The 72089-nt window shown below is 28.1% G+C and overlaps 4 protein-coding genes across 7 annotated transcripts in view; 3 read left to right on the top strand and 1 right to left on the bottom strand.

The window, feature by feature from the left end:
* Positions 1–2768, top strand: part of LOC100209908 (importin-7) — a 72460-nt gene extending 69692 nt beyond the window's left edge. Inside the window, exons 26-28 of the mRNA XM_065790316.1 lie at positions 371–506; positions 712–828; positions 1845–2768. Of these exons, the coding sequence (XP_065646388.1) occupies positions 371–506; positions 712–828; positions 1845–1933 (342 nt within the window). The 3' untranslated portion in view covers positions 1934–2768. The remainder of the gene's footprint in view (positions 1–370; positions 507–711; positions 829–1844) is intronic.
* A 15990-nt stretch (positions 2769–18758) lies between these two features.
* Positions 18759–33297, top strand: LOC100211099 (cysteine and glycine-rich protein 2). The gene is made up of 5 exons (XM_065790315.1): positions 18759–18896; positions 20648–20832; positions 29651–29877; positions 30349–30448; positions 33054–33297. Exons 2-5 carry the CDS (start codon positions 20664–20666, stop codon positions 33152–33154), a joined length of 597 nt encoding a protein of 198 aa, XP_065646387.1. The 5' UTR covers positions 18759–18896; positions 20648–20663; the 3' UTR covers positions 33155–33297.
* Positions 33298–39488: 6191 nt separating this feature from the next.
* On the bottom strand, positions 39489–40214 carry LOC136075931 (uncharacterized). The gene has a single exon (XM_065789380.1). The coding sequence runs from the start codon at positions 40212–40214 to the stop codon at positions 39489–39491; it is 726 nt and encodes a 241-aa protein (XP_065645452.1).
* Positions 40215–43940: 3726 nt separating this feature from the next.
* Positions 43941–69285, top strand: LOC101240377 (uncharacterized). Of its 4 annotated transcripts, none has more exons than XM_065790310.1 (4): positions 43984–44089; positions 44666–45334; positions 53086–53280; positions 66144–69285. In XM_065790310.1, the coding sequence occupies exons 2-4, from the start codon at positions 45301–45303 to the stop codon at positions 68870–68872; spliced, it is 2958 nt and encodes a 985-aa protein (XP_065646382.1). In that variant the 5' UTR covers positions 43984–44089; positions 44666–45300; the 3' UTR covers positions 68873–69285. The 4 variants fall into 4 exon arrangements, with proteins under 4 accessions (XP_065646381.1, XP_065646382.1, XP_065646383.1 ...); XM_065790311.1 differs by having other exon boundaries at positions 65773–69285; XM_065790309.1 differs by lacking the exon at positions 44666–45334 and having other exon boundaries at positions 43941–44089.
* Positions 69286–72089: the final 2804 nt, after the last annotated feature.

Below are 72089 nucleotides of genomic sequence, written 5' to 3'. Positions count from 1 at the left end.
TAAACATTGTTTTTCTCTTCTCCATTAGTAATGCTTTCTCCTCTAACCCAATCATTAATGTTTTCTCTTCTAGATTGATCTTTAATGTTTTCTGCCGCAAATTTAAAAGCTTAAGTCTTAACATAAAATTAAAGCTAATTAAATTTAAATCCTAATAAATGTTTCAAATGAAACTTTTATTCGCCAATCCTGGTATATGTTTACTTTGGTTTGTCAATCCTACTGAATATTAAAGTTTATTCACCAATCACGGTTAATGTTTAAAAAGATTTTTAATTTTTGTCTTTTACTTTTATTTTAAAAGTTGTTTTTTATATTTATTAGTAATTAATTTTATTTTTTAATTCTATTATTAAATATTATTTTATAGGAAGGACAAAAGGTTTTTGATTTTGATGATGACGATGATGATGACGTTTGGGCAAACGAATTAGATATGTTTACAACACCTATTGACGACACACCTTATGTAGATGAATATATTACTTTTAAAAGTACATTTGAAGGTAATAATACAAATAATAAAGTAGGGTTATTTACTGTTTGATGCTACGCAGTAACATTTTGTTGAAAACTGCTATAGCTATAAGGACTTAAGTTATGTATTAAGCTCATTTAGAATTGAATTACATGAGCAGTACATATATTTTAATATATGTTAATATATGTTAAGACATCTATCAATAGTATTACTTGATGCTTTATATTTAGCCTTACAAAGTAACGATCCTCGAATGTTCACTTTACTTACACAGTCATTGACTGATGAGCAGAAAGTTAATGTTCAAGGTATTATCAACGAAGGCATCAAAAACGCTCATAAGCTCGGTGAGATTTTTTTTTTACTTTTATTTGATATTTTTTATTTATTCTTTGATGAGATATAACGTATTCAGCATAGTTAAGGTGCTTTTAAAAAAATTGTCGTCAGTTTGTTAATTGTTTAAACAATCAAGATATTTCTTTAAAGTATCTGGTCTGCAAGACAAACGATTAGGTTGTTTAAAGGTAAAACACCAAAGATCTTACTGTGGATTACAAGCAATTTTTTAAAGTTTATTTAAAATATAAAATGCCTGTCCTGATTATGTTATATAATATAATTGCGGTATATTTTGTAATCTTAACTTTAGCTTTTTTTTCCTGAATTTGTGATGAACTTTTTAAGGAAATTTATAATATTTAAACACTTTGTAAAAGTTCTAGCTCCTTTAAGCTATAATTACGTCCACATTTTTTTAAATTTATTTTTAAGATTTGGAAGCAAATCGACTGAGCAAAACCAAAAAGAATTTCAAAAACTTTATTAATGTCTTAAATTCTGTTTTTTTTTTAACACAAGTAGAAGTAGTTGTATTAAACAAAAATAAATTTCATTTTGCAACTAAGTTATAAATTGTTAAAGATGAACTTTTGTTAAAATTTTTGATTTAAGCGAATGCAATTTTTGATTTAAGTGTTACTAATTCCCCTTAACTACGCTGAATAAACGACAATTTGTATAATTTGACGAACTATTTTAAGGGTATTTAAAACGGTTTTTTGTCCCCTAATGTTAAATATGAATCTCAACAGTTTTAGGGGTAAAAGCTTCTAAAATAAATAATTGGTTTACTTAAAACCTTAGTAAGAAATGTAAAAAATTAGTTTCAAAGTTTCAAATACTTTACTGTTGGGTTTATTTTTTAGATATGAAATAAGATTTTTTTTTTTTTTTTTAACTTATTTGTCTTATCAGGGAAAAATTTAAATTTTTGAATTATCTTTGAGTTTTTAATCAGGTTATTGTCATTATATTATCTTAATAATTAACATACTGAAAACATTGTTTATATTTCGTAAAGAGTCGCGCAAGTTAGATGCTCAAGGCGGTTATAACTTCGAAAGTGCTGAACTTCCAAGAAACATCGAATTCGGTGGTAGTCTTTCTTGATTGGTTATATGAAAAGAAGAAAAATAAATGGCTTTGGTAGATTTATGTAAAAACCTAAAACGTTACTCAAGTCCAGTACAAAATGAAGTTTTCCGTGAAGTCTGTAAATATAAATTTCCAGTGACGTCTATAAATATCAAATATCATTTTTCAATACCAGTTTTATGATTAAAAATACTTCAATACATTTTAATAGTGGCGAAATTTTTAATACATTAAAAACTTAGTTCAAAGATGTAAGCTGTTTTTTAATTTGAAAATTTTTTTTTTTTCATATTTTCTTTTTGACTTTTATTTGCTTTTTATGTGGAGAAGAAAATATTCTAGCATGTGTGATCGTGGTCACTGTTTTGACGTAGGGGAGCGCAGCGCGAAACGTACTTAATATTAAGATTTTCATCGCGTTATCATAAAAACTAGAACAAGATCACTTTAAGTATATATTATACTGATAACATTAAATGTTTTGTATCGATTATACAAAATGTTAAAGAGAAGTATTTTCTTGCTAGTTATTTTTGAGAGAATTGTTTATAGCGCCTAAATATAATTATTTCAATTGTCTTGTTCTTTAGATTTAAATTGAGTAGTCAATTAATTATAGAAATAGTTTGAAACTTTATTACTTGGTACAACATATTGAACAAATTTTTTTTTTAACTTCATTTTTGTATAAATGGTTGAATTGCTAATTGTATTTATGGTCTACAGCGGTTATAATTCGATGTTAAAGTGTGATTCGTTTTTTGTAGAATTGGTTGTATTTAGAAATTGTTCTGCAAATTTGACTGTACTGATGTATTTTTTAAAAAAAGCTAAATGTATTTGTTTAGAATTATATTTCTTTTAACGTCATCTTAATAGATGCACCCTAGTTTTGTTCCGTATAAAATAGCAAGCTCCATATATAATAGCTAGTAATATTTTTCTTAGTAAACCGGGGAACCGGTTTACTAAATTTGCTAGATTAACAAATAAACATATTTGTTAATTTTTAAGTTAAGAGAAATATTACGTAATAAGATATTTGAATACAATATATTTGTTTGATTTCTATGATTACGCTAGTAAATGGTATGCAAAAATCGCGTTTTTGTATACTTTGTTTATTGAAAATCAACTAACTTTTTGTTGGTATCCTTCTAAAGAAGCAATTTTCTTTTGGGTATTGACATTCATTTTAAGTAAATTTTTACAAATTATATTCTCTAATCATATAGTTTTTAAAACCATAGGGTTACAAGATATTCGCTAATTTTTTAGGAAGTCACGGTTCTTCATTTTCATAATAACATTTCCGTCGCATTTCATAATGAAATATATAGGATTGGAAAAATTATTATAAATACTTTTTAATCGTTTTGGTCATCTACTAATTAAATATATCGATAGATTTAATTTTAAAATTAGTCATTATTTAATATTTAATTTTAAATAAAATCATTAAGTTTTTAGTTCACACAATTACTTTATAAATAACTTTATAATACGGAATGTATATGCATTTTTATAGTATTGAATTTTCTGAGGTAAATGAGTGGTAAAAACATTAATAGTTCTGTGGATAACGCCGGTAATTTTAAGTTATCAACCAAAAAGCAACAGCTGTATAAAAAATTTTTAAATAAAAACATTGGTTGTTAATGATAAGCAAAATCAATTCGAGTAATTAAAAGTTTTGACCTCAAAGGTAAAAACAACACGTCATAAATTTAAAAATGTTCTAGTCGCTCTAAGTATGTCTAAGTTTTGAAGAAACTTTTTTATTGACTAAATTTGAGACTACATTAAGTTTTTGATGAATATCATCACTACTATGACTGGAGGGCTGGATATACATAAAATATAAGTGATATTTGTAAACAACGCCTCACAAATAGCACTAATTTTGGAGCAATATGGATCAATTACAGCATTATGATCGTTACTTTTCTTATCATCACCATCATCTTAATTCGCTGCATTTTGTAATTCTTCTATCAACTGTTCATGTATTAGTAAAGGTACTATGCTCATTAAGTTTTCATCTGCAGAAATGATATACTCAGTTGTTATAACTGAAGGGTCAAAATTGTCAAGTTTGTTTAATCTAATTTGGTACCTCTACTATATAAAGTTGTTGTCTTCATCCAAATGGACAAATTTCTGTTGATCTTCCAAAACTCCTGCTTTCATAAAACATTAACGATGGTGGAGGTTTCACTTTTTCATTGCATCTAAAATCAAAAAATACAACAAGATATTTTCTTTTATCGATAGCTAGTCTTTGCGATCAAATGATCTTGAATAAATTTTCAAAGAGCGTTAAACTCTATGATCGATTGGTTGAAGTTTGGATTTGGCATTCGGTGGTAAAAAAATGAGCTCAATAGATTCCAGTTTTTGAATTTATGGTGAAGTCCTTAAATTCATATAAGTTTCAAACAAAAAAAAAAAACTTTTAAAATTGAATCATGAGAAAAAAAAATTTTTAATTAAATACAAAATACACTTTATCATATATAGTAGTTTCAAGACTGGAGAACCTGAAGAAGATAAAATCTTATCATCAGTAACCTTTGATATTAAAAAATACAGTAAAAGTTTATTGTTAGAAAAAATCAAGTAAGGAATCTTGATTGATAATTAGTTCAGTTATGTTCTTTTTGAATTTTTAAGAGGAACCATTTTACAAGCATGAGTTTTAAATTAAGAGAAGCCAATAGGCTTCTCTTAATTTAAAACTCATGCTTGTAAAATGGTTCCATAACAATGGGCCACAATAGGAAATGGCAAAGCTCGTACGCTTTGATATAGGGAAAGGTTTTTTATAATTTCCGGTTTATGAGTGTTGTATCGGTTTTATATTTTAGAAAAAGTATTTTCGAAAACCTTCGGAGTTTTTTAAAACTGATGTTGGAACATAACTTGTGTGATTTTGAATACATTTATTTCATAAATATCAAGTGCCCTTATACTTCTTAGAAGAGCTTTAGCGTTTGTGAAGCGATTTAAAATAAATAATGCGTGCTGCATGATTTTGTTGTTTGAGGAGACATTTTAGTTTAGATTTGTTTGTACTACCCCAAACAATATTGCCATACGATAAATAACTATGTACGAATGCAAAATATAGCTGAGTTAGGGTAGATTTGTCTAAGATTTGACGGGTTTTATATAAAATACCAATATTTCTTGAGATTTTATTGCTAATATTTTTAATATGATCTCTCCAGGATAAGTTTTCATCTATTAAGACACCAAGTAATTTATTTGTGAAAGAGCGCTCAATTTCCATGTTATTTATATATAGCATTGGTAAGGATTTAGGAATATATTGAAACTTTCGTTTAGTATGGAATAAGGAAAACTTAGTTTTAACAGTGTTTAAAGATAGGCTGTTCGCGTTAAGCCAGATTGATATTTGTTCTAGTTCATTGTTTGCAACTTGAAATAGAGAAATAATGTTATTGTGAGAATGAAATAAAGTGGTGTCGTCTGCAAACATAATGGTAGACATAGTGTTTGATGCTTTATATAGATCATTGACGTATATTAGAAATAGTAGAGGACCTAAGATGAAGCCCTGTGGAACCCCACATTATATTTAAGTTTGTTTGTCTGAAAACCGTCATTTAGAGATATAAACTGTTTTCTATCAGTTAAGTAACTGGTAAACCATTTATGGTATGTATGGCATACTCCATAATATTTTATTTTAGTTAGTTAAGTTTGATGGTTACCGGTATCGAACGCTTTTGAAAAATCTAGAAATATAGCTAAAGTGAAATGGTTATGAGAAAATGCTCCACTGATAACTTCAACTAGTTACATAAGTGCATGCCGTAGAGTAATTTGATCAAAAACCATATTGGTTACAATAAAGATGATTGTTATCGTCCAAAAAGAAAAATAGCCTATTATACATGATACGCTCGAGGATTTTAGAAAAAACTGGTAACACTGAAATAGGTCGATAATTTAAAACCAGACTTTCATCTCCTGTTTTAAAAATGGGTGTAATAATTGCAATTTTAAGTTTATCTGGAAAAACACCTGTATTGAGCGATTTGTCAAAAACATCTAATAAAACATCTTTAATAAATCCATAGCAAACGATATATTATTTAAACTTGTACAGAGGGGCTCTATTAAAACTAAGCAAAAGGTAATTCTTAATCTTTTCTATCCTTATCTTCTTTGAGCCCCCCCCCCCCCTCCTTTCTTCGTTCATCTGCTTTTAAATGTTTATCTGCTATAACTTTACTTTGTCGTAAGTTCAGTTTTTTTGTATTTTATTTTAATTTACCTAAATATGAATGTGCATTGTAAAAATAATATTTATACTATGTTAAACAGAAAAAAAAAGAAAAAAAACATTGGATGAGCTGGGCAGTTTTCTATTATAAACGCTACTTTTTTCTTTTCTTTTGTAACCTTTATATCTATTCTTAGTACCCACTCTTTGAACAATTAGCCATCCATTTTTTTATCCAAGCTTTTATTTTGTTTTCTGTATCTGCAAGGTAATTATTTAACTCCTTTGAAGCAGCCAGGTGTTTTTGATTTACCAATTACAAGCATAGGTTGTGTACAAAGAAAAAATCCGAATTCATCTGCATTATAAATTTCATTTTATTTATACCATGATAAAATTGTAGAAAAAGTTGTTTCCTTCCGTGACTGAGTTATTTCTGCTGTAAAAGAGTTACCCTTAGCAGAAATCGTCTTGAAGGAAATATTACTCCTGTTTTTTTGACAATCAAGTCACCATCAGGCACTGAAAATCTTTTGAAAATAATCTTTTGAGCAAGTTCTTTGGCTTTTGCTTTTAGAATTGTTGTTGATACTGCTACTCTTTACTTACTTTGATGATTTCAACTCCTTACATTTAAAAACGAGATGATATAAACTTGGAAATGTTCCTTCTAACTACTTCTAGGTTAACCCTCTAACTTCTTTTGACTTCTCTAGATTGCCATATTTTATAGCAACCTGAGAATTAAACAACCATTCTAAAATTTCCTTTATAGCAGTGTCCTTTTCTTTGATTGATTTTATGCTAATTATTTTTTACAGCACAGTACCCATGGTAAAATGTAAACACTACAACTTTTGTTATAATATTGTATAACTTATACTATAAACCAGAGATTTAAACCATAAAATTAACCCGTGGGTTGTGAACTCCCAAGTGGTTTGCAGCATACTTTCTGGGGTCAGAGATTTAGAAAAAACTAGAGAGTGGAATTTTGATTTTTTGAACGGAAAACTTTTATAATTTCAATTGATAGTTAATAAAATAATATGCGCAGTCCGATATTAAACAAACGCAATGTTTAGTTTTTCATTAATTAAAGTGTATTTTTGTAAAAAATAATTTTTATTCTTTGTTATAATTTTTTTAAGTGTAAAAAAAAGAAGAAAAAATAACATTTTGAATGTCACCTACGGTTTCACTTATGTTCTAGATTGAAATGGAAAACAAAAGACACTGTATTTTTATATGATAAAGTGCTTGCTAATGACAGCCAGCGAAATTGTCAAAATACCTTATTTAAGAAATGCGTTTAATAATGTTGATGTTTTTTGTGCCAGAAATGCTCAATTTGCGAAAGATAGCACTTTACCCAAACTAGGTTTTACTTCAACGTAAAAATCATGTTTAGAAGCATCATACAAAGTTGCATATTGCATTACCCAACAAAAAAAGCCCCACAGAAACTCTTATACAGCCTTGTTTACGAGATATAGTAGAACTCAAATGTGGTAGCAATCAAAAAAAGAAAGTTGAACGGGTGCCTTTGTTGAATAATGCTATTCATTCTAGTTGAAATGTCTTCCAACGTTTTGCAGCAGGTCATTAATGAACTGATCTCTTTGCCATTACCATTCAGCATGCAACTAGACAAGAGCACAGATGTATCACAATGTATGTTATGTACATCTAAAAACACAAATTACAGAATCTGTTGCTTTTATAGTTCCCAAAACTTTTGGGAACAACTAAATAAACAAATATTTTTAGCACGATAAAAAGTACGATAATATTTGTCTTAGGGGTCGTCCATAAAGTACGTACGCTCATAGGGGGGAGGGGGGGGGGTCTTCAAAAAGCGTACGAAAGCGTATGGGAGGGGGGGTGGGAGGGTTCAATTTAAAAGTACGTACTTCAATTTTCTAATTTATCACAATTAACCAGCTAATCAATATAAAAGTTACATTCTGACTAAAGATTCTAGTTTGCCAACATAAAAAGATGTATGGTATATGAAGTAGAGGGTATAGTTTTCCTCTATGCACACACATGTATGGGCGCCCTCAGAATTTTTTGATGTTCCAGATAGGACACTTTCACACATCGTGCAAACTCATAACTTAAGTTTGTTTATACCTATGCCAAATGAGGAGTCCTTGCAAAATATCGGGATGGCGGAGGCCTGTGAACAAAAAGCCTTAAAACGCTTACCCTCCCGACCCCCAAAATGAGAGGGGTGTAAATTTTGCATGGTTATAACTTTTGGATTTGGAAAAAAATTTGGATGGCCTCCGCCATCCAAATTTTTTGCAAGGCCACCTCATTTGGCATATTAACAAACTTAAGTTTGCACGTTGTGAGAAAGTGTTCTATCATCAAAAATCAAAACATCAAAAAATTCTGAGGGGGCCCATGCACACATGCCCGCCCTTATATACTGGCCCTGAGTAAGACCTGAGGGCTGTGGTTGATGGGACGGAGTCACCCCAAAAAAAACGTGTCAATGGCGTCTCAAAGACCGCTAGGTTTTGCTAAAATAAAAAGCTTCTTAAAATAGCAAAAGGGCACAAAATTTGCTGTTGCTCCCTCCCACTGGGTTTTACCCTTTGTTTTCAATATTACTGATCTCACCCTAGACTCGTTTTTTACTTACTAAAGAGGGGTGCCTGAAAAAAACGTCCACCTTAAGTATAGTTTATTTACATTTGATTCGTTAAAAAAACAAAAAGAGTCTTCCTAGACATCACCGAGAATCGAACCTGGATCTCCGTCGACTAATACCGCCGCATAGACCTTTTGCCCAAATACACACTTACATCAATAAATTTTAAATTTATTTAAATTAGTATTTGCATTTATACTTGAAGACGTTTTTAAAATGCGTAAGCGAAGAGCTTTGGGGTAGTACAAAGTATCTAAGGTACCCTCCGTCTTTTTTTTTTTTAATTAAACTTTTTAATTAAGAAAAAAAATAAAAGGAGGGATGGGGGGGGGGTGGATATTTGAGGGGGGGGGTATTTGAGAAACGTACGTACTTTTAAGGGGGGGTGGGGACATAAAAGTACGCATGGCATCAGGGGGGAGGGGGGGTCAAATTTCAAAATTTTTGGCGTACGTACTTTATGGACGACCCCTTACGTTGTATCAAAAGATTCCACAATTTAATGTGCTTATTGAAAAGAAACAGCAACAACCATCCCGGTGGGAAAAAGAGCAAGTGACTGGTTAGCTTTATAGCAATTTTCAAGCGATTTTTTTTTTCTTACTTCATTTTTTCCTAATGTCTTTAACATCTTAAAAAATTCGATTTTTAGTGTTGAATATTATAATTATGAGAATAATTGAACTTTAAACATTGCGATATTGCAGCAATGTATCGCTAGCTACATATCGTAGTATTGTCGCTAGCTACAAAATATCTACAAATCTATAGCCGGTTGGTAGCTACATATCAAAAAATTTTAAACAACGATTTTATTACGATACACAATGTTTTGAAATAATCAAAAAGTGGCATTAATTCAAGATTTGCAAAAATCCGATATAAAAAGTTCTGATTATGCAAGATTGTTGCAAATTAGTCATATTTTCATGTTCTGAAAGAATTTTTTTTTATAGACCATTTGGCGCTTCCCCGCAGATGCTCAAAGTTGCCATTTTTTAAAGAACAATTATTTAGTGAAAAAGCAATAATTTCAAACTTTTATTTTATTTCTTAAACCGTACCTGTAAACTTCCATATATTATATATCAATCCGAAGAATATTAAACAGGCTTTCAAAGTTTATTGTTAAATATTTTATAAAATTACATTTCATGCCGTAAAAGTGCAGAGAAAGATTACTTTTTAGACTAGGAAATAATAGCATGTTTGAATGTGACTTTTATTAAATTCTGTATATTTCTGTAAAAATGTGAATACGTATGGATAAACTTCGACCCTTCTTCTTTTAATTCAATATAGGTTTTAATGCCGCCCGGACCCAACCAAGAACAACTATTTTCAATTTAAAAATGTTTCTACTTAAATTAATTTTTTTTTCCCATAAAACATGACAGTCGTTTTTATTCAGTGCTAAAAATGACGCTCCAATTTTATTTTTTAATATACTCCTTAACATACATAAAATAAAATTATTAGATTAAAAATATAATCAAAAAAGTTGATTTTTTTAAAAAAATACAAAAGAGGTTTTCCCCAAGTAAGGGGACTTGCGGAATAAGAAAAAACATGCAAAATAGAAGCACTGATATCATTTAATAACAATGGTTTCAAACTATATAAATTATAAGTAAACTTCGTAGTTATAGCTGAGTATTTATTCGCTATCAGATAAACTGTTATCGGCTTCTATATCAACGCAATCTAATTGTCGATAAACATCAATTAGTTCAGGTAAAACCTCTTCATTAATATCCTTACTTCTTGTGGAATTTTCAAACAGTAAAAGTTGCAACATCTCTACTTGTAGTACTGATTTATAAGGAAATATAAGGATCTAATTTTTCTAAACCTTGATAAAAAACATCAGTAAAGTTGTTAATTCTTGAGGTTTTTCTTGCATGATCCATACGATCTTTTCTATAACATTTGTGAAGATTTTCTCCAGCACTTTCGCAAAAAAATTCCAACTGGCAAAATTAATTCAACCATGATTTGAGCTCCATGAGCTAACACTTTATGGACTCAAGTAGGAATTTTATACCATGAATATTTCTCATTGATAATTAAAACTCTTTGTTGACAATAATTTTCCAATTTCATTGTATCAATTGGAATTTGACAAGACAAACATATTAATATTGTTCTTAAATGGACAATAAGATTTATATCTATATCCAAAATATCTGATAACAATTTTGGATCAGGAAAAGCTCGCCGTGCAGTATTGCCATTATTATATGAACTAGTGCCTCTTGGATGGGATTTGTTTAGATTCCAGAATATCACTGTAAAGCGGATATCTGCACCTCTCTCTTTACTTTCCAATCTTATTGCCATGTACTGAGATTTAGTAAAACCATAACTTACTTCTATTTATTTTTCTTTTTGCCTGCCATTGCCTAATATCCAATTTGTACGACAAATGAAGGAGATGTTCCATGAAACGGATCCAGTAATGAAGTAGACATATTCAAAAGAGTAAAAATGCTTTCTCAGTGTTAAATAATTTGTTTGTATAGTTTTCAATGTGACTCATTTCAGTAGGTGTTGCTTTACAAAGCGGACACAATTAACAAAACGGTATTTCAGTGATTTCTGCTAAAACTTTTCCATCAATGACTGTTAAAAATATAGAGCTTTTGATATTAAGAACTTTTCCATTTAGTAGCCATATTGTAATATCAGAAAGTTCATTTATTCGTCGTTCAACAAAAAATTTTGTTTCGAAAATAAGCTCTTTACATTCTTTAGCATACTTTAAGATCATTGGTCTGCAAAATCTAACAGAATTTAGAGTTGGGTTTGCCAAAAACACATCCCAGTCATACGTAACAGAAAAGAGCAAATCGTCTGGTAACAGAAAAGAGCAAATCGTCTGATAACAGAAAAGAGCAAATCGTCTGATAAACTTTCAAATAACTCATCGAACTTTTGATTGAATAGGGAAAAATTACTAGCTCCATCAAATTCCCAATTTGCAACAAAAATCAACTCAATCGAGTCCTTTTCTTTTTAGTAACTTTAGATATAACTTGCGCCTCTTGTGATTCTACTATTCTTTGAACAGTATGTACTAGAAGATTTTGTAATGACACGTTTGCCTCCTTGTCAGATATGTGCATATTATTTGGTCTACATTTTTTTTTAGATTCCAGAATATCACTGTAAAACAGATATCTGCACCTCTCTCTTTACTTTCCAATCTTATCGCCATGTACTGAGATTTAGTAAATCCATAATTTAATAGAAAAGCAAGTCCCTCTTCGGGAGACATTCTTTTATTTCTTTGTCAATTTTTTTTTTTTTTGATATGATATGCCAATTAATGATCTTGTAGAATGCACATAATAATTTTTTCTAAGTTCTTATTACCTATTTGTTTGGCTGTGTATCTTGCTGTTTCGAGTATATACTTTGTATCATATTTAGCTTTTTCAGACAGATTAGAAATTGCTATTCTTTTAGCTCGTTTTCCTTTGTCTTTAAAGGGCAATGTATGCCGCCCTTTCTTTAATTCTGGCGTTTCTAATACGTTTGAGAGTTTCCAGATAACTTCTTTAAATTCAAAATTAAATTCATGTTCTAACCAAGAAATTGACTTTCTATGAAATTTATACTTGGAGTATTGAACATCCTTCATTTTTTGTTTGTACGTGGTTTGTAATGTTAATCATTTTTTTCCTAATTCTTTTTCTTGAGCACCTTCAATTTTCATAACATTCTTTTTCTCCAAAAATTTTAAACATTCCTACATTTTAATAACATCAACTGTCACAAAATAAAATCTTTGTTCTTTAACTTCATTTGACACAATTTGTACTTTATTATTTATTAACACAATTTTAAATCGACAGAAATATTTTTTGTAAATTCTTTCAACTTGCGAAAGCTTTTGAGGTTATATTAATTTAAAGGAAGTATTTTGAGGTTATATTAATTGGTCTTAAAATTACCACAAATATATCTTTTTATGACAATATTATGCAATTTGATTGAAAATGACAGGCATGTTTTATGTAAAAAAAAAAAAAAAAAAAAATCAATTTAAGTAGAAATATTTTTAAACTGAAAATAGTTGTTCTTGGATGGGTCCGGGCGGCATTAAAACCTATATTGAATTAAAAGAAGAAGGGTCGAAGGTTATCCATACGTATTCACATTTTTACAGAAACATACAGAATTTAATAAAAGTCACATTCAAACATGCTATTATTTCCTAGTCTAAAAAGTAATCTTTTTCTGCATTTTTACGACATGAAATGTAATTTTATAAAATATTTAACAATAAACTCTGAAAGCCTGTTAAATATACTTCCGATTGATATATAATATATGGAAGTTCACAGGTGCGGTTTAAGAAATAAAATAAAAGTTTGAAATTATTGCTTTTTCACTAAATAATTGTTCTTTAATAAATGGCAACTTTGAGCATCTGCGGGTAAGCGCTAAGTGGTCCAAAAAAAAAAATTCTTTCGGAACATGAAAATATGACTAATTTGCAACAATCTTGCATAATCAGAACTTTTTATATCGGATTTTTGCAAATCTTGAATTAATGCCACTTTTTGATAATTTTAAACCACTGAGCATCGGTCCAATATTAGCTATTTTCCCGGTACAGCTAAGTAACCGATAAGCAAAACAATAATGGACCGCTCAAAATGTCTATATAGGTCCACTGAAATTCCACAATAGAATGATTTCTAGGAAGTAAAATTTTGTTAATTAGTAGACTATTTTAAATTTAAAGAACATTTCAAATATAGGTTTACTTATCATTGAAAAAACCACTATATTACTACAGATATCATCTATGTTCGGAGTTTTGTTTAATTTCAGGGAATTTAGAACAATGCTGTATTATAGTTTTCTCTTGCTATCACTTAGATATGATTCATAAAATTTTTTAGATTAGTTACTTTTCGAGGCAATTTAATGGACCATTAATGGCATCCGATGTAAGTGGCCAGCCAATAACTTTTCAACATGTGATATAGTGGCTAGTCATCGGCTAGCCATTTTTAGCGGCTGCCACTAACGGTCCACTAAGTAACCAATGAGCAAAATAACAATGGAAATTGAACACTGAAATTCCGCAATAGAATGTTTGCAGGGAATTAAATTTTTTGATTATTTGTAGGTATTTAGGTCTTCTTCATTTCTATTTTCCACATAGCGTTTTAAGAATATTTATATGGTCAAGGTTGCATTCTTGGTAAATACCACCTCACTGTCGTTAATGTATCTTCAAATTATAGTAAATTTATTAATTTTTGTTTATGGATTTAGATTTTGGAAAATAAGACTTTTTGTATATTAAAAAAGAGAAATTGTGATGGTTTGTGAATCGAAAAGTGATTATTTTGAATCGATCTTGATTTGTTTGGTTTTTATTCCATCGTAAACTTAATTAGTCATTATATTGTTAATTGCATTGATTGAAAGTTGATGTTACCTAATATTTTATCCTATCATTGGGAAGATTAAAGTGTAAAGTTTTGTTGTTTTTTAGATTTTTAGATTTAGATTTAGAACTTATTTTAAATGATTTGAAAGCTTTATTAAATCACATTTCGGTGGTCTTTATCTAGTGGTCATCGGCATATTTTAAAACATTTTGGTTTGCTATTTTAATACAAAAGATCTCACTATTGGCATCTGAGATCATAAAATAAGTTATAATTCCACCTTCTTGTTTTAAAAACTTTTTTTATGGCATTAAACTTATTTATGGATGAGTTGTCAGAGCACCAAGTTTCAAGCAAACTGAGCAATTGGTGCTAATCGTACTGAATAAATAATTGCATTCGGCAAGAATGGGTTAACTTGTAAAAATTATTAATTTATTCTTATATATTTATGCGTAGCACCAAAAAGCTATTATTTATTAATCTTGATTCATTTTTAAAACTTCCTAATTCAAAAAACTATCAGTTAAAATTATCTCCATTCGAAAAATGCAAATATGGGTCCTATAAATTATTATTAAGCGTAACAATATTTGACGATTTGAAAATATTAGTTTCAAAATCGTTTGTTAAAATCGTAAATTTTTAATATCGTTTGGTTTATCGATGTATCGATTAACCTAACGTATAATAACCAAATACATTTAAGATCATTTAAAAATTTATACAGAGTTTCAAATTTGCGACAAAAAATTTTATTAGATTTAATCTTGTCTTTAATTTACCTTAATTGCAAAGATTTTTGCTTTCAATCTTTGTTTTCTCTCTTTCGAAGTTCTTCTCAATATTTTTTTGGAAAAATCTTCATTTCTATATATATATATATATATATATATATATATATATATATATATATATATATATATATATATATATATATATATATATATATTTTATTATAAGTTTTGGTTATTTTTCTGGTTATAAGTTTCTGGATATTTATAATTTTGCACTCAGTTATTTTTTATTTGAAATAGTTGTTAATATATAAATTCAAGGACATGTATTTTTTATTGCAAAACAAACAAACAATAAAAGAAATTAAAATAATAGAAATGATATTTATATTATGTAAATTTAAGTATATATATTGCAACTGTGCAGCCCAACAACAGTATTTAGTGCAGTATAGGAGCCCACGCCTTGCCCGTCCCGTATATACTTAAATTCGTTGAATGACTTTGCTCTTTTTATATCGTTAGGTAGTTCATTCCACACTTTCAATATTCTATTTTTGAAAAAAACAATGACGATTATTTGAGTATTTAACAATCTATCTTATAATTTTCTAAAATATTCGTTCTTTGGGGCGAGTTCTACATAGCTATCCAGTGGCATCACTACAGGCGACATCACTGAATAGTTGAGTTCCACTTAGCTAGCCATGGTGGGTTACACCGGGTGACACTATCACGATATGACAAAAAGCTTTCTTGATTTTTTCCCATTACTCTCACTAAACATAAAACTATTTCTTACAATCTATGTGCCTGTTGCTTCTTGTGAGACGAGCTTTTCAAAACTTATAAAAATGTTTTGCAATCAACCTTTAGACAGTTTTGGTTTTCTAATCTGGCTCTATTATCAATTAAAAGTGATATGGTGAAAAGATATTAGTTTTAATGATGTGATTGACAGGTTTAATGCTTTGAAGACCAAGAAGGAAAACTTTTAAATAAAATAAAATTTAATTTTAAAGAACAATAACTGAACTTTTTCATATAGTTCTTAATTTATGTTTTATTGAAATCTTGATTTTAAATTATTTAATTTGATTTTTTTCTTATGTTCTTACTAACTTTCTGACTAATTTTACAAACTTTTTATAAACAATTATATATGGTCTATAGTACAAAAACACTTGAAATAGATTTATGATGATTGGTGAAGGTATAGGCAAATGACACCAAAAGTTTATTGCACTGGGTGACACCAACCCCAATAATGCCTCTGCAACTATCTCTAACTTGTATCCAATTTTAATACTAGTACCAGATCTCCGCGATTTCCGTCTTTTTACAGCGTTGTTAGATCAAGATCAGTAATTTGCTCTGTAAACAAGATTTTTTTCAAACAGTGTGTAACTTTCGTAGCTCTTTGTTGAACTCGTGTTTTTTTTTTAGTGATATCCCCACTGAGGTGTGATCCCCATGCAGGCATAGCATACTCTAAACACGGTTGGATATAAAATTTATATAGCCTTTTCCATAAATGCTTGTTTCTTGATTGAAATGATTGCTTGAAAAGTCCAAGTATACTGTTCTTTTTTCGCTTTTTTATAAGTGTGTATGTGTGTGAAAAATATCTTCTGGCAAATATTCTAAAAGAATTTCATAAAAATAAGTTAGTGTTTGGGTTTGGCTATACAAATATGGTTAACAATTTCATATACAAGAAGTAATAATCAAATAAATAAAATTTTATCGATAATTTTTGTTTTATCGATAAGTTTCGTTTCATTTTAATTGTAAAACTTTTAACTTTGAAACCTTTGCTTATCACCTTTAATTTTAAACAGAACTACTGTAACCATAACTACCATAACCAAAACCATAATGACAGTTATGCTTTACTTAAATTAGTTAAACAAAAAAAAACTTTATCTTATAAATAGAATGCAGACAATCTTGGTGTAATATTGGTTAAGAAATAGTAATGCTAATATCATGGATTGAAGTATTTAAGTAATATTTGCTCAACAATATTACAAAACAAAAAAAAAATGCTGCTATCTGTAATTGTCATTTTAACATAGCCAAATAGATTTTTAATAACCTTATTATCGAAAAAGAGTAAACACTTTTTATTAATAAAATTCGTTTTTGTTCTTCAACTCTTCAACTTCTTTTTACGTTCAAAAACCATAAAAACTAAAATATAAAAAAAAATTTTTTTTTAATTATTTCTATCGAATTTTTTAAGTTATTTTAACTGATACAATAACCATTGATTAGTCTGTCATTATTTATAAGTTTAAAAATACATTTATATTTTATCTCTTTTGGTTTTCACAATATTCTTTGATTTAACATTTAATGTAGCTCTCCTAAAAAAATTTCAGCATTTAATCTTGTAACCAAGTTGTCATCTGATTTCCATGGGTACCATTTAAATAAATATTCTTTATATATTAATTTCAAATTAATATTCCTAGCAAATTAATTTTGATGAATTAAAATAACCGATTCAAAATTAATAAAAATTGGAAAAAACTGCCTGTCCAGTAATAAAATTCGGAAAACTGTTTGCTCGCAAACTTTTAAGAAGGTTTGAACTTGTGAAATTGTTGAAAAAATATAATACGGGAGTTTAAATGTTTTAAAAATTTTGAGTTTTTCTAAAACTGTCAAAGTCAGTCATGAAGCAATAGTTTTTTTTCCGTATGGTTGCTTTATTATAATGATTCATGGCCTAAGTGAGCTTCAGTGTGCCAGAGGAAAAGTTTGGATTAAAATTTAAAATGTAATATTTATAAACTTGTCATCCGTTCACATGATAAGAGTGACTTACTAAGTGTTTTCTGTCTTCAACTTATCAAAAAACTACAACTATTCTATCTAAAGTTTTTATACTTTAGATAGAATAGTTGTATGAATTAGAATAGTTGTCTGAAATAGAATTGTTGTACTTTAGATAGAATAGTTGTAAAAAATTTTCAAAAAGTTAAACAAGTGTCGCAAAAAAGTATTTACAAAAAAGTTACCCCCGTATAACCGTATAACACCATCTTTTAGCAATAAACTCTTTTTCTTTAAGCGCAAAAAAAAAAACTTATGCATATAAAATCACATTACCAAAATTGAATATATACATTTATATACACGTTTTCACCCATTCTTAAATTTTTTTTTGACGAGTTGTTGATATGATAAACCATCTTGCCCCATAGGCCATCCAGGGCCGTCCCGAAGAGATTTAAGGGGAGGGGGTGAGGTATATGTTTTTTGCCGACTAAGGCCATAAAAACTTTTTTGGCCATTAATACTAATTAAAATAAAAACTGCCCTCGTTAGCCGAGATCTGCCGACTGCCAACTATAGATCCAATTTTTCCGACTCCAAAATGCCGACTATTAAATTTGGTAAGTGGGCTAGACACCCTCTGCACCCTACACCCCGACGGCCCTCCCATCTCATTTTGCTCTAATAAAATTTTTTGTTATACCTGAAAACAGTGGGTACAATAGTCAGCAAAACATTTGTGCCCGATGTTTTTAATTCCTTCCCCCTCCCCACCTCATCTCTCCCAAATATCCCCTCTTTCCCGAATTAAACCCCGCGTGTATAAATTTTTACTCAGTTTACGCTTATGACGCAAAGTACTTGTTTAAAAAACCAACAAAAGTAACTAAGCCACTTTCAGTAACTACGAAACTAGTTGACATTCCAAATTGAAAGCTTATGGTGACGGATGATGGATTAGTTGATAAGCATTAAGTATCGGTTAAACGTTAATATGTAAAGTAAATGCTGTTTAAATATTTGTTTTTATAAAGACGAATTATTTTATCTTTTTAATAGTTGAAATATTTTAACTTGTGTTTTTATTGAACTGAATCTTTTTTATTTTGGACAACTTTAAAATAAAGTTCAGGTACGTTGTAATAATAAACATCTTTACTTTAGTTTATGTTCTTTTTTTGAATTTTACTCCGTCTTACAGTATCATTTGTGTTACTTGTCGATATATGTGACGTAATTGACGAACTGTATGTTTATGCAATTGTAAGTAAGAGTTAGGAGTTTATTTTTTATGCCATTCTGCACATGTAAAAAATATTAGTTCATTTTTTATGCTGTCAAAATTTTTGTTTTATTTTTGTTGTAAATAAATAATTATACTCTAACCCGATCTGCCTAATTATTTATTTTCTTATAACAATAACTTTGGCGTTGTATAAAATGATTTGATTGGTATATAATTATTACTTTAATATGTGTCATTAAAAAAACTAAATTTTTGTGAAAAAGATTTCCGTAGTATGTTCATAAACGTTATCTTCAATTCTTATGTAAACACTTTTCGAGCATTTTGCAATAAAATTGATTTACAAACAAAAAATTCATTAAAAGTACTAAATTGTTGGATTGTCTTTGTTGGACCCAAATCTTTTATTAAAAAGCTTTTAAAAAAAAAGATTATAATAAACAATACTAGTATCATGCTTGAATATATGCTTTATGATTTCTTTTTATTGACCAAATATTTATGTTTTTAACGTTAGAACTTAGCAAAAGCTTTAAAATTTTTAAACTTAAATATATATGCGTGTGCGTGCGTGTGTATGTGTGCTTGTGTGTGTGTGTGTATTTATTTCATTTTAATTTCAAAATTAGTTACGATTTTAGAAAAAGTTATGAATGTTTATCTAAAAACAAAATGTCCGTTGTCACAGTTACTTGTGTTGATTTTTTGTATTGATTAAAAGTCTTTTTTATGTAATAATAAAAAAGTAAAATACCTTGAATTTTATCAAAAATTGTGTTGTTATGTATTATATATATATATATATATATATATATATATATATATATATATATATATATATATATATATATATATATATATATATATATATATATATATATATATGTATATATATATATATATATATATATATATATATATATATATATATATATATATATATATATATATATATATATATATATGTATATTGTTGTAATAATTTATTTATCAAAATTACTTATTTAAAAGAATGAATTATTTACTATTGTAATTGATTTTAGTAAATGATTTTGTGAGAGATTTTGTTTCCAAAAGAATATACAAGAGAACGCGGAAAAACGCACATATATAGATTTAAAAATGTATTTTGCACAAACAGTTTTCGTACCAAACATACAAAAGAAAATCTGAAATAAAAATGGCATCTACTAATAAAAAAGCATTTAATAAATTAAATAATGATTATTTTCGATAAAAAAGCTTTACAAATTTTGTAACGAGAACATAACACTCTGTTCATTTTGTAGGATTTAGATAGGAAATGTTATAAAATGAATAAATTAGTAAAATTATTTGGTGGAAAAAGAATCACGATTGATCCGAAGCCAATCGACTCCAAATAATTTATGACATTAGTATATACATCTAGTAATATTATAGTAATTAAACTTTATTGTTTCTTTTTAAAAAATAATAATTGTGAATAATTATGGTCTCCAAATCATGGTTTTCTTATGGCAGAATTTGGTTTCATCATTTAGGCAGTTATCACTTCAAAAGTCTTAGACATCAAAATCTATCCAACTAAATTATGATTAATGTTGTAGTTTATGTTAACTTATGTTAATTTAGCTTTTATTTAATGTTGCAATTAGGTTTAGTAAGTAAATAATGCCACCAAAGTTTGGTGGTGCACCAAAGTGTGGGAGATGCGACAAGCCGGTTTATCCCGCTGAAGAACGATTGGCTGCTGGAAAATCATGGCATTTTGGTGGATGCTTCACTTGCAGAGTATGCAACAAAACGTTGTCTTCTACAACAGTGGCCGAGAATAAAGAAGGTTAGTTAATTTGATTTTAAATTTTTTTATATATATTTTTTTAACATTGAAACTTTAACACACGAAAATGAATGAATAAGACTCATCATTAGAATGGCTTGAAAAATAAAAGATAAATGACGTATGTAATTTAAATTTCCCAGTAATATTAAATAGTAAATAGTTTTTGCACTTCATAACGCTAAGTGTCTTTCAAATAAACATTTTGTTTTTAACATAAACAAGCTCAGAACTATATGCGTACTCAATTTAAAGTCATTGTATGGGATTTTCTTTTAACGGTAACATACCAAGGTTATGTTTCAAAACCAAAGAAAGAAGCCAAAGAAAATTTTGTTATTAATTTGTAGTTTATTTTTTTTTATTTTTTTTATTTCTCCAATACATAAGTTTGCTATTTTAATTAATATAAAACATAAACTACAAATTAATGCTTTTTATGTATAAAAGTGCAGCTCGCTTCTTCTTTAATTATGTACCTGTTACAAACTTAATAATACATTAAATATAACTTTACTGTTAATTTGCACCGAGAGTTATACTTTCGGATTTCCTTAACTCAAGGGCATAAAATTTATTTAAAAATAACGCCTAAGGTCTGTGTTTTGAGAGTCTCAAATACACCGAAGCGTCTAAAATAACATTTTGTGTTTACCAGTTTCCTGAAATCAGTTCTTTTTTTCTTTCTTTTTTTTATACCTATAAATGATGTTTCAATCTGCTTTTTCCACAAAGGAAAACGTTCTAAACATCGCCGAATACCTTTATCATATATCATAAAGGCAAACAAAAAAAAGAAATCGATTGGCTTTTTAAAGCTTTAAAAAAATCGTTAAATGGTAGCTTTATGCAAAAGCACAAATTCAGGTCACAAAGTTGTAACCAACTCCATTATGATCTAGCTCAGAGTCATACCTTCAATTGTAATTCACCATTTTTCTGCAATAAAAAGATGCCCCCATTAGATTAATTGCACTAATATCCGATAACTTATTTTGTTAGACCCTACTTAGTTAAAATATTTACTAATTAACTATCTTTTCAAAGTAAATTAGCTATGCACTTTTTTATCAAAGGAAAAACATTAAAATCTTTTTTAATGCTTTTAAGGTCTGCAGATATCGTTGCTAATCTAAAACAGATATATCGTGGCTAATCTATAGCAGATATATCGAGGCTAATCTAACGCATTGTTTAGGATTTTCCATAAGAGCTAACTCTACCAAAGCCTAATCTAAAAGACCAGTTTGATTATATAGAATTTTAAACAACAAAAAACTTTGATAATTAAAAATCTTTTTTAACTTATTTGTCTCAGCTTGACGGGTTTCAAGCCTGATGTTTTTTTATTGCGTCTACATGGTTTACGAACTTCTTCAATAATTAAATTTAAAGTAATGTTTAATATAGAAATTTAAAGTAATGTTCAATTTATAATCAAAACTTCTGATTTCTTTGTAACTGTTATTGTAAGCAACACTATGCATTTTCGAATCGAATTTTAAATATACATCATTTTTTAAAATTGTTTTTAAAATATCAACGTATCAAAAAGTAAATAAGTCTGAAAAATAATGTAATATAAAGTAAAGTATGTGATAAATTGATTATGCAAAATGAAAAGTTTTTTTTTAAATATTGTTCCCATAATGTTTGTAACTTTTGTAACTTTGTTGGCTCCTGCAAAGAAAAAAAAAAAATAAATATTTTTTTAAATTTTTTAAATTCCCTGAGTTGTGATGAAATTTTTTGGTTTAGCTTTTACTTAATTAAACTTATTTTGATGTCAAATAAAATTTGTTACTGGTTCTGTAATTGGTTTTTCTGGTTCTTCTTATGATTTTGGTCATATACTCTCTAAAACATGATAGGCCGGGTGAATAAAAAAAAGCAATTGCTTTTACTCAGTAATTTGTTAGTTTTACGTGAATAAAAACTTTAGCAGTTTTTTACAAATTTTTATTCACGTAAAGTTAAGCCATTTACTCAGTAACTCCTCAGCTTTGCGTGAATAAAAACTTAACGAAAACTCTTAAAATTTTTATTTACGTAAAGCTGACCAATTACTAAGTAAAAGCAATTGCTTTTTTTTATTCACCCGGCCTAATATGCCCAAAATTTTTTTGGAAGGCAGTTTTTGATTTTTGCTTAAAGTCTTATTGATTTTTAAATTGAATATTTTTTTTTGCATGCATATGTTATTGTTTTTGTCTTTTTTTAATTATCAGACAAAAACCAAGTCATGAATGCTGTCTGACATACGGTTTAATAAATAAATTAATAATTATTAAATAATCTAGTATTGATTTTTATTGCTTTAAAAGATAAAGCATTTCAGTTAAAACATGAAAAAATGAGACATGACGCCAATCTGGAATTTCTTTATTTAAAAGTCTTCCTATTTATATAAAAGACAAGAAAATGCTCAATTATTCACAAGTCTGCTAGACAGTTAACGAAAAACGTAAAACAGCTTTTTTGTATGACATACTATTAAATTTAGTTTTATGAATATAATTTATTTTCTTGAAATTTAGAAGACTGCATTTCTGCCTGTCTATACATTTTTTTCTTTTTAAAAATAACTTCATTACATACAATGAATGTAAACTACGTATAACCTTCGAATTTTTTTTTTTTTTAAAGGAAGAAAAGTTAGCAAAAACAAAAGTTCTCTCTAAATTAAGACAAAGTTTATATTTATAAAACTATATTGATAAAAGTTGAAAGTTTTAGTTGCCTTATTATTAAGTGTTTGATGACAGAGCTGAAAACATGAAGTTTTTTAAGTTGATTTTCTATGGTTAAAAGTAATTTTTTGATTTTTTTTTAAAGAAAAATATAGAAATGTTTTTTAAAGTATTTTTATGGTTTCTTAACTGTAAAAACATTATAGGGGGTTAATATGTATTTAGAATAAACTTTTCCTGGAATAATAATATTTTTCAATCAGTCTTACTTTGTAACCGGTAATCAGCTCTACTTTGTAACAGGTGGTCAGCCTTACCTTATGACCTATTTAGTAACTAATTATGAAGTTTATTTTACAGTAAATATGTTCGTAAATATGTTGGTAAATACAAAGTTAGTTTGATTTAACTGCAGTCAATATCTAATTTTTTTTTTTATTATTGACTTGCATTTTTTGTGTCGCCCTTAAAACTGAATCTATGATTCCACTATATTTATATATATCTTGATATTTTTATAAGTGGTTCTTCATTTTTATTTTATTTGCAGTAGCAATTTAAGGAATTACTTTTTAGAAATCTTCAAAAATTATAAAATTTTAATAAAAGATATCATTGAACACTCAGCGTGTGATAGAAGTTTTTAATAAAATTTTTTTGAAAAGTAGCCAAAAAAGTCTTTTCTGAGCAGCGAAGTGGAACAAAAAAAATTAATTGATGTCCCACTTCTCCCACATCAATTAATTTATCTCCCACATCAATTAGTTTATCTTCCGCATCATTTATATTATCTCCCATATCATTTTTGTGTAACTGTTTTGTACTTATTTACCTATATTTTGATGATGATTACTTGGTTTACAGTTTTAATAGTTTGTAAACAATTTTTGTTAATATGTTGTTAAATACTCGCTTGCCCCACTTTACCCAAATAATCTTAGGGGATTAAATCACCTCCCAAAATGCTTCTTTACTTGTTAAAACTTGTTTGATTTAATGCATAAATTGTATTAAAAAAATATTAAAATTATATCAGAAGTATCTTTTATTATTCCACTTTTCCCCACTCTCTCATTTATTATTTATTTTTATTTATTTTCTTATTATTTTCTTAACAAAATAAAAATGTTTTAGTTATATCTATAACGTTTTTAATTATACATTGAGGTATTACTCTTTTTAGCATTACTTTTTTTCTCATTAGCATACATATTTATGAGTCTGTTAATCTTTCATTTTATATGAAAGATCAACATGTTTACTATGAGTCAAAATTTTACTTGCTTACTTACTTGTCAAAGCTTTACTTGCAACCACCTGTTTCTACTTGCAACCACTTGAAACCACTTGCAACCATTTGCAACTGGTTATGAAAGATCAACACGTTTACTATGAGTCAAAATTCTACTTGCTTACTTACTTGTCAAAGCTTTATTTGCAACTATCTGTTACTACTTGCAACCACTTCAAACCACTTGCAACCATTTGCAACTTTGAACAAAATCAACCTCTAAACCTGAGTTTATTTGCTGTAGCTTTAGAATGCTGAAAAATTGCGCTAGAAAAAGTAAAGGATATAAAAGAAAAAGTGATAAACTTTTTTCAAAAATTTTAAGAAAACTTTAGATTTTTATATAGTTTAAAATGCTTTGAAATTTGAGCAAAAGATTAGCAAATGACTATAAACTTTATATTCAATAAACTTCAAAAGTAAAAAACTATCAAAAAAGAAAAATTTTTCAAGTGGTTTTTACGTTTACAACTTTTTGATATATAGATTTGTTAAAAAAAACTGGTCAAAATTTTTTTTTACTTGTGACTTTGTCAGTTCTCACTTTAATGCCTGTAACTTGGTATCAAGCGATGGTGTGAAATTGGAATTCAAACTTATATAGGGCTCTAGCTGCCGGGCGGATACGATTGGCTACTAGAGTTCTATATAAATTTGAAGCAGCCAGAGAAGGCTATATAGCAGCCATCGAATTACCATCTTTTCCGTCTAGAATGCAAATTGTTTTTATAAACGAATATTATTGATTTTTTTTATAAAATTGGTAATTTTCATACAAAAAAGCATAATGTATATATATATATATATATATATATATATATATATATATATATATATATATATATATATATATATATATATATATATATATATATATATACTTTTATATATATGTTACTTTAAATTTCAATCATTAAAGGCAAACATAAAACCGTTATAAAATGCGACAAAAATCAGATATATAGCTAATAAAACTAAATTAAAGGTTTTATTACTTTATTTAGAGCTTTTAAAAATGTTGTTTTGAAATCTTAATCCAATATCAATTCTTTTGAAAACCAATTTTTTTATCCCAATAGTACGAGGGAACTAACAAATGTTTTGGGAACTGTCGATGTTGAGGGGTCTTGAGGTACACTTATAAACAGTTTTTTGTACAATTTTTTTAAAATGTTTCTTTTTAAAATAAAACAAGTTTAGATGACAGATATTTTACTTTCATATATATGTACACATATGTATATGTAAATTATGTTGGTGTATTTTACAAATAGAGTGCTCAATGTTCTTAAAGGACAGAGCAATAATAAATTAAATTAGTAAAAAACACTTGTCTAACTTTTTTCTTCAACTTTAAGTTTCACCATTGTTGGATCATCAGGAAGAGTTACTAAATCTTTTTTTTTTTTTTTTAGGATTTAGTAACTTTTCCTGATGATCCAGCAATGGTGAAACTTAAAGTTAAAGAAAAAAGTTAGATAAGTGTTTTTTACTAATTTAATTTAATTTACACACACACACACACACACACACACACACACACACACACACACACACACACACACACACACACACACACACACACACACATATATATATATATTCACATATACATATTACTCTACTCGCATATTTTATATTAATAATTTTATATTAATAATTTTATATTAATAATTTTATATTAATAATTTTATATTAATAATTTTATATTAATAATTTTATATTAATAATTTTATATTAATAATTTTATATTAATAATTTTATATTAATAATTTTATATTAATAATTTCACACAAGCAATTATAAACAGAAGCGTGAGAAAGTTTAAAAACAATTTTTTTTTTCAGATTTTAACGCTTAACTTTTCACAGGCTTACTCGAATAAGCTGAAATTTTTACCAATTGTGCTCTATATTATTTCAATCAAATTTTTACAAAATGTGATTTATTTTATTTAAATTTAAAATAAATATTAACAAAATTGTAAAATTTATCGGATAATTAAAATTTAATTGTTTTTGTTGAAAAGGCGTCCGTGCAAAACTTTAGAAACAGTATTGTTTTATTTATTCATATACTTATATGAGATATTTCAAAAGCAGTGCTAATAATTGCCAAAATATTTGTAAAATTTTACATTTTAATTACTTAGTCATATTTTGAAAGCACGGGACTAAGGAAGTTTCAAATGGAATAAAGAGAATATTTATAAATGCTTTAGCAAAAAAAATGATAGATAGATTTTTGAACTTTACAATGTAATTTTGATAAATATTACAATGTAACTTACAATGTAATAAATAACAATTTTAAACCAGAAATAAATCAGATTAAGAAAGCATTTTGTCAGCGCAAAACTATTAAAATCATGCCTCACCTCGGAGCACCTTAAGATATAACTGTAAAGGCTGATAGATAATTAATAAGTATTCCAAAAATAATATTTGCAAAACTACCCTCAAACCTTATGAAATTATGCATTACTTTTATGGCACAAACAATGGTGTCAATGCAACTAAACGTCGATTACTGCAATTTAATTTGTATGGCCGCCGTCCAATTAAGAAACAGCTAATATCCGCAAGAAATTTAAAGTCCAGAATAAAATTTGCAAAAGGTCGTCTTTTGCAAATTTTAAAAATTTTATTTCATCAGAAAAAAATTTTTTTTTCTGATTAATTATTTATAATGAATCAAGTTTATACTATTCAGTAGTGACGGAATTAGGTATGTCCGACGTCCAAAAAAAGACAAATTTAATCCAAGCTATCAGTTACCTACTGTAAAACATGGAGGAGAAAACGTTATGGTTTGGGGATGTTTTAGTCTTAACAATGTGGGTCCGATTCTTTGCATAGAAGGTATTACTGACCAGAGAGTTTATCTAGACATCATGAAGAATGTTATGCTGTCATATTCAAAGTATAAAATGACTCTCAAATCAATCTTACAACAAGATAATGATTCAAAGCATTGTGCCAGATCTGTTAAGAAATACTTTAAACCACAAAACTTTCTTGAATTGCATTCAGAGTTTGGAAATAAATGTTGGTATAACATTCCTCAGGATGACTCGATGTTTACTCGTTGTAATGCTGTTTTAAAGGCAAGTGGATATGCTACCAAATACTGTCTTATTGAAAAATAAGACAGTTAGACAAATAAAAAAAGTTGTAAATTTGTAAATTTTAATAAAAGTTTAAGCTTTTTTTTGAAATAAACATTAATAAAAATTTGATTGCTTTTAAAATTTTGCTCTTTAAAATAAAAAGAATTAATTTTTATTTGACCGTTTAGTTTTGAAATTTTTGCGGTTTGTATCTTGAATTAAAAATAGGGGCGGGTTTTGTCACTCGCCAAGGAGGGGGCTAAAAAGATCTTTTTTAAAAAAAAAAAAGGCGCGTATTTTCATTTATAAGTAACTTTCTTTTTTAATTTTTTGTACTTTAGTGTAATAATCAAGTTCATATACATGTAATTACGTATAATAGTCAATTTCATTCGTCAGTTTAATCGTCCAATTCTGTATAATAGTCAATTTACAAATGAATATTTCTGAAAAAAATTCCCAAGGATGGGGGGGGGGCCTCTACCCTATGTTTGCCCCGCTCCTAAAACCCTCTACTGATTGAAATAATATAAAGCACATTTTGCAAACTTTTCAGCTTATTTGTGTTTGTTTATGAAAAGTTATGCATTAATAACTGCAAAAAAGTTAATATTTCTAAACTTTTGCACGCTATATGTATATATATATTTATATATATATATATATATATATATATATATATATATATATATATATATATATATATATATATATATATATATATATATATATATATGTATATATATATATATATACATTTTTTTTTTTTTTTTTGATAATACCTACTGAAAAAATTTTCAATACCAAAACTATGTTTTGTAGAAAAGCACCAAGGGGTCTTTTATAAAGTATGTACGCAGGTATGGGGATAGGGGTTACCCAAAAACATACAATTGTGTACAAAGGGGGCGGGGAGAGGTGTTAAAAACAGCAAGTACGTAAGTGGTATGGCTATTTCTCCTAAAATTTGATTTAAAAAAAAATAAAAGCATCGAATTTTACGAGTTTAAGAAATCAAACAATACTATGTTATGTATCATAGAAATGTCGAATTAACTAAAAAATTTGGGTTTTAATGGTTTTGGAATAAACAATGCGTACGTATGTAGATGGATTTTATTATGGATGATTTATTACCCCCTTACTACGGTAAATTAAAAAAAAATCTTCCGGTCAACACTTATTACGGACCATCATGCAAATAATACTGTTTAATGCAGTAACTTCCTCATTTTTGCTTTTAGCTAAATCTGTCCAGGTCTCAATAAAGACATAACTTATATGACATTAAAGACATAATATTGTTAAAAATTTCTATTAAGTTTCCAAAAAAGTATACCTACCAAATAATTTTTACAAACTCCAACACATTTAAAGTAGTTTATTTGGAAATGTATATTGTTATCGGTTTACGCATATAAAATTTTTTATTAAAATCTGTAGGGAATTAAGTATATTGACTGAGGTTTTGGGCTTCTACAATTTAGATACGAAAAATATTTATTACGGCAAAAAAATTGTGAACAAGAAAAAGCTTATCAGTTATTTATACAAAGCAGGCCTTTGACCCCAAAATAATGTCTTTCAAAAATTCTAAACGTCTTTCAAACGGTTAAAAGACTTTTTTTTTGTTGTTGTTCAAATGCCCGCTGCTAGATGTTTCATTAAGATTTTTTTTTCATTACATTTTTTTTACTAACTTGTTAAATTATTTGTTTGTTACCACAGCTCAAGAAATATTTTGCAAATCCTGCTACGGAAAGTTTTATGGACCAAAAGGCTATGGTTATGGTGCCGGCGCTGGTACATTAAGCATGGATGCTGGTGATGGATATGCAACAAATAATGCTCCGTTAAATCAATCTTTATACACTGAAAACTACTTAGGTGGAAACCCTTGCGGACGTTGTGGAGGCTCTGTATATACTGCGGAACAAAATATTGCTTCAGGCCTGGTAATATGCATAATACATTTTTGTAAGATATATTTATTAATTTAGCTAATTAAATGGAATAGCATAGTCCAATTTTAAAACATGTTATAAACAATATTTTCTAAAAATTTGCATAAACCTTATTTTCTCAGTTTGCAAAAAGTTGATAAGCACTGATTATGCTTATGACTGTACTGTCTACAACCTCTCTAAATAAAGAAATTGCAAAGTCTTGCTTATCTAGCCTCAAAATGTTTATTGTTTTATAGAATTACAATATATAACGTTTTTAATGTTCTTAATCAAAAGTATAGACTTTGTTGTTGTACTTTAAAAGTTGTTGTATTAACTTTGATGTTAATATAGAAACATTTGCTGTAGTGATTTTGATGTTAATATAGAAGCTGTTGTTGAAGTAATTTTGATGTTACTATAGAAACAGTTGCTATAATAGTTTTGATGTTATTATAGAAAAATTTGTGTTTTTTTTAGTATTGGCACAAAAACTGTTTTCGCTGTCGATCCTGCAACAAGAGTTTAGATTCGACAAATGTTCAAGAAAATACGGCGGAACAAGAAATATATTGCCAACGTAAGCTTTTTTAATCATTGCTTTGATCATATAAAAACAATTTTTAATCGTTGCTTTGATCATATAAAAGTTTTTATCAAATTTTCTTTTATCAGGCGCAATATTTTTAATTTTTGTGAGAAAGGGGAAGGAGTCGGTTGTCCAAATAACAATTTTCAAAAGGAACGGCAGAAATGTTTTTTTAATATGTTTTGACAATTGAGACAGTTTTTAGTCACTTAAGCAAATAATGGACTATTTGTCAAAACATGTAAAAAAAATAAGAAATCAATTGTATTTTTCTGAAAATTTGTAAATGACGTCTTTCATTTAGAAGTGCTTTTTTGTCCATACTATTGACTCTATAAACACTAAGCATAAAAATCATTGAGAATCTATTATTAGCCATGGTTAATTTTCTTGACTTTATATAAACATACAGCTTAAAAACTAAAGGGAATCAATCATCAGTTCTGAATTTCCTAAAGTGATAAAAGTTTAACTAATACTAGAAATTTCAAAGTTACTTTAATTAGCTTTGTATAAAGCAAAAAAAGAAATGTGATTGAAATGAATGAAAATTTGAATGCCTTGTTTGACAAAATGTCAAAAAATGTATTTTAAGTTTTTTTTGTCCTCAAATTTGGTGAAATAAAGAAAAAAAAAAATCTTATTTAACTTTTAAAAAAAATAATCTTATTTAACTTTTGATCAAAAAGATTTAAACTGTTAAACTAAATTCATTGAAGTAGCTTGTACATCTGATTTCTAGGTTGCTAATTGATAAGAAATTGTTTGTATAAACACGAAAAAACTTGTAATGCTTAAGACACATTACAACTGATAGAAATCTTAACTCGTTTTGTTATATTGCTTCTGAAAGTAAAACTACAATTGATCAAATACCAATTTAAAATTTGGAAAGTTTAAATACTTTACTGCTTTGTTGACCATCAAATCTCACAATTCGCTGACCATCAAATTTTACAATTAGCTGACCATCAAATTATACATTTAGCTGATCATAAAATTTCACAATTAGCTGACCATCAATTTTTACAATAAGCTGACTATCAAAGTTCACAATTAGATGAGAAATATTTGGGATAAAGCATTTTTGCTTGCGTTTTCTATTCTTGATTTGGTGTTTAAATTATTTATTATTACATTATGTTTATACTATGTAAAATGAGCTTAATCAGCTTTTAGGAAATGCTTCTGAGTTATGATTATAATTGCTCCCCACCACATAGTGTCCCATGTCACACTATGCAACACAATTAGTCTTTCCCACAAAAATTTTACTGTGTTTAAACCAAAATTGTCATATCCATCAAGTTTAAAAAAAAAAGAATTAACAAATATAATTACGTTAACTCTTCGGTCGACGTTTCGTTAGAAAAACGGGTACACTTATAAAAAAAGCATTATAAAAAAATGCCGATTATAAAACTCTATGGGGCAAACTGCAAAAATGCTTTTAAAAGCAGTAATATTAACAGGAACTTGTATCATTTTCAAATCCTGGAATCATATATACAAACATTGCTCAAGTTCAATGACATTTAATTTCTCAAGTTTAAAGGTAATCTTTCTCGTAATCAGACGTATATATAATTTAAGCACATATTTTAGTTTACAACGACTCCGAATTTTACGCATACTTTGTTTACTTTGCGTGAAGTTTATCACGATAACTTATTACGAAAAAATCTGAGAATTTGCAAAACTTCGGTATGTGAAGCAGATAAAAAAAGAACTTTCGATTTTGTCTTCCAATAAATAAACTTTGCGTTGTAAGGTTTTAATTAAAATTTTATTTCTAAAATTGTTTAAACAAACCTTAATTCGCAACTATAAAAGTTTTAACTTTCAAACAGAATCTGAAAAAATTAGTTTAACAGCTCGCGATTAAAAACCTTTTTGCTGAAAGTCAGGAGGAAAAAAATGAAATGGTAATAAAAAGTTATTTATAAACTGACATTTCCTTTGGAAAAAAAAAGTACAAAACCTTATTTAGAAGATTACAAGCTGTAGATAATGTTCAAATAAATAAAGTAACCAATTTATTTTAATGATAGCAACTTTGATACTTTCAAACTCGTTATAGAGTTCAGAAGTTTATAACTATTTTTGGAATTCCAAGTCCAGGTAAAATAACATTTGATTCTAAACCCGGGTTTCTTTTTTGAAACTTTCCATACTTGGACTTCAATTCTAACGGTTGCACTTTGGATTCAATCGACTGAACACTTTTTTAATAACTTCATTTTATAATTTTATATATATATATATATTTATATATATATATATATATATATATATATATATATTTTTTTTTTTTTTTTTTTTTTTTTTTTTATAATAATATATATATATGTTTTAAATAAATTCTTAATTCTATAAAATTATTTTCTACCAAAATAGTTCTTTCTATGCATTAGAGGATTACATGAAACACAAGTTGTATTCTTAGCTTCATCTTCGAATGTAACTTATGCATTTTCCTTGGCTTCTGTTTTGTTTTCTGTGTAAATAATAAAAATAAATAAAAATAAAATAATTTTAACTAATAAACTTTAATAAATTTTTAAACTTATTAATTTTTATCTTTTTTTTATTCAAGCTTGCTACAATAAGTTTTTTGGACCAAAAGGATACGGTTATGGTGTCGGAGCAGGGGCGCTAACGAATACTGGAAGAATTAGTCAAGAATCATACAACTAGATACTGATGTTTTAAACAAAATTTAAATCCATTACTTATTTACATTATTTATTTTATAGATTTTTATAAATTGTCTTTGTTGCATTATAAATTGTAGTTATGATTTGTATATTAAAACAAGGCAACTCTGTTAGATTTTAAAAGATACGGTTTGATCGACTTTTGGATTACGAAGGAAGGAGGCGAGGGGGGGGGGGGAAGGTTAACTATTTATTTATACTCATTAATAAATAATAACGTTGTCTTTGCTCTAGTAATTTATAAATGATTCAACCTTGCAGATGATGGAGTATAGAGGATGAATAAAAGTATTATAAGCTATTAGTCAAAGGTAAAAAATCTAAAAATTATTTCTATTAATGAACGCAACTAAAATGTGATGATATAACACAAATTGTTATTGAGGTTAAAATATCCATCCCTGACTTGACAGCAATATTCCAAGCTCGAGAACATCTAGATGGCAGTTTTCTTTAATCAACTACTCTTCCTTTACATCACTTTTGTCTGATTAAGTTCTTTATTATCACTAAAAAGAAATAGAGACCATCGTATAAACAAAAACATTTCCATCATCTTTTGAGCCATATTTGTCCTGCTTCTTATCTGCTAGAATAGTGTGTCAAGAGATACATTACATACGGTCATCGCAAAATCCTTTGATTCTTTTTCGTGGAAGTAAAATGCGTTCATGGACTCGTCGTAAATTGTTCTCCTTATTGTTGTCCTCGTCTTAAAATAACTGATTTGGAACCCAAATGTAACCAGCATTAAAAAATCAATTTTGCTTCCTAAAAGATTTGCGGCGTCTTAAAAACTTTTGTCTCGTTGTCCAAAGAAATGATTTCAGATTAAAGAAGGAGGCTGACAACGTTGGCAGATGAGAAAACTTGGAGAAACTCACTTTTATGTGCGTCTTAACTAAATTCAGTGAATGAACCTCTGGATCAAGTTGCAATGATTTCATTATAAATTTTAGGTTGTAAAACATCTGAATGTTTCCAAAATAGTTCTTGACTACAGTAGGGGATTCTGCAGAATAAAAGCCAGCTTGATTGAGGCTACGCGCACTGCAAGGCATGTACAAAGCTTGAGGACTTTTCTCAAGAATGATGGCCTCCACTCATTTATATACACCGGACATGTTAGTCCCGTTGTCATAGCACTGGTCTTTACAGTTCTTTAATTCAATTTGGCTCTGATCCAAAACGCTGTGCTGAAATTGCAAAGCTGATTATAAACGGTTTTTTCTAGATTTTTTCCTTCAGAAAACCCTTCTCAACTATCCAATAATTTTCAGAGCCAAGGCGAAAGAATCAAAGAACAAAAACTAATTTTTCCGTATGAAACACGTTCGGATTCCATCAACAATAATGGAAATAAAAATGGCTATGTGGACTTCTCTAAAAATACTAGCGCAGAAAATTTCTTCTCATGTCACTATGAACTTATTTTGAGTTCTCCAGCTCAAATAGAGCGTTTGCATCCTTTTCCCTTGATTTTTGTGTTGTTTCCTTTAGATAGAACTGAAGTGTCTCATTGCGCTTCCCCAAAAGATATTAGGAGAGGCTAAACAATTACCACTATCATCTTCAGCTAGCATGCAAACAAATGTGAACAAAATATTGAAATATTAAATTTATATTTATACACATCTAGATTATAAATTTGAGCAAAAGTAACTTAATAAATAAAAACTATAAACACATCTCAAACACATTTCAAACACATCTCAAACACATCTCAAACACATCTCAAACACATCTCAAAAACATCTCAAACACATCTCAAACACATTTCAAACACATCTCAAACACATCTCAAACACATCAGTGACGTTCAGGACGTGTCGTGTAATTTGGGTCTCAAAGAAGATACGTATGAGTGGAGTCACGACAATCTTTTTATAGAACACCTCAAATTAAAATTGATATAAAAGTTATATGAAACTTAGTTAAAATATGAAAAAAAATATCTCCATTCTATATGTAGAGTAAAAGATAATAGAAAAAAAAGTTTTATGAAAAAGTGCATACAATAAATTATAAAACTTGCATTTGATTTCAAAATTTTATTTTATATGCGAGCCTTTCATTTGATTTTGGAGAATAGCGATTATTTTGATTTATGTTAATTTTTACTTCAAAGTTGGGAGATTTTTTAATGACTATACATAAAGATTATGTGTTGAAATCTATTTATTTTATATACATTTATTATTTTCATTTCCCTTATTATTAGCCTTGCATGTTCAAATCTATATTAATGGAATATAATTCTGCTAGCATGTTTTTGCACACTAAATATCTTTTAAAGTTTAGCTGGCTGTGTGTTGTCCCACGCAACGTTACCATAACTAATGTGGTAATGTAATTAATGAATTAAGCTTAATATTAACTTTAATAACTTTATATTAATTTAAGACTGAGTATTTATTAGGGAACTGATACTGTGCATTATGTCAATGTTTTGTTTATTTTTGATTCGACATTTTTTTATTTGTAGCCAAGGTTTGAGTATTTTAATAGTATTTAGTATTTTGATAAATAATAAACAAATTTAAAAATTCCTGTTTTTTAATTTTTTTATCATTTATAAAGAGCTGGTAAATTTTGGCAGGTTGGTAGTGGCAGGTTTTCTGCTTATGTTTTTTATATTCATAATCCAATTGTCATACCTCCATATAGCTGGTTAATATCGCTATTGGACATAAGCAAATCAGTATCATCAGCATACATAATTGAGTTTAATTTTGCAGATACATTACCAAAGTCGTTTGTTTTTAGTCGTTTATTCACTTCTTTTTAAAGATGAGAAAACATCCTTAATTTATTTTACCGTTAATTCACTGTCACATAATTTTTTTTTGTTTTTTTGTTTTTGGTGCCCCAAGAAGTCCTTACGGTCTTATCACAGAGCACCACGGACGAGTACTTAATAGGATGTTCAAGCCTCCTTCCGAACCGATGCCGCAAAACTTGTCCAGAGGTGGGTTTTGAACCTCAGATCTTACGTTTGAGGCAAGTGCGCTACCACTGCCCCACAGCTGCTATTAATAATAATAAATTATTAGTAGTAGAATTTAAATCAATAATATTACAGCAATGTTTGTAAATAAAACTTTTAAACTACTTTGAGATTTGCACAGTATAGAGCAGTGATTATTAAAATCATCTAAAATACTTTGAGATTTGTATATAGTAGTGATTATTAAAATCATTAATAGTAATATTGAAAGGAAGTGATGATATTAAGACCCATTATGTTATCAATTAGATTCTATAATTTTTTTATATCAAATTTACATTCCCCAACTTTGGTTAGGGTTAAAGGTTGGGGACATTACTTCATGTCTCCGACCTCTAACCCTAACCAAACCTATTCTTTCTTATCTCATCAGCGAATCATTTTTTAGTAAGCAAAATTGGTATTAGATCAAAATTTAGAAAAATGAAAGTCTACTTTTCCGGCGCAATTTAAATAAACTTAATAATAAAGTTTATTATTAAGTTTATTTTGATAGGTGCGATTTAAATAAACTTAATAATAAAATTTATGATTAAGTTTATTTAAATCGCGCCGCAAACGGAGACTTTTATCCGTTTTTTGCATCACATTTAAGGGTCACATATAGAATTAGAACTAAAATCATCATAACACCGGTAAACTTACCTTTTTTTATTCGCAACTGATCGCTTTGTTTTATTAATCTTCCGCTTTCTAAAACAGCTACTAATATCTACTGCGTTCTTCAACGAACTCTAAATCGTCTACATTTTCGTAATTAATTTGCATTATAACAGATCTAAAATATAAATAACAATAATTTGCTACAATTTGATAACTAATTAAAGTATAAAAATTATAATAAATAATGCAAAACGAAGTTAGTAGTCATTCTCGTTTTCAAAAAAATAATTGGCTTTAGAAGTTGTAAACATCACGTGGTTTGTTTTGATCAACTTAATTAGTTGTTGGATTTGTTTGATTTTGCACGAAATACTAAGCAGGATTTATCTGCTTTTGCACAATATTGGTAATTTGTCTATGTAGTTGCAGTAAGTAAGAGTCTGCTTTTGCTCAAAAATCTTTCATAAGCCAATGACAATCATTGTCTACTAAACACAATGACAATCATTGTCTGCTAAACACTGTAGGTCAGTTGAATAAAAAAAAACAATTGCTTTTACTCAGTGCTTTTGAAGTAATTGCTCAGCCTTACGTGAATAAAAATTTGAGAAAAATTGCTAAATATTTTATTGACGCATAGCAGAGTAATTACTCAAAAAACGCTGAGTAAAAGCAGTTGTTTTTTTTATTCACACGGTCACATATTTCGTAATTGGTAAACATTGTATTTGTCTGGTTTTGCATTGGAGCTTTTGATATGGTTTTTAGCAGATCAATTAAAACGTTTATAGTTTGTGAAAGGATTAGTAAAAAAACCATCTCAAATTCCTCTATGAACTGGTTGTGGAAATGTAACACAAAATACACGTCAAAAGTACCTATTAATTGAGCTGAATATGATGACAATTGATCCATTGTCATCATATTCAGCTCAATTACCATCAAAATGTTTTTTTAGATGAAACAATAGTATTTAGATCTTTATCTAAATACTATTGTTATATATATATATATATATATATATATATATATATATATATATATATATATATATATATATATATATATATATATATATATATATATATATATATATATATATATATATATATAAACACTTTTTTTTTGATAAAATTACTTATATCTTTGTGAAGTGCACTTTATTACCATCTAATTTTTAAAGTTTTAATTTATTTTTTAATTTACAACAATGTTTAATTGGAAAAAAAGTCCCTAAAAAACAAAAAAAGTTTTAACAAACGGAAAAATTCTTTTACTGTTGATCTTTTTGCATTTCAACTCATTTCTTCAATTCTTCTTCAAAGTTTTGTGCATTTTTCTTTTTCAAAGTTAATTCATTATTTTGGTTGAAACTAAACCATATATCTCCACAGTATTTTTACTTTGATTGTACTTAAATAGTTTTGATATTTTGAACTCAAATTTTAATCTAAATTTTACTGACCAATTATTTTACCGAAACCGTACAAACAAGTTATTTTGTTTTTTTAATACAAAATAAATTTATACCGAAACCGTAACGCCGTAGTACCTAAAAATTTGTTTTTACCAAAAGCTTTGGGAGGTAACAACTTTTACAGCACGCAGACCAAATATATTTGAAACTTACAGAAAATAAAACGGGGGTTAAATCCGTAAGCCTTCTCTCGCTAAAACGGGTTCCGTACAGTAGAATGAACTTTTAATGTGTCCTATTAAAATTTGTATGTTTTTCTGTTTCATTTTTAAATTAAATTTTGTTTCCTGTTTGAATAGTAATCTTTAAACCAAATAATCGTTTTTTATTCCATTTTTTAGTCTTTTATATTAAATATCTTCCGTTATCAGTGTCAAAAGCTTCTGGTTGAACTATTAAACATTCTAATGTTAAACATTCTTTATTGAATCACCTGACTTTCGATTAACCAATCAGTTTGTTTACTGAATAATTAGTTGAACTATTATTTTTTAAATACTAATTTGTTTATTGTACAGCATAGTTTATTGTTAGTTAGTTTGTTTATAATATTTTTTTTGTTGTTTCAAGAAAACCCAACAGTCTTGTCACAGAGCATCGCGGATGAGAACTTAACAAAGAAAATTACGCCTCCTTCTTTACAGATGAGCTCTCCTATGAAAAATGAGAGCTCGCATTGAACCCTGAATTTTTTGCTTCTAAAGCAAGCGCTCTAACCACTGCGCCGCAGCTGCTATTAACCATTTTTATGTTTAGCATTAAATCATCTATTGTACACAATACATTCAACTCTATTATGCACAATACGTTCTTTTAATTTTGAGATATAGAAATGAGCCTGTAATTTGAAACAATAGTTACTATACCAGACCTAAAAGTTACAGTGATTTTAGCGACTATTAATCATTGTGACACAACGCCTTTTTTTCAATATTAAAAGTTAAAGATATGAAACAATGACTGTTAAATGATATCAAAAACTCATTTAACTATATCTTTGTTTACACTATTTTTTTTTTTATTGTCAGTTTTTTTTTGTTGTTTTTTTTTATCATATGCAAAGGTTCATTTTAAACACTTCCATTATAGTTTTACTAGATTTAGGATGACGGGTGATGCGGAAGTTATCGGACAAAATAAAAACGTCAATAACTTATTTATAAATAAAAAAACAAACTACTGTTATATTTTTTTTAAATAAAGCATTTATCTTTTAATAAAAATATATTATTTTTTATATGAAAAAACACCACCATCTGCAATTGATCTCAATTTTGCTCTGACGCCTTTCATATGCGACTGTATAAAGTTTAAATCAATTTCTTGTAGTTTTAGTTTAATGCGATCAATCAAAACTTGCTCTGTTGAAGCTTGCCAATCTCCCTCGTAAACCTTCTGTGCCAAATGTCCCCAAAAATTTTCAATTGGTTGTGCTTGAGGCACATTTGGGGGATTGGATCCTTTATCAACGTAATAGACATATTGGTCCATCCAATTTAGAGAATCTTTAGAATAATGAGAACTTGCTAAATCTGGCCAAAATAAATAGTTAAAGTCTCCATGATATTTGTGAAAAAATGGAAGAAGTTGTTTTTCTAAACATTCATTAATATAGATTAATGAATTGATCGCTACAGCCTTGGAAGTGCGAAACAATGGCTCGGACATACCACGGTCAGATATGGCTATCCACATTAATAATTTTTTTGGAAATTTCTCTTTTACTATAAAACGAACACTTTTGGGGCATGTCTTTTTGTTGTTTTTGTAGTATCCAGAATTTCCAGGCATGTTGTCCCCTGCAAAACAAAAGTATTTTTCGTCATCGATGACTAGAAGCGGTTTTGTGTTATAGAGTTGGTTAACTAGTTTCCTGATTCTTTTCTTTGCCTTTATTTGTTGTTCTATAGTGTATTTTGGAGTCTTTTCACGTTTTCTATATTTAATATTCATTTTTTTTAACTGACGACCAATTGTCGATTGATTTACACCGAATTTAATACCTATTTTTCTCTAACTGACCCCTTTTCGATTGTTGACAAGTCTCATTAATTCGGCTTTCTTTTCTCTAGTCCAGGATGTCGGACAACCAGGGTGCTTTCTATCAGAAAACGATTGAACAGTTTCAAGTCTTTTTAGGTTATCATATATAATACTTCGAGCAAATTCTTCCTTTTCAAAATGATTTACGATTTTTCTTTTTTTATATTAGGTTTATTTACAAAAAACATTTTTAGTCGCTTTCGAAAAGATTCTCGTTCAGCTGCATTTAACCTCATTTTACCACAAAAACTGATTATTATGCTCAAGTAATACTCAGTTTTTGTGATAAAATTAAAGATAAGCTACAAAAACTAATTATTATGCTCAAATAATGAAATTAGGATTTGTCCGATAAATTCCGCATCACTCGTTAAGATTCAAATTTTATGAAAAATTATGGAATTTTTCATTTTTACCCTGCTTTAAGAAAAATGGGTTTTTATGAAAAGTTTTTTTTCGTTTGCAATTTATTTTTACCAGTTATTCATTTATGATATTCCAAGTTTGTTTTTGTTTTTGTCCCATCATTCGTATTTTCCAATAATTTTGCATAGTAAGGTTTTTTGCAGAGTTTCTTTGTTTTTTCAAATAAGTTTGTATAATCTTTGTTGCATATTTCGTTTTTTTATGTTAAATGTTTAGCATTTTTTAGTTTTTTTTTCTTTGATAGTTTAAGCCGACCCTTGTTCATCCTTGTGTTTAAAAGAGAGCCGCCATATTTAAAATTTAAAATATATATTTATAATTTCAAATTAAAAAAAAATTTATATTTACACTACAATGTATTGCAAAATAAAAAGATAAATGTTCCAAAACCCTAATATTTTGAAATTGGTTTAAAGGCAAAATAATTTATAGTCGCAGCTTTTATATTAAATAGTACTAAACAACCTTTATACGTGTTAAACATCAGTAAAGTCAACAACATCACTTAAGTCAATTTTGAGAGAGAGAGAGAGAGAGAGAGACATTCAGGTAGAATCAAATACTTAAATGTTTAATTTTTAAGTATCTATAGTAAAAAAATTTCCTTATTTTTTCCATTAACGAGAACATTAATGTATTTAAAAAAATAACATATTTTATAATAACGGTCAGATGTGTCTAATAGAATTTAATGAAAACTTAATAACTTCGTTCATGTAACAAGTAACTTAACTTTAAACCATTCTTTTTTTTTATATTTTAAAAAGTCATTAAGTTTGAACTCAAAAATATCATAAAGGATGCTTGGTCGCTGCTGTTTTTGACATTAACTAAAACCAGGGACGCCAAGAGGGGAAAGGGGTAAATGACAGTTTGTCCTTGGCGGCAGGTGTCAAAGGGGTGCCAAATAATAAGAAAGTACTTTAAAAAAAATTTGATATTTTTAAAGTTATTATGTAAGGTTCTAGCGAGAAATAGTTCTAATATCTAATAATTAAACTGGAGTAGAGTGAAAGCGTATGCTGCAAAAATAAAAGAAATAAAAAGTTTAGAAGAATGGATTTTTTAGTACTTTTGGCCACGGATAAAAAATTCTGGACCACTAACGCGCCTCGGAGATTTCTCGGAATTTTTGTTTTCTTTATAAACATTTTATTAAAAATCGTGGAATTGTCAATGTTTAATAATTGTACATTAAAATTGTACATTGTACATTAAAGGATAATCATAATGATTATTATAATTTAAATGTCATCATTATTATAAATATTATATTTACTTTAATTAGATTTGTTTTAATCAGCGTATAGTTTACTCTGTTATCAGGTTTAAAGGTCATCGATATACTTCAAATAAAATCTATCTATCTATCTATCTATCTATCTATCTATATATATATATATATATATATATATATATATATATATATATATATATATATATATATATATATATATATATATATATATATATATATATATATATATATATATATATATATATATATATATATATATATATATATATATATATATATATATATATATATATATATATATATATATGTATGTATGTATATATATATATATATATATATATATATATATATATATATATATATATATATATATATATATATATATATATATATATATATTATGTATATATAGTTATTTATTTTTATATTTAAAAAAAATAGATAAACACGCAATTTGGTAGCCAAGTATTAAATTTTTTTTTTATTTTTATTTTTTTAATTGTAACTATCCTTATCTATTTTATCTGTTTTTTTGTTTTGTTTTGCTTTTACAGATTTTATTACTCAAGTAACAATATCTCCTTATTTTGATATTTTAGTTGTTTCAACTATATTAAAATATTTCAAGTTTCATTTAACCAGGAGTGGTTAGCTATTACTTACAACCAGCAAGGATACTACGCACAAAATTTGAAAGCATTTTTCTGTCTACTTTAACTAAAATTTTCCAGATTATTCTAGAAAAAAGTGTGTATTTTAACTTTTTATTAATTTTTGATTCAACAACTTGTATGACACCTGCTTCACATCCAGTATTAATATTCTATAAATCACTGCCCAATTTTTATAATGATTTCTCAATACCATGTTAAAAGTATTATGGCATGTTTTTCTTCTTCAGTTGTTTTTTTTATTGGTCTTCTGCTATCTTAACTTTTATAACAACCTTTTTAGTAAGTAAATACAACCGATATTCTCATTCTGGATTTTTTAAAGTTTCATTTTAGATAACATACATTAGATGCAAAGTTTCTAGTGCTGTTGCTGGTTTAACTACAGCTGCCTTGATTGATTCTGGATTGGTCCTGCTGAAGATATGTAATTTAATGTTGACCACAAAAGTATAGTAAGACTTCAAGCTAAAGTTACTATTTAGTTCAAATGAATGAGTTCAACTTAATCACAACTTTAGCATGAGGTCTCATTATATTTTTGTGGTCAACAAAAAATTATTTATCTTCAGCAAAAATCAATTCAGCATCAATCAAGGCAGGTTTAGTTAAATCAGCAACAGCACTAAAAGAAACTTACATCCAATGTATATCAATGTAAACAAAAATTTATAATTATACACAATGGGAACATAAGTTGTATTTATTTACTAGAAAAGATGTTATAAAAGTAAAGATAGCGGTAGACTAATAAAAAAAAACTGACTAAAAGAAGAAACTCTGTATCTACAAACAGATAACTAATTAAAAGAAAATTCCCAGCCTGTTAGATAAGAAAAGGGTTTGAGACTGGTCAACAGAAATTTTCTGGTTAACCCTAATCCTAAACACTTAATCCTAATCCTAAATCCTAAACCCTTAACATTTTAAAGAAATGTTGTTGGTGAAAATTAACAAACATATAGTTAAAACTTGATAAATTAGGGAAGTTGTCAAGTAATCTTCAATAACATATTATTAACACTTGTTTTATATTAGAATTATTATATTTACTAGCTTAATTAATAGATTTTCTATATATTTTGACTATTATTGTTTGGTATTTACAATTTTTTTAATATATATATATATATATATATATATATATATATATATATATATATATATATATATATATATATATATATATATATATATATATATATATATATATATATATATATATATATATATATATATATATATATATATATATATATATATATATATATATATAGCTGCTTATCCTGATATTTAATATACACTCCTACAAATTCTTGTTTTGGTACCAAAACAAACAAATTTTAACAATATACAAATGGATATAAATCACTCACTTAATATGAAAAAAATGTACAGCTATGATTGCAAATTAAGAAAGTACTTGATTGGTAAATAATTGATTATTTGGTATTGTTACTTACATATTATTTATAACAAAATTTTTATTATTATAATTAATTAAATACATGCAATGAAGTCAAAGTTTAGGATTTCAACTTTTAAATTGTTTTCTTACCCATATCTAGTAACTCCTGACAAAATGACATTTTAAATGGGACCAGATTTGATTAAACATTTGTGTCAAGAGGTAACATTTGTTGCGAACAAGCCTTAATTATTTAGTATTTGGTTAGTATAACATCTGTCATATCCAACATACATTCATCAAGTCATTGAACAAACATCATACTGAACATCATATTGAATAACATACAAACATCATATTGAACAACATACATCAACATAAAAACATTATATTAAACAACTTACATTAAGTCATTGAACAAACAACATATTTTTTTATTATGTTAAAAATGTTGAATTTTTTTTACCAGAAATTGATGATTTGATGAAGAAAAGTGCAGAGTTTGGAAACACTGAGTTTCAAGCAGCATTGTATAAAGATGATACTTTGAATCAAAAGCAAATTGCAGAAATGTTAATTTTTTTTTTTTTTTTTGTAGATCACCTTCCCAAGGCTGAGAATTTCACTAGAGTGGAGGAGGCTACTTTATTGGTCGTTATAACCCTCTCTCAACTCTGAAACATAAACCTTGACAAATAATGCACAAAGAAACAAGTGGAGCGCAGTACTACTAGGGGCATGGCAGGGATAGAACTCAGAGCTTTTCGCATGCACAATGTTGCACAATAAACAGTTGACTTGCACCATAAACACTTGCTTGCATAAATGCTGCACAATAAACTGTTTCTAACTGTTTAAAAGTTATGGGCAAGATATAAAAGTGTTGAAAATGGGTGCTGCATAAATTGAATGAAAAACCGAAAAAATACTTGTGAAATTTTGTTTCAAAGAAATGAAAGAAAATCAGTTTTGCATCGAATTGTTATTGGTGATGAAAAGTGGGTTTATTTTAAGAATCCCAAAATAGAAAAATCATAGGTTAATCTGGGACAACCATCAATATTGATTGCAAAACCATATAAATTTAGCAAAAAAGGCAATGCTCTGAGTTTGTTAGGGTCAGAAAGGTGTGATGAAACTATTTTTCAGATACAACAAATGATTAACTTAAACCATCCATTGATCGAAAAATGATTAAAATGGACCATAAGACCTGACAAAGTAATTTTTTACATGGCAATGCACCTGCACACAAAGCAAAACCTAGGTAGGATACAATTAAAGCACTTTATAAATATAATATTTATAGAATATTCTCTTTATAAAAATAAAATTTATACTCAACAATTCCAAGTCAAGCTTCACTTTTCTCCATGGTTTTCCTTTCATTGTGCTGCTGCAATTTCTTATTGTAAGCATTATTTCCATATCTATCACCAAAATAATTCTCCAGAAAACAGACATCTTTTTACTATTGCTAGAAACCATAGTAAAAAGATTTTGTCTATCACCAAAGTGTTTCATCTTGAAAATTAGGCTCCAGAGACTTCTAGAGAATTGTTAACAGAATCTATAGTAAGGGCAAATCTTTTATTCCTCCTCTCTTGCATGGTTCAGATTTTGTTATTTTACCTAAAGACAAAGCTGAATTATTTATTTAACCAAGAACTTTTCTTATCTCTTAATTCTACTAATCACTTCCTACCTGATATAGCTGACAAACAGGTTGATCCGTTGCTTGACATTTGTATCACTCCAGCTTCTGTAATTAAAGTGATTTTCTGCTTGAACTCGTCTACAGCTTGTAGTCCAGACAACATACCTGTTATAATCTTGCAGAAGTGTTCTTCAGAGCTGTCGTATATACTTTTAAAACTAATTTACAATTGCTTATCAGATTCTTGTTCTCCAGCCTGCTGGAAAGCAGCATCTGTTATCCCTATTTTCAAAAATTCTGAAGAGAAAGCTGACTTGTCTTACTACCTTCCCTTTTGTCTTCTTTCTACAATAAGAAAATTTTAGAGTCTTTTATTAACTAACACTTGTTCTCTCATCTTAGATCTAATATCTTACTTTCTGCTATAGCATGGAACTCTCAGTGGTTTGTGAACTTAAACTCTGATAAAATTCGGTTTTTTTCAGCTAATTGTTATTGCATCAATCTAGATCTTCCTATATTTATGAACAGTAATTATTTCAAATCTACCCTTTGTCTTCTAGGATCAATTCTTACTTCCGATCTTTCTTTGAAACCATATATCAAATTCATTGCAAAGTTAGCAACTGCTAAGGTTGCATCTCTTTATTGTGCTCGCCACTTTCTTACTCTGGATTCTACTTTTTACTGTTGCCTTTTCTGGAGTGGATTCTTTGAATGGTGCCCTTGCTCTTTTAGACAAGGTGCAAAAACACATTGCAAACAGTCGGACCTGCTCTTCCAGCCAACTTCCAACCATTATCATATTGTCATAGTATTGCTTCTCTTTTTCTTTTCTACAAATACTATAATGGACACTGTTCTAAAGAGCTAGCGTCTCTTGTGCCATCTACTAAAATTCATTTTCGTGTTACTTGTCATTCAATTAAGTCTCATCTTTTAATATGACTGTTCCTAAGTGCTCCAAAACTTGTTATTTGTCTACTTTTTTTTCCTCAAACATCTTCTTTGTTTAAAATTCTTTTTGGCTCCTTTTATCTTGTTTTCCTGATTTATTTTTAATCTTTTAAGATTAAAAATTATGTTAATTAAAAAAAGTATGTTAATTTTATCTTGCTTTTAAAATTTTTTCTTCTGGTAACTTCCAACTCTAATAGTGGTTGCTTGCAACCTTGTTGGAAGTGAAAGTGTTTAAAAAATAAGAATTAATAACTTGACTGGAAGCTGCTACCCTACCTGCTGTATTTACTAGACTTGGCCCTTTCTGACTGCCATTTATTTTCATCGATGGAACATGCAGTGGCTGAGCAAGCAGCACATTGGTTCCAACAAAGAACTCAAAAGTTGGGTGTCTGATTGGTTTGCTTCAAAAGATTTCATTACTTTGAATGAAATTTGTTTACTTTCCCATTCAAAACTAGTGTTTTATTTTCAAAAAGAAAAACACTTACTTCATACTGGTACACCTAATGTATATATATATATATATATATATATATATATATATATATATATATATATATACATATATATATATATATATATATATATATATATATATATATATATATATATATATATATATATATATATATATATATATATATATGCAATCCTGCAGCGTGCAAAACTGCAAATTCGTGAATCTATTACAGTTAGGGAGTGCATATCTATACCACAGATATTTTAAAAAGAGAAGGTTAAAACTTTATATTTTTTTATTTTAACAGATTTTGGGCTCCTTTTGGTAAAGAGAGTTTTATTAATGTTCTTTGCAATGTTAACTATAGATATTAGGTGTTCAAGTTTAATTCATTTATACAGACAATACTAATTGGCTAAATTTGTCAGATTATCCAATGCAAGTTATGCAGATTTGTACTATCAACAATGATATCTTTTAACTGGAGGCAAATTGTATATGGCTCGATTTCCATTATAAATTATGTAAATCTAGCTTGCTTCTTGTTTACAAGCTTTTTGTGATAAAATAATTGCTACACTAAAAAAATCATCTATCTCTTAAAAAAAATGAAGTTCTTGGCGCCATAAATTTTATTTCTATATTTTTTAAGTTTTGAAAAATTTGTGTCAAAGATATTGGAAAAAATATTTGTTATAAAGATAAGCACCGTTCACACACAGATAAAGATCAAAAAAGGTAATGAATAACTTTGATTTTGCAATCGTTATGCTCAACAATAATTGATTTAAACACAATTTTTAAACAATTGTGTACCGTTTTTTACCCATCAACTAAAGTTTTTAATGAAAAAGGACATCTTACAGAACCACCAGCTGTCTTTCCTAACATTATTTTTTTCTGTGTATGTCCGGAATTCTGACTATTTCTTTTAATTTTTCTGGGTTTTCAAAACATTTTCTGTAAATACAAGTTTAAATTTTTGCAATATATTTGTTGTTTAACTTTTTTAATTATTACTCATAAAACAAGCTTCAAAAAAATTGGTAAAGTCAAAAAAAATAAAAATGGCGTAAAGCTAAGTTAAACAAATATGTAAAATATAAAATGAATTCCAGATTTTTCTGTGTTTTTTTGCAAAATGTTTTCCTGATTCTTAAAGTATGACATAGATGATCATTGTATACCAGCTGTCGTAGTTTACCACTTTCTAAACCCAGAACAATAAAATTGTCCTCAATCTTGTATAAGTATAAGAAATATAACATCAGATGTACTAGATAGCTTTAGAGAACATGATTTTTCTTGATTTGATAAAAGAGAGACTCTTTCATAGAATTGGTCTTATTGTACACAACATAATAATGATTATGATGTTTACATTCAGTCAAAAGAATTTGTATATGTTATTTCAAAGTTTTTAGCTGTCATTAATAGGAAGTTAACATTAGCTTTGTTTCCCCTTGGATCATCTTGTAGTATTCCCATTCTTCTATCAAGTAAGGTATCATTATGTTGTAAGTATTGGTCGGTCTTTGATGAGATCATACTTTAATTAAAAAATTAAGGTATTAGCTATAAAAAAATTGTATTACTCGAACATATAAACCAAATATTTATGTCTCAAAAGAAAGTTGACAAATTTACTTAATCTCCTGATATAATTACTTGAGCAATTAAATATTTTGCTATATCTAGGACTCTGAACAACCAGATTTCTGTCGACTATAAATTACTAGTTATTAGAACTTTGATAAGAATCACTTCAAAACTTTGGATTACTAGATAGTTTAAAAAGAAATGTTATAATGAGTATTTAAAGTACACAAAGTAAATGCTGGTTCATAAAGTTTATATCAATTCCACATTAATTTATCATGAAGATGTATTGTTTAGAAATTCAGCTGATCAACCCAGTGTCCTTGTCAAAATTTTTTTAGCTTTAATGCTAAAATGTTTATTGATTGACCAGCGTTTCTAGTAAAAAAAACTCCAATTAGTCACTTAGATTCTGAGTTTTTTTTTAAACAATGCAAACTAGCAATTTAAATAATTATCAATCAACCCAACGTAAAACTGCTGACAATCATTACTGACAAAAATAGAGTACTTCAAAAGTTTTTTAAATGATGAATAAAGTGGAAGAAAAACTTTATTGCAGAGATAATAAGAACACATTTTTGTTGTTTGATTATGTCTGTGTCATGAAGTGTGTTCGGAATTATTGATAAACTGAAGAAAATGTTGAAAAAGTTTTTGAGATAATGAGCATGTAACAAAATAATAAATTTTTATGAGTTGGAGTCTGCCAATCATTTAAAGCCAAGCAAGTTGAATGAAATTTCAATCTCATTAAAACTAATTAAACGAAAGTTGGCACAGAGTTTTTTGTGATAAAACATTTAAACATTTAAATTTAAAAATTATCTTTTCATAAAAAAAGATAAAGTTCTTAACACCATTAAATTTCTTTAAGTTTTGGAAAAATTGTAATGTGAAAGGTGTTGGAGTAGATATATATTATTAGAATAAGTATTACGCAGTTATAAGATTACACACAGATTAAAGTCTGCTATTCTTATTAGATGCGGCAGGTATGGTTGAAAGAATGAAAAATTCAGGCCCAAAATGTATTAAGCAGCTTACTAAAGATACTTCTGAATGTATTTCTCATGTGTGTAAGGCTTTTTTATAATTCAACTTCACTTTCAACAAGGCTGCAAGCAGCCACTATAAATTTGGGAGTTACTAGAATACAAAGAATATTGTTAAAGAGCAAGGAAACTGTTGACAAAAGATTTAAAAAATTGTAGGCTGTATGAGTCAGGAAAACATAAAGATAGGAGAAAGTTTCAAAGGGGGAAGTGTGGGGAAAAAAACTAGAAAAATAAAAGTTTTAAGAGCATGCAAGGGCAGATACAGTTAAAGGGTGAGACTTTAACTGAATGATGAGTCAAGCAAGAATGAGTTTTGGTTGATGGAACTAGAGATGATAGTTCCTTTGAGCAGCAACCATGGTAGTATTTGTAGAGAAGAGAAAGAGGTGCATTTTTACAACGATGGGTAAGAGGCTCAAGCTTTTCAGATAGAGTAGGTCCAACTATGTTTATAATGCATTTTTTGACCTTGTCTAGAAGAGAAAGAAAATCATTAGAAAAACTAGCCCAAATATGACAACAGTATTCCATACAGGGGCAAATAAGAGATATGAAGAGGTAGAGAATCAGGTGTAAGATAATGGTGAGCATGATAAAGAGAAGCAATCTTAGCAGATGCTAACTTAGCAATTGATTGTATATATAATTTCCATGAGAGGTCAGTTGTGAACAATAATACAAGAAGATGTAAAGAAGACAACTCAGCGAGAAGGTAGCCATTCATCAATATAAGAATGTTGACAGTATTTCCATAGTTATTTGCAGAAAATAACTGAGTTTTTTTGGATTTGTAGTTTACAAGCTACTGCAACCCCTAATCTGTTACAGAAGTGTGATTAAATTCAAGATAGGCTGTCTGTTCTAAGCGATCAAAAAGAGAAGACTTTTTTTCAAGACAGGAGCATAAAGTTGAGTCATCGGCAAATAGAGCCACTTTAGATGTGAGGTTGTCAGGAAAATTATTGATGTAGATATAAAAGCAAAGCAGAACCAAGGGTAGGACCTTGATGTACCAGGGTCAGTGGTGTTAGAGCCAAACCATTATAGTGGGATAAGCATTAAAGTTTCCAATAACAACATTATTGGCTGAGTAGTAAAGAGAAAAGACATGGTCAAAAAAAATAATAATAAAAAAAAAAGATATAATAAAAGAGTGCAGTCTTAAGAAGAAGGAAAACAATAAATAAGGAAGAGGAAAGCAAAAAAGTGAAGAAAAAAAAGGTCCTGAGTGATTGCGCACACAGTGATTGTTATTATTTTACAAATTTTATTTGTTCCTTACTTTAAAGGTAAATAGATCTTTAAAAACATTTAATAATCGGCTGTTCATTCAACAAAACGTATAACATAAAGTATTATACAAGTTAAATTTATAAACAATTAATACATACAACTTACTTTTACCTCTGCTTCCCCAGGCAATATTTGCATAGTTTATATAGCTATGAATAAATGAGTTATATAGTTGTTTTAAATTATTTTTATTTAAATAATTTCTGACCTTATAGAGGATTCCAATACTTTTTGCAACTTTTGTTGTTATGAAATCAACATGAGTTTTCCACGCCATATTTTTGTCAAGATAAATACCTAGGAATTTTAAAACAGAGTCTTTTTTTATTTCTACTTTATCAATATAAAGTTTAGGTGAATCATTAGGCAAAAAACCTTTTTTTGTTGAGGAGTGGAAAAAGATCCACTTTGTTTTGTCAATATTTAAGGTTAGTTCATTGCATTTAAACCAAGTAGAAATTTGTATAAGTTCTTTATTCATATTTAAAAAAAGTTTGTTAATGTCATTTTTTGATACAAATAAATTAGTATCATCTGCAAACATGATGCTCAAAAGGTTTGAGGCATAATTTAGATCGTTGATATATACTAAAAAGAGAAGTGGACCAAGGATAGAACCCTGTGGAACACCACATTTTATTTCCATGTTTTATTTTTTATTTTGAAGATCAATAGGAAGCAGTTCTTCTCCGCGGTAATGGCTTTCTATTTGACAAGTAGCTTTTAAACCATTTTATCAATTTACCAGTTATTCCATAGAACTCAAATTTTTTAAGTAAGATATCATGATTGACTGTATCAAAAGCCTTTGATAAATCGACAAAAACACCAAGTGTATGTTGTGATTTAGCAAAATAATTTGAGACTTTACGATATATTTAAACAGTTAGGTGGTAGGGATAATTTTTTATGTTTAATACTCAGGGTTACTTTTGGTATGATTTAATTTTAAAGAGAATTTAATTCATTCATAGATAGAGCACAGCCTCCTAAGCAATGAGCTATGCGGTTAGTCAATATTGAAAGGTATTTTTTAGATTGTGAAAATGAATCCATTTTCCTTGGGTTGTTGACAACTGATCCATTAGAGAAAACTTTTAGCAAGCTTTGTCAAGGTTCTGGAGAAACCTATTATATTACTGCTCAGTCTGTCATGAAAAAAATTGGAATCCATCATGCAAAACTTTAAATGAGCAGGAGAGTGATATTTTTGATAACTTGCCAGAAATCAAACAGAATACTTTTAATTTTATAAATTGGCTGGTTATGTTTAAAGAAGAAATGGGTATGATTTTATTATAAAAGATCTGGTGCCTACATTGGTGACCTAAATACAGGAGATCTTGTTATTTACTTTGGCAATATTGTTTTATTTAAGTATCAGATAAATTTTGGATCAAGCATTTCCTATCTGTATCAAAAAAGTTTCAATTTGGTATTGATAACCATCATTGTCGCATATTAGCTAATATATTTCTAAAATATCTAGCAATAATAAAATCTCTAAGATGTTGCAAGTAGTCTAAGCAAAAAGTTTTGAAAAGCAAAAAGTTCAAATTAAAGTCATTAAAGTCAGTATTTTTTCAAACTTTATTATCTTATAAAAAAACTATATTATAATTTATTAACTTTATAACTTTTTTAAAGCTTTTTTACCCTCCTTATCAGCATCCGCTGATACTTATTAGTACTTCACTCGACCTTCAGTCAATAAAAATTGTTGATTGTCAAGACCTGTATTAAAAATGACTTAAAAAATTATAACTTTTATGTTCTCATTATAGTTGGTGTTTTGATTTTGTAAAGTTGCTAATATTGGAACTGTAAAAATGTGCATTACGATAATTTGTTTATGGACATCAGTATAAAAATGATATATACACACACACTTAAAAATAAAATTAAAATTTTTAACAAATTATTTTTAGTAAAAAATTTTAAATTTAGATTTTGTGATTTTAATTTTTTTAAGTTGTTTTTTTTTTAAGATTTAATAAGCACAAGATTTTCTGAAGAAAGAAAAAGTGATTCTTCAAATGACTCTTCAAGTTCTTCAAATGGCTCATCAGGTTTTTTAAAAAACAGTCCAACATATATAAATATTTTTGATGAAGTTGAAAGTAAATGGCTGTTGTTATATGACGGAGACTTCTTGTTACAATGTGTCCCTATTTTACTACAAGGTACATTTTTTTACAAGTTTTTTAATATTTAGTATATTTTTTTGCTTGAAGATTTTAGCTTTTTTTAATGTCAGTGGGTGTTTTTTATGTCTGCGAAATTCAGTTCATAATGTCAGTGTATCCAGTGGGTTTTAGTTTTTTACATCTTTGAATTCAGTGGATGTTTGATTTGTCTTATTATTTTATTTTTACGTTAAATAAAAAACAACAGGATATTAAATAAATAAATAGTGTTCTTAAAAAAAATTGAAACTTTGTAATAATAAATGTTATAGTTAATGGAATGCATTAAATTATTCTGCATATAATTAGGCTTGATTAGAAATTTATGATTTTATGTTTTTTAATAAGTTATTATGAGATTTTAAATTATTTTTCAAGAGGTAATATTAATTCTAATAATTGGAAAAAAGTTAGATTTTTTAAAATATAAATTAGTAAAATGATTGTAAAACTGATTACATCAATTATGCTTACTAAAATTTTATCTTTGGAAAGTTAAAAATTTTAAATCATAAAATGAAAAGAACCGAAGTGAGAATGGTGGAAAAAGACTTTCAAAATTAGTTCTTGTAATATCTATCTTTTTTGTGTGGAAAATAGTTATACGATAAGTATCCTTATGGTGGCATTCTTATTCTATCATGGAGATTGTTATTGTTAATATGATGGTGGTTGTTTCAGGAATCATTCTTATTCTAATATCATGGAGACACTTTTAGAAATCTTTTTCAACAACTCCTACCGTAGTTTCCAAGCCACCGTAGTTCCGTTTACAAAAATATCAAGGAGATACTTTTAGAAATATTTTGAAAACCTTTTTTTTATAATCATTATTTACAAAAAGTTTATAAAGTTATTTTTGTTTTGTACTGTTTGTGAAGGTTTTTTTTTTTCATTTAAATTGAGGTTGACTTTTCTTAAATTTGCACAGAAAATTTTAACAGTTCTCAAGTAAAATCCCAGAAAAAAAGTTCTATAGAATTTCTATAAACATTTGAAACATTTGGCCTATAGAAATTTTATAGAATTTCTATAGAATGTCAATAGAATGTCTATTAATTTCTATAGAAATTGCTATAAAACTTGTTTTTCTACAGAAAAAAAAGTTTTATTGAAATTTCTTTAGAAATCAACAGAGATTCTATTGAAATTCTATAGAATTTTAAAGAATTTCTTGAGGCCAAATGTTTCCAATATTTATAGAAATTCTATAGAACTTTATTGCAATCTTATGTTTTAGGATTTGACACTTGTTAGGGGAATAATCATGAGATGCTCATATACATTTTTAAATAATTGTGCGAATCTTTTTTACTTGCAAATAAGTTATTTGTTTCCTTAAAGTTTTTCCAATATCTTTTCTGTTTTCTTTTTTATCATCTTTTTCTAGACTACTATTTTTTATTTATTTTTTTTGTTTCTAAATAAAATTTTTCTTTCAAGGATATGTTGAACTCAGAATTTAGTTTTGGAAGTACTGAAACGATGAAACTGATGAAATTCAAGGTTGAAATGATGAAACTGAAGGTTGAAATGATAAAACTTAAATCATTATCATGATTATGATTATAAATGGCGACATTTTCATTTTGATTCTAAAAAACACCTTCAATTAAATCAATAATTTTTTTAATTAAAGCAGTTTGCTGGTTTTTTTAAATATACCATGATCGTAAACTTTACCGCTACTACTATTCGAATATTTCATATCATAAGGAAAGTGTAATTGGCAGACACCATACCTCGTCTTTCCTTTATTTGTAATATTAGCTCATCCATAAGTTCGTTGCTCAACATGATGTTTTGCTGTGTTAGTTTGTTTAATTTAAATTCTTATGTTATATCAGCAGTATAAAAATTTACATCTTTGCAATACAATTGTTCAACAGTAACAATTAAAGGCTGCAATTTGGATATTTTTTATAACAAGCCAAAATTTTTTCATAAAAAAATGCTTTATCATTGCTAGTGTTCTCCTTTATTAGGTTCTAGTGTCTAAAGTTCTTTAAGTAAGTCCAGCATCTTTATTCTGCATTAGAGCAATTCCACGACCGTCTCACAAAAAATGAAAAAATTAAACAAACCCAATATACATAATACTATATATCAGTAGAAAGCTCTACTTTTCCTCTTTCATAAAATATATAGTTTGTTATAGCATGCCGCTATCATAAAAAATTATATGGGCTGAAACAGAACGTAAAAATAGGCGTTTTTGCGAAAATTTAAATCGTTTTTAATCGCCGAAGTTCAACTGAACCTATAAAAAGTTCAAAAATTGTCTTGCTCATTGCAATCAGGTTTTTAGCTGCACTAATCATTGCTAATTATGATAAAAACATACTTATTGCCTCACGAATTTAGAAAACCATTTATTTTAATCAAATGTTATTACCACTATTGTCACGCTGTGACATGTCACGCTGTGACAATTAGGGTACCAATAGTTTTATTTCTAAGACAACCAATAAAATTTAGGATTTCAAAATTCCAGCGCAGTGAGAACTCTATCTAGTACATCTAAAAAAATACTAACATGTTTAAAAAAATAATTAGCTCAAGTTATTTTTAGAATCTTTTTATGTCACGCCGTGACGTCAGGGCGTGACAATTTTTTAACAAAATTTAAAACAATATTCAAAACTGCTTAACTGAAACCACAATTTAGTTTTTATCAACTTTAATCAGGCAGATTATTGTGCAGTTAACTTTCTTTAGGTTTTCTACAAAAACTACGAAATATAGGAATGTTTTGGATAGGCAACATTTGCTCAGTTATCCTTGAGGCTCTGTTTTGGGATACATAGAGCCTCTCTGTAAAGGATAGTTGTAACTCCATTGAGCCTCGGATGTAATACATCCATCTCCATAACTATTGCGTTGCTTTTTTTTAATCTTTCAAGGGTTCAATATGTCTCTTACTCATGCTTAACGTCAAAGGAAATATCGTGAAAGGCAGTTATAAAAATTTGGCGAAAAAGTATTTAAAGAAAAAGATTCAAAAAAGAAAGACAACTTGCTAAATTGGAGCCTCAACGAGAAAAAGAAAGGCATTGAAAGAGAAAGAGCAGACAAAAAATAGCAGAATTAAAATCTGTAGCTGTTACATCACCCTCTTACAAATCTTTAAGCACTCTTGGAAAAGCTCTTAAGAGAGCCGAATCAGCACTACCAAAATGACCCAGAAAGACAGCAAAAGTTGTACAAAAACTTTTAACAAAAATGAATGAAACCCCTAGTCCAGAAAAAATACTTAGTGAAAATGCATTAGATGCTTTAACTGTAAAATTGATTCTTGATTTTTACCAGCGTGATGATATATACCGTCAAGCACCCGGTAAAAGAGACACCATCGTAATTAAAGAACAAGAAAAAACTGCAAAAACATCATTTGTATGTAAATGTTATTGAAGCTTATGCTGTTTTTAAATGTGATTATCCTGAAGAATCAGTTGGAAAATCAAAGTTTGCAAGTTTACGCCCATCACATGTGCTTTTGTCTAGTTCAATGTCAAGAAATGTTTGTTGTTGTCAACGACATCAAAATATAATTCTTATCCTTGAAGCCCTGCACAAGTTTGATTCAAATTTTTTATTGTATTCACATGAATTTCCTCTTAGCATTGTATATGATAGTGAAAAAGACATTTGTTATAATAATATGTGTACTACATGCAAAGATGCTGCAAAGTTTCATAATCTATATGTTTTGAATGAAATTGACAAGAATAAATGCATTACATGGTACCAATGGGAAAAAGTTGCAGATGGTAATGGAAAATAATATATTAAAAAGATTCAAAAAAAGGGAATAGTTGATGATCTTTATAGCACCTTTTCAAAATCTTTAGCTTCATTTCTTTGGCATTATTTTATTAAACAGAAACAATCAAAGACATCGTGATCATAAGGTCCAACCTCAAAGTAAATCAGACACAGCCGTCCTTCAAGTGAATTTTTCTGAAAATTTTTCAACTTTGTGGCAAGATGAAGTGCAGTCAGCACATTGGTACAAGAAGCAAGTTACTGTGTTTACTGCTGTATTTTAGTACCGTTTTTTTAATTTTAGTAAATTTATTCTCGTCATCTGTCATAGCTTCAGATGATTTAACCCATTCAAAAAAATATATTCTTGTGTTTGTTCATAATTTATTATATAACCATATTGAATCAAGTGTTAAAATACTACAGATTTAAACAGACGAGCCAAGTAATCAATTTAAATATCGTTTTATTGCATCAGCAATACCCTGGTTGGAAGAGCAGCATGATTTAAAATTGTTCTGGAACTTTTTTGCTGCTTCACATGGGAAAGGATCGGTACATGCTATTGGTAGGACCGTTAAAAGAATAGCAACGCAAAAAATAATCCAGAGAAAACATATAATAACTGATGCCATAACTTTTCATGAAGCTGTTAATTTACTAATTAACAGCTTCATGAAAAGTTAATTTCAATGTCTATTTTGTTTCTATGGAAGATATTATAAATACAATTTAAAAATTTAAAATTGATGAGTTATTTACATAAACACCAGCAAAGCCAGGAATATTTGCAGCGAACCTAATAATGGGAAAATACAAATGCCATACTATTCAAGTGCCAAGTATTTAGTCAAACAGCTTATGTCTACAAATAAAATCACTAAAAAACTTTAAAACGTTGTCTATATGACAGCAATATAATATGGACGCGATTAGACACTGATATAGTATGGGCGTGTTCTGAAGATTACTATATAAGAACTATTTTTATGAAGATGTAATTATATATTTGTCTAATACCTCTCTACTAAGTTTTAAATTTATTAAAAACAGCCCATTTACCTGGTTTATAACTACCTAAATGTGTCTGGTCACGCTGTGACGCCACGCTGTGACGTTTACCACTAGTTAATTAAAGGTGCGCCTGTTTAAAATTTAATTTAAAAAATGTAATTTAGCTATAAAACTTGTAAGAGTAATGTCTAAACTTTTTTTTTAATGCCAAGTTAATAATTCAGTTCATCTATATTAGCTGAATCACGGTGTTGATCTAAAAACTAAAAAACAATGAGAAAATATTGGTCACGCTGTGATGTTTTATATTTTCTTGCATGATGAGAGGCCAATATATCCACCCAAATTTTTCTTCTTGTTTTTTGTAGCACCTATTATGAGCTAACTAAAAAGCAAAATCAATTCTTCTTATATCTATTTTAATATTAAAATATTAAAGGCTAAAGACAAAAAAGATGACGGGTGTCACGCTGTGACGGTCGTGGAATTGCTCATTATATCATTTTTTTTGTGGGTGTAAATAATATATATTTTAACAGTTTTTTGATTTTATGACACTGGGCCTATATTTGCATGTCAAATAATCAAATTACTGTTAAAAAAAATTTTAAATTGTATTTGTATTTGATTGAAATGTATAATTTACTGAATGATGATTAGCAAAACATTCATGATTTGTTCGTCAATCCTGGTGTTCTTTTCAATCAATTGCCAATTCTGGTGTTCTTGGTGTTCAATGTAGTGTTCCTTTTTTTCTCTACCAAAAAACACTGTTTACAATCTTTTGAGAACACAGCACCGTCTATATATATACCTGCTAGAGTAGATATTGATGTAACTATACCATTAAATGTCAAGTTTTATCAACTAAAACTTGACATAATTGCTTCATCAGAGTAACATTTTAAATGTTTTTACCTTCTAAAGCTTTGTTAGTAACCTGTTTAATTTCGGTTTTTTATGCATTGTTTAGTTTTTTGTAAACTTTAAATAATTTTTTGCTAAAAAGTTACTTTATTCCAAAGAAAACTAGAGGAGAATGGGGTATTGGTAAACAGTTGAGCGAGAATGCAAATTAGAGACACCAGTTATACAAAATTGATCATATTTATTGTTTATCAATTAGTCTAACTATTTAGTCAAAAACACTCAAAAGCAATTTTTATAAATGTTATTATAAAATAAAAATTTAGGGCAAAAATAAAACCTTTAGTGTTCAGAATTACCCAACGGATGTGGGGTAATTCCGAACACTCCGTAAGTAATTACAAACACAGTTGTGTAATAATGAACTGCAAAAATTATCCTATGCAACAACAATAATAAAAGGAGTGGTTTTAAATGCATAGTAGCTACAACAGGAATGTTACTCAAAAAAAAAGTTGCATGAAATTATCATAAAAGGTTAGGATCAAATTATCGTGAACAACCATTGCAGCTTCATTACACAACTTCAAGTCTGGAACTGAGCATGGGATTGCCTCTCAGTAGGTAAAAAGAAATTGTCAAATATATTTTTCTATTATGCAGTTTTGATTCTGTTTGGTGTTACGAGGCATTCGCCATTACCCCATTCTCCCTATGATAAATATAATTTTTTTTAATTAACAATATGCAAAATTTACTGTTTAAATATACAAGTTTTATCTATAGAAAAAAAATTTTTGTGTTAAATATTTTACATTAAGTCAATTAAAAAACAAAAAATTAAGGTAATCAAGGTGGTAAATAACTTGCTTCGTAATTATGAATTTCCAACTTTGTTCCTAATAGTACCGTGCTCAAATTAATTCACTATGCAGAGGCGTGAATTAATTTGAGTATGGTACTATTGTGTTTCGGAGTTAAAAGGTTGAATAATAATGGTTGAATAATAGTTAAGTAACCTCTGACTATTGAGGTGGGCAGATGAATACAGTACACAGGCAGGTGGATACAGTAAAAATGTAGTGAAAAAACTGTTGAAATATTATTCAAGATCATTAAAAGTCTTATTGAATCAATGCCAAGTCAATTACAATTGTGTATAAAAAAAAAAAGGGGGCACAGTGGGCCAAACAACTATTTTCATAGACATTTGATCATAACTTTTGAACTGAAAGTGCTATGAGGTTGATTTAGGACTTTTTGGAAAGGTTTTTATGTGTAAATTTTGGAAAAACTAAAAAATAGTTTTGCTGCAGTATATTTAGGTCATAATTTAAAAAAACCAAATATTGAAAATTTCATAAAATTTGCTTTTTTATTGGTTATAACAAAGATACATATAAATGTTTATAAATATGTATGTATATTTTGTAATACAAAGATAACATAGGTACTTCAATGACAAAAACAATAAAAATTATCAAAAGAAGTACTAAAACACGTAATTTATTCATATGTTAACATTTTGAAAATTGTCATCTCCAGAAAAATGTTATTAGAAACATTTATATCATCTTATATCCTCTTTCATACCTAAATTTGCAGAATAGTTTTGACTTGTATCTCTTGTCAAAATAATTTTGGTATGTATCAATCTTAATATTTTGTTATTACCTTTTAACCCTGAATCGTAAAGATTTCTCAAACAACTTTCCTTATTATTCAAAATTAGCTCCCAAGAATGACCAATCAGTTTGTGAATCCATGGTCCAGGTAAATTTTAGTTTTGTAACAGATGGAAACTCATTAAATTGAATAGACAATTGCTTTTATATTGATCCAAAGAAATTTTTCTTTTTGAGAAAAATACTTAAAGAATTACTGAGAGCACCAATTCGAACTTTTGAAATGTTGCCTAATATTGGACAGACAGTTGTGCAATAATTAAATCCCTGTTTAATTTTTTGTGCAATAGTTCTCTAGCTATATAACTTGTTGTTGCTCTTCTTCTTTTTTCAATTGTATCAGGGTAGTCCCAATTTTATACCTGTTTTTTTCAATATCTTTGTTTGTAATGAAGTCTCTGCTTACTTCAGAAATCTATTTGAAGCACTAAAAGGAGACCAATCAAAAACACCAGTTTTCACATGTACAACAGTCATGAAATGGTCGAATGTACTCAGTAAAGCATGAAGAATCTATAAAAATATCATTAATTTTAAATGCAATAATTTTAATATCAAATATGTTCACATATTAAGAATATAGAATAATATGATCACTATTACAAGATAACAATTTACTTGTAATGGTTTTACATCAAAGGTTGGAATTGGCTTGAAGGTTTGTCCAGTCCTTGTGATATAATCAAAGTTTTTTTTAACTAAAGCATCATCTTCTTGTTCAAGTTGGTTAAATATTTCATTCATAGTTATAGTTTCTTGATTGACTACAAGACCATTTTCAATTATTTCAATATTCAAACACTGATCTTTTAAGCATGCTCACAGATCACAAAATGCACCTTTAATTCCTAAAAAAAGATTCTCTGCTTTCATATATGACTGCACTATCACCCTTACATTAAATTGTTTTCCCTTTTTATACATAAGGAAACCTTTATTTTTTAACTCTTCAATGTCAGAATTAAAGACAGAATATTATTGAAGAGTTTCTCTTGATTCTTTTTCTATGAAGACTTGGCGCTTTGTGAATCAATAGGGCATTTAGTGACTTTTGCAACTATACTAACAAACCTGCTTCTGTTTCAAGTGAAAATGGACAGAACATTGTTAGTATAATATTGCTAGTGTTAACATTATCTTTTAAATTTAATATTGCATGGCTTCCACAACCCTCAAATCCAAACTTTATTTGAAGGGCTTATTGTAAAACAATGACAAGCCACACTTTTTTCAAAAATGAGTTATTATCATTTTTATAATTAAATAGTATACGCAATTTTTATTTATTTTTCTTGTCCAAAATATAATATCCATTAGTATTTTTATGATGTATAAATTTGAGAGAATAATAGGTAAGCACTGGTTTTATAGATTTAAATGAAACTTAAAAGTAATTTTTCTCAAATATTTGTTTTTGTGGCTTGTCATTGTTTTACAATAAGCCCTTCATTTTTATTAGTATATTTTCAATTTTCACATCAAAAATAATGTTCTCAAATATCCTTTGCATCGTCATTTTAATAGCATGAAATATACTGAAATTAACACCAGAATTAGGTTCAAGATAATTCATAATAATTGGTGTTACTTCAGATTGTTTCCTTCTGAGATATTTCCAACTAGGTAATATATTAAAACCAGCAGTTAAAAAAGTTTTTTTTGGTTTGTATATGAATGCTTACTAAGAGCACAATCTGTTTAAATCAACATTGTTTCTATTGGAACCTTATTGAAAGAGTTATTCTTTAACATACTTTTCAAGCAAGGTTTCCTTACCAGCCTTGAATTGTATGCCAGCATATCCCATTTTTTAAGTTTATTTTTCTTCAGATGCTGATCTTTTCTAGCTATTCTGAACTAATGATTTTTGTGCAATTCTCAATTCATCGGAGCCAAGTGTCTTGGCAATTATCAGTAAGAAGGCCTCGGCAGGAGTATAAATAAGCACGAGAGCGGAGAAAAGCTCTCTTAAAACGAACATAGTGAGCCATGCGAGCTGCTCCTCTAAACTGCTTTTAACGAGAGCTGTTTATTTTTATAAAAATTGCTTATTAAATACAAAATTTGGTTTTATACTATTTACAAGCATATGTTTGCAACGTTAATGTCACAATAATATACACATAACAAGCATCATTTAATGCGACTTGAAAAATTCTTTAGACATACAATTTTTTTTGCAAAAACCGTGCCTGTTTATTATTCAATTAAATAAATTTTTTTGACTTTGCATTTTTCATTTTAGTTATTATGATAATTATACTTTTGAGAGAAAAAAAAACACTTTTGCGAGAGCTGTAAATTGCTGTAAACTTTTAGGGGAGTGTGGGCGAGAGCGAAAGCTAAAGCTCTCGCTTCCTGCTGAGGCCTGAGTAAACAACCTGTTATATTTGCAGAAATTGTTTTTAATTGTTTATTTTCCTCAGCAATAAAAATTTCAAATAAGTCAAACTCAGTTAGCTTTATTATTATTAAACAAAAGATATAAATATCTTTGTTGATTCATTTTCTAATAACTTTTTAACCAAAATGATTTGAACTTCAAATAATATAGTTTATAAACAAGTTATAACTAGATTAAATTTGCTCGAAAAAGTTCAATGGATAAGAGGGCAAAGGGGGAGGGAGGGGTGAAGGTGTTGCTCAAAAATTGGTTTTAATCCTTTTCTTTAATTTCTAGATATATACTTTTACTACATTTATTATTATTTATTTAGTTTCATAAAAATGTGTTTATTTTAATTTATTAAATATTTTAATTATTATTTTTATTTCAAAGTGTTTTAATTTCAATTAATATTCGTGTAAGAAAATAAAAAAAGAAAATATACGGATTCTGCGTCGGATTTTTTCTATATTCGAGTTGAACTTTAATTAAAGAAAATTTTTGCTATTATTATAATTATAGAACTAATATATAAAATAAAATATCGATTTAATATAAGACATTATAGTATTAAAGATGTTGGACAAATATTTTAAAAAAAACACAAGCAACTTTCAGCAAATTAGTTGTGGTTTTCTAATCTGTAAAAAGATGTGTATACATACCTTTTTTTTCAGAACTATGTATACATACATGGCGCTATTTAAGTAACAGGCAAAATTTAGAAAAAAAAGTGGGGTCCGATTTAACTTCTAGAAAATGAACGCGGAAGCTCCAAAAAGGCTTGTCTTATGAATCTTCTTTACTTAGTTGAAAAAAGGTGAAAAAAATGTTTATGGGTGTCCTACGAATTATTAACCACAGAAGTAAAAATCAAAAGAATATAAAGCGTCAGTTTAAAGATTATAGAAGAAAAAACACGTTGGATAAAATGTATTCCTTATACAAATTTTAAAGTGACAAGCAATAGTGTAGTCACTGACACTGTAGTGACAAGCAACAGTGTAGTCTGTGAACTTAACTAAACTAAAAGGAAGAGAGCGACCAAAAAATCAACGGAAATCAAGCTAATCAAGCTTCTTTTTTTTTAAATTTGACATATTGCCTGAAAAACCTTAAAAAACCACCAATGGATCTTAAACGTTGTTTGGCTTTGTCTACCTAATCTAAATATCCGAAATGGCAGAAGAAATAAAAAAGAGAACTTATTTTTTATAAAAATGTTGTTAAAGTTTGAGTCATATTGTAAAATATTATTTTTCTAATGTCTAATGTAATCATCCTGAAACCTCCAACGTTTTAAACATAAATGGAGACTGCTAATTTTATTAAACTGGTTGTCACACGGTGGAAAATTTTAAATGTAAAAAGTTTGGGTGTAAATTTTAGGTTTAATGATGATCGACAAGCTGTCATCAGAGATCGAAATGATGAGCGATTAAAGTTTATTTGGGATTTTGAAGAAATGTATTTACGTATGACAAGTGATCAGGGAAAATACAAAAAACAATTAACACATGATACTGGACATTCCATAAATTATACATATGTAAAGATATTGTTGAGCTGTCAAAAATACTTTTAGGAGAAACAAACAATAATGTTGTGTTGTTGTTAAACATGTATGTTATGTTGGCAAAATTTACTACAGACCCACTTGAAAAAGAATTCAGAGTGTTAAGACAAGGATCTGGTGGCACATTTTTTAAGTGTTCAACAAAAAGTTGAAAAGTTCCATAATTCTAAAACGAATTACTTTTGTTGTCATACAACATTAATGAGTTAACTCTTGATGGCATTCTTGTCAATTTTGTGGATTTTTACTTGATGAATCTTCAGCTGAGGTCTTTGACAATTTATCAGTAAAAAAAAAAAAAATAACTGTACAATCGAAGATGTCTCTTATTTATATTGCTGGATATGTGTATAAAAATTCCTTTTAATCATACTTTTAATCAATAGGTTTTCTTCTCATTTGTTCTGTCTAACTCAATTAAAGATAAAGTTTGTTGAACCTGTGCAACACTTGTTGCACATCCCTGTGCAACACTTTTATGTTTATTACTCTTTTTACTCTAAGAGAATTCTTTTCATTCATTCTCTAAGAGAATTCTTTTCATTCTCTAAGAGAATTCTTTTCATTCTCTAAGAGAATTCTTTTCATTCTCTAAGAGAATTCTTTTCATTCTCTAAGAGAATTCTTTTCATTCTCTAAGAGAATTCTTTTCATTCTCTAAGAGAATTCTTTTCATTCTCCAAGAGAATTCTTTTCATTCTCTAAAAGAATTCTTTTCATTCTCCAAGAGAATTCTTTTCATTCTCTAAGAGAATTCTTTTCATTCTCCAAGAGAATTCTTTTCATTCTCTAAAAGAATTCTTTTCATTCTCTAAGAGAATTCTTTTCATTCATTCTCTAAGATATTCTTTTAATTAGTTCTATAAGAGCAACCCTTTTGATATGGAACGACATCGTGGTAACATACTGTCCAATATTTTTATCAAAAACCACTGCAAACTTTCTAAACCAAAATCAAACAAAGAACACTGAAAACTTTAAAGTTGTCTTGTTAACCTAACAGTTATTCATTTTTGTTGTTATTTTTTTTTTGTTAAAATTTGTTAATTGCTTTAAGTTTCTGTTTTATGAATTTTAAAATATTATATTTATTTAAAGCGCTAACATATATTCTTATTTAAAGGTTACCCTAACAGTATTTTATTTAACTTTAATTTTTTACCTGATTTGATACTTGTTTTTATTTCATTGTTTAGGCAATTTTATGAATTGAAAGATCAAAGTGAAGTTTATTATTAAAAATCTAAAAATATTTATAAATTGTTTCTATAAATTTGTATAAATTTTTACATTGTCTGATGCATTTTATAACGGAAGACGTCAAACAAATAATATTCATCATATTGATTTTTTAAAATATCGGCCCCCACAAGTTTTGCGTCGTAATACATTCTTTTTGACGATCTAATATTGTATAGGAAATAATATTGTTATTGAAATTTTTTTTTTTTACAACACTTTAAATTTTAAACATTTTCGGTTTTTTAATCTTGTTGAAAATTTTTTTTCAACTACAAGTTTAAAGTAAAAACTCTCAATTTTCCATTTAATTTATTTCTTACGACAGGAAGTTCAATGGAAGGTTGTTCGTTAGCTCGATTAGCCAATCCGACATTAAAGGATATTTTTGAATTTGAAATTGATCTTAATGTTGTTGTTGGAACCGTGAATCGAATACAGTTTGAAGCTTGCTATGAACCGTTGGATCAAAGTAAAGCATTTTTTCATTATGTCATTAAAAACAACTTGGCTGATGATGTAAATATATGTTTTAATTTACCAGAAGATATCGAAAATGAAATTGTTTTTACTGTCTCTGATCGAGTTCAATCCAAGCAGTATTTGTCTGGTATAGTGTTGAAAAAATTTATTTATAATAGTCAACCGACAACAAACAATCCACTTGAAACCATTAGCGTGCGAGGAATACAAGGGTTATACAGCGAGACGTGTAAAAAGGCAATTGTAGGTTGTTCAGCTTTTCTAAGCCTTAACACTGAAACTAATAATAAATATATCATGAAACTAAATCTATCAGAGTTGGCAACACAAGCAAAAAATCAGTTAATTTATTTAGGTAACAAACTCCAAGAGTTTATAGAATTAGATAGTAGGAGTATTGAAGTTTTCACGAGATCTTTGAATGAATTTAATAGGCTCAATGAAATGATAGTTGCCAATGATGTTAAAATATATGAAATGAATTTGAGTGAAAGTAAATATGAAACTCAATATTCTGAGTTAAGTATTAAAAATAATTTGTGTTCTAAAGTATTAAATTTCGATGATAATAAACAAAACGAAAAACTTGATGATTGTTTAAAAATCGATAACTTTTCAACTGAGCACGAGAGATCGTTAAAATGTGACATTCTTCTAAAATCTCTACAGAATGAGATTATAGCTGCTCTTACGGAATGGACTTGTAAGTTTACAGCACTTCAGAGTTTAACTATTGAAATGCAAAAGTTTTGCTGTGACATAAAAGTTATTCTTCCTAACTTTTTTAATATATGTTTTGATAAGTATGTTTTAGAAACTTTTCCAAATATGTACTTTAGAATCCTTGATGATTTAATTTTGGCGTGGTCAAATAATAAAAGCAATTTGAATGATTCGATAAATTTAGCTTGTTTAATTTGCAATATAAAAAGATTTAACGAGCCTTATCTATCTTATCATATGTTATTTAACAAAGCATTTAATGAATTTATTCAACCTGAACTTACTAATGCAATTAGTTTAATTGAAGAAAGTTTATCTTCTAATAAAAAAGGAATCACTACTGAAATTCTTATTGATAATGTACCCTGCTTTTACGCGCCATTTTGGCCGGAACCTGCTTCTGCCTGGGTAACAAGAAAAAGAATTTGGCCTGATAATAAACTCGTCGAATCAATTCAACATAACGGCTTTCATTTTGTCCCTAAATCTTTACCAGAAGGTGAGGAAAAATTGGAATGGCGTTTGTCCTTTTCTGCAGCAGAATCTGTTTTAAGTCTTCATCGAACAGAAAAACAAAGTTACATTTACTTTCTTTTCAAGTCAGTGTTTTACCGATTTGTAAAAACGTACTTACTTGAAAAAACATTAACCTCGTATCTATGCAAAACAGTTATGATGTGGGTTTGTGAAAAACAACCACTCACGTGGTGGGAAGCAATATCACCTGAAGAGGGGGTTTTATATTTATTAAAGAAGCTTAATAAAGGTATTAAACAAAAAAAAATAAAGCATTACTTTATTGAAGACTTAAACTTACTAGAACATTATCCATGTGATGTTTTAATTTCTGCTGAGTTGAGTTTGTTTGATTTAGAAAATGATTTTGATTTAAAGTTAAAATCTTTATTAAAATCAATGAGTAACAAAATAAAACTAGCTCGAGATCATTTAATCATGAAGTACGAAAACTTAATGAACAACAGGCAAACGAGTCTTTTTCATTTTTCGGCAGCGTTTGTTTATAAGCAGAATTCATTGTATAAAATGAAATGCGTGTTGGTAAATTTAGTTAAAATGTTTTGGTACCAGTATTTTGTAAAAACTAACGGTATTTATGAAGAAGTATCTAGAATAAAAGCTCATGTTATATTTGATGCTAGCCATATTGAGGCTATTCAAAGAATAATGCAATTCGGTGAGTATGATGTGTTAAAACAGACGTATTTGGCCCAGAAAAAAGAACTTGATAAAAATATACTTCGACTCACAGCATTAGATAAATCAATATCTACTTATTTTTCTGGATTAAAATCATCAATAATGCTTAGCTGTTCTAATTGCAGCGTTTGTGACAAAAGAATACCGTGTGGAAGTAAAAGGTTTTTTTGCAGTACCTGCATTAATCAGGAAGGTTTTGATATATGTTTAAAGTGTTTCAATGATACAAAGGATAAGTTTAAGTATTCATTTAAAAATCAATTAGATAACACTGATTTACAACTTCCGTGTCTTATTCCTAATTTGCCTTGCATTGCTCAATTTGATAATTTTTCATTGTTTTGTAAAAATGAATCTGGATTTGAATTTTTTGAATCAAAACAAATGCGCAAAGAATCTGGATCTAATCAAAATTTAAAACTTAACTCGTTTGTAGAGCCAACTCCGTTTATAGAAAGCATCAGTCAACAGTTGTTAGAACCTGATGTAATGGCACACAACAGCTTATCTGTTATCAGTATGTGTGGCTTGTGTAACGAAAATCACCAATTTCAATTGAATGAATGTACGCATGCTTGTTGCTTTACAAAATTTTATGACCCTCCTTCTGATGAACGCCAAATTTTTTTTTGACAAAATGCAGCACTGCATACAGAAATGCTATTACGTCGCTACTAAGTGTGTTTCTTTAAAATATTCTACGAATTTGCGACGAAATTTACCTGGGGAACTTATTAAACAAACCCCTTTGCATAAAAATTTATGCCCTATCAGCGAAGATTATTTGATAAGTAATACAAGCAAATCAAAATTTGAAAATAACCAAGAATATTCTTCTGATCTTTTAAAAGATGAAACAGAGAAATTATATAACGAGTTTAATGACTTCATTAAAAGTTTGAGGATGGATGAAAGAAGAATTTTAAAATTACGTAATTTAATTCAAATTTTTGAAAATATTTTGTAACCTTGTGGAAATAATATTTATACCATGTAAAACATATTTTTAGTATATTAGCCATTTTGAAATAAAAATTTGATCGGAACAGTTCTCTTAAATTTAAATAGTTAGTTTTGGTTTTAACACCATTTATTAACACTGCAGTTTCTTGATGTAAAATGTAAATAATAAATTTTCAATAATAATGCTATTATTACTATTTATTATTACCTTGGGCATAAATCAAATCATTTCCGTTAGTCTCAAAGCGTACCACTAGAATCCATTTTATTGCCACTTTTATACGATATCTACACTGAAACATCTACTCTGAAAGTATATTAAGTCAAAATGTTTCACATTGTAAACAGCAGTGGGTGATTTTTTTGGTGAGCAATAAGAAAATTTTAGCAAGTTCTGTTATAATAATGTTCTGCGTTTGCTGACCACCGATTGTAAGGATTTACTGTCCAATTTAAGCAACACTTTTATGTATTAACTAATCTCAGTTGCAATTGGACTTTTTTTTTCCTTAACTTCATATGTGTGTTTATATTTTGTAGAGAATGGTTTGATCGTTTTTATTTATATTTCTTTTTCTTACAAAGTGGATATGAACCATCACCAGTACGGCTAGATACCGGTCATTGTTCATTGAGGTCCATTAGCCTTTCACTGAGAAAACTTTTATTGATGTAATCTTTCTCAGAGCATTAAAAAAAGTTTTTTTTCTCTCACTGTGTTCAATTAATCCCTTGAAATTAATTTCGGAACGTGCCTTAGTAAAAAAGGCAACCGTATAACTGGCATTCCCATTAAAGTATGCCTCAGGTTCATGCGCGTAAGGAAAGGGGATTTGTCTGGTGCGATCAACCCCCTTTTTTTTTCTCGTTTCATGCAAGTTTTTTTTAAAAAAAATAAGCAAGATTTTTATTTGTTATTCTAAACTGCCGTTTTTTCAAAAACAAACTCCCTTAAAAGTTTTTGCGAGACGGGCCTGATATAGTAGTAAAGATACCACTTTTAATAAGTTTGGAGTTCTTTCCATCAATAGCAACTCCTAAAATTATCTCTTAAATGCAAGAGATACCTGAGCTTGTTATTTTTGTAATCTTTTTGAATGTTTTAGGAGTACGATACTTTTATACCCTGCCAACATTGTTTTAGTAAATTTGAAGTGGACCAATATTGCTATTTTTAAATGGCTCATGGGAGTTTTGCTCATCGGTTACTTAGTGGACCATTAGTGGCAGCCGCTATAAATAACAAGCCGCCAATTTTTCAACATGTTAATAGTGACTCATCAGCAATCCACTTTTGGCAGCTGCTAATAGTTGTCCATTAAGTAACCGATGAGCAAAACTCCAATGAACCGCTAAAAAATGCTTATAGAGGTACACTAAAACAATGCTTGCTGGGTAGTTACCCAGCAGAATATATAGTCTACAGCGGAATTACAGTGGACCTATATAGACATTTTGAGCTAACCGTTATAGTTTTGCTCATTGGTTACTTTATGGACAATTAGAGGCCAAAAGTGGCGAACTGATAACTAGTCACTATTAACATGTTGGAAAAATATCTGTTTGCCATTTAGAGCGGCTGCAACTAATGGTCCACTAAGTAACCGATGAGCGAAACAACAACGAGCCGCTAAAAATGCCTATATTGGTCCACTGCAAATCCACTAAAATAATGTTTGCTGGGTTAAAAGTCACAGTTATATTTAAAACAATTTAATGTAACAGTTAACAAATAACTTATACTATTACACTGCATAGTCACAAATAAAAAAGCCCGTATCGTACGCCCACATCGTAGTTAACGCCAATTTAGTTAGTCAGAACCTTTAAAACAGCTGAGTCGCCGTATTTTCGGCAGCCAAATAATATTCGATATTTCGGCCGAACGCCTAGCCGAATAGTTGGCATATGGTATTCGGTAAAACCATTGTTCTTTACATCTCTAATATATTATCTCAAATGTAAACATGGGCATTATTCAATTTTAATCAATATCCACAGCTTCTATAAAATCTAGAGTTGGTTTTTGTTAACCGTTAACTATAGTGCGTTTGTTCTAATATCTGGCTATACCGAATCTATCAACTGCTCAGAAACTATAACAACAGATTTCCTAATAACCTAAATTTAGAAAATCAGCATTTAAGTTCTTCAAAGTACAGCAAAAATTATATGCATTTCTACTTTAAAAATGATGACATGTCTACCGTCCTCATTGGAAACAAATTAAATCTGTTTATCATACTACGGAGCAATCAGACTTGTTTTTCCCTTACTTTGACTTAAATATATAAAATACGAAAAATAATCTTTTATATTTCTCATTGCCATCTTAATTAAGCAAACAATGCATGGTGCAACAAAATAAAAAAATTAAAAAAAACAAACTATTTAATAAACAAAAGCATGCAATCAGAATTATTTCCAAGGTGGGTCGTTTTTGTAAAAGACTTAATAAATAATGCTTGTATGCCCAAGCAATATTTTGTTAAGTCTATTACAAATGTCTATGAAATAAATATCCATCATCTTCTTATATTTATGTTCAAAATTAATAAAACACATCTTCAAAAATATTTTACCGGCAATTCAAAATAAATCAGAACAGATATCTAACTTGATTCTCAAATAGTTACATTAGATTCAATTTCTCCTAGAGGGCCAAAATTATGAAATAAAATGTTAAGTATTTATCCTCAAAATATTCCAGTTCTTGATTTCGAAACAACACTCTGGTTGGTCCAGAGTGTTGTTTCGGAATCAAGAATATCTCCTCTGGTTGGTCCAGAGTCTTGGTATCTTTTTAAAGTTATTGGAATTTTAAAAAGGAAAGTTGAACAATGGGTTTACGGTGGAGTAAAATCTTGGGATGATACTGAAACTTTTC

This window comes from Hydra vulgaris, chromosome 02 (genome assembly GCF_038396675.1).
Source record: "Hydra vulgaris chromosome 02, alternate assembly HydraT2T_AEP".
NCBI lineage: Eukaryota > Metazoa > Cnidaria > Hydrozoa > Anthoathecata > Hydridae > Hydra > Hydra vulgaris.
The sequence above is the reverse complement of the archived record's forward strand: the minus strand, read 5'-3'. Positions and strand labels throughout refer to the sequence as shown.

Bases quoted from the DNA above. Each gene is read 5' to 3' on its own strand.
- LOC100211099 (XM_065790315.1), top strand. From the start codon at position 20,664: ATGCCACCAAAGTTTGGTGGTGCACCAAAGTGTGGGAGATGCGACAAG. The intron at 20,833-29,650 runs GTTAGTTAATTT...TTGTTACCACAG, and splicing joins AGTGGCCGAGAATAAAGAAG to CTCAAGAAATATTTTGCAAA. The intron at 29,878-30,348 runs GTAATATGCATA...TGTTTTTTTTAG, and splicing joins AAAATATTGCTTCAGGCCTG to TATTGGCACAAAAACTGTTT.
- LOC136075931 (XM_065789380.1), bottom strand. From the start codon at position 40,214: ATGAATATTAAATATAGAAAACGTGAAAAGACTCCAAAATACACTATA.
- LOC101240377 (XM_065790309.1), top strand. From the start codon at position 44,017: ATGGATATAAATCACTCACTTAATATGAAAAAAATGTACAGCTATGAT. The intron at 44,090-53,085 runs GTAAATAATTGA...TTTTTTTTTAAG, and splicing joins ATTAAGAAAGTACTTGATTG to ATTTAATAAGCACAAGATTT. The intron at 53,281-66,143 runs GTACATTTTTTT...TTCTTACGACAG, and splicing joins TGTCCCTATTTTACTACAAG to GAAGTTCAATGGAAGGTTGT.